General features: G+C 48.2%; 1 long non-coding RNA gene across 3 annotated transcripts; it reads right to left on the reverse strand.

Moving 5' to 3' along the window:
- Nucleotides 1-5,141: 5,141 nt before the first annotated feature.
- LOC115521941 lies at nucleotides 5,142-46,084 on the reverse strand. 3 transcript variants are annotated; one of them, XR_004343947.1, is made up of 4 exons: nucleotides 45,872-46,084; nucleotides 6,162-6,254; nucleotides 5,536-5,691; nucleotides 5,142-5,207 (listed from the first exon to the last, which is right to left on the reverse strand). It is a non-coding gene; the product is annotated as an uncharacterized LOC115521941 (long non-coding RNA). The 3 variants fall into 3 exon arrangements; XR_003971209.1 differs by lacking the exon at nucleotides 45,872-46,084 and adding an exon at nucleotides 6,769-6,832; XR_003971212.1 differs by lacking the exons at nucleotides 5,142-5,207; nucleotides 45,872-46,084 and adding exons at nucleotides 5,226-5,290; nucleotides 6,769-6,832.
- Between the last annotated feature and the right edge of the window lie 26,005 nt (nucleotides 46,085-72,089).

Genomic DNA, 72,089 nt, shown 5'->3' on the forward strand with positions numbered 1-72,089 from the left:
GCCTCCACCTTTTCCATTTCTTGGCTTGCAGTGAAGCTTGTGGCTTTCAGATTTGTAGGCATCGTTTGACCCTATTTCTGCCACTTAACCTTAGCTTCTGTTTACTCATGAGGGAAATAGGATCCCATGCACTCTGGATCACTCGCCAGCTCTGTGAACTAAATACATACAAGCAGATCCATCACAGAAGTGGCGCTGAACACAGCGTCCCTGACCAGGAGCCTCAGCATCACCCCAGAAAGTGTTAGAAATGCAGTCCCCACCCCAGACCTGATTCACAGACTTGGGGGGGGGGGGGGGGGGGGGGGGGGCCCACAAGCCCTCCAGGTGATTCTGATGCACAGGAAAAATCATTTTCACCTGAAGAAACTTTTGGAAAGCTGGTGATGTTGACTGGCAATGACGGTTTAGTTATAATTAGTGGGTAAACCTGTCTCTTCTAACGGTTCCTGAGGGGCGAGTCTCATATTCATTTTTTTTTTTTTTAATTCTGTTAGTTCTTCGCAAGGACCGTGCTTTGGGGCATTTTGACTTGGAAACGTAAACCTCCTAAGCTTTCAAAACAAGTGTCTTCTGAAGATGAGTTTGCTAAGCAGCTCAGAACACTGTTGAGAACTCTGCAGAAGACTCCCCGGCTAGGAAAGATAGAGGAGAGCTGCCTGTGGGACCCAGCAGAGGTCAAGGCCTGCCTGTGCCCGAGGCCCTGGATCAGCACCGACGGGGCTGGGCCCTGCCTCTCTCAGCTGCCCTAAGGATGCCGAGGATAGGGTGGGAAGCAGACAGGACAGGTGGCACAGCCAAGCTTTTCTTGGCATTATGTGCTGCACCCTGTCTATCACCTTACCCGCAGAGGAGCCAGGAGGTCAACTTTTACGGTCTTGTCACCAGGGATGGGCTTGGCTCCAAGGCCACATGGATGTGATTACCCGTCCTCTCAAATTGGTCACACTGCCTGACACCTAGCCGGTCGTTCTGTCTCCAGTGCCCAAACAGCCATGTGGCCATCCTTCCAGAAGCGACTGCTGTTATCAAATCTCTTCCTCACTCTCAAGCCTTTGAAAGGAAGTGGACAAACTAGGCCCCTACCAGGTGGCAGACATTTTCTTATGTCTAAATGTAGTTTAATTCTCATGACCCTGTTAGGATTTATTCTCCATTTCAGGGATAGGAAACCTAGACTCCGGTGAAGCAACTTACTGGTACACCTGCTAAGTGGGGGAGCAAGGTTTGAACCCAAGTCTCTGAATTCAAAGCTCATGTTTCCCTCCTCACCACCCCCTTGCTAGCCTGCCTCCTTATTACCTAAGTTCAAACTTGTCAGTCCTTTGGGGTCCACCCTTCATTCCAAATACAGGGCCAAAATCAAGTCAACTTGACCGCTTGGTACCTCTCAACATGTACCCTTATAGCTCTAGCCAGTCTGCTCCCCTCGCTCAAATGTCCATCACAGGGCAGAGTTTGCTGAACGACCGACCGCCCTCTAACCATGTTCTATAGGCCATGGAGTTGTGACTATTGTCTTGTTTTGTTTTTAATTAATTACCAACATTTTTAAATGGGGAGGTTTCCAGATAGAGCTCCATTTCTGGATCCTAATGAAAAATGTCAAGATTTGACAACACATTTATATTCCCACGGGCTTACAATCTGCCAGAACTCTGTAGCAACTCTCCACTCGAGACAACGTGTGGGACATGCAGATGTCACTGGCTGGTTCTCTCATCTGCAGCACCCTGCTGGCCCCTGAGAATATTGGAGATACTTGCCCTAGAGTATCATCGTCCTGTAAGATGATTCAAAACATCTCCAGCTAGAGGGCCAGATCTTCTAGACTGATTTTCATGGAGACTAAGTTTTCAGCTACCTGAGGGCAGTTCCAGAATTCTCTGGCTTGGAATGGAGCCTGAAGTCCCCCCTCTAACATCTCCCTCGGGGTGTCCAGATTGAACCATCCAAGGACGAGCGAAGGTCACAGAACACTGCACACAGATGTGGGCTCAGGGTAAAACCAGCACACGGTATTCCCGGAAGCCCCTCAGACTCACCCTGAGTAGCCGTTTCTCCAGGGCCGAAGCCAGAAGAGGGCTTGTCGGTGTGGCCTAATCAACGTATGAAGCTTAAAACTTTGTAAACGAGAGAGCAAAGGGTAGCAGAATATGCCACGCAGGACATGCTACCCCCAAGTTTGCTGCTTTTTGATATATGGATTGCTTGGTGCTGCGGGCACTTGGAAAACAGCAAATACAGGGAGAGGCTGTCACTGAACTCCCATTATCTGTCTAAAGACCGATACCCCCAAAAGAAACAACAGTTGCCACACAGATGCCCTCCCGGGAATTTATCCACCAGGGAGGACTGACTCTTACCACGAGAGAAGAGACTAAAAGTCAACCCCACACCCTGACAAACTTCATCACAAACTGTCACACCTCCCATCTGTTCTAAAGGTCCGTTCTCTTTCCCAAAAGTCATTTACTCTCCCCTTAGAGGCTTACTTCCCCCTCTCCCTCTTCTTTCCCACTTGAGCTGGTATTTAATTCTGAATTCTAAGCCACCTCAGGGGATTACTTATTCTTCCCTGGGTGTCCCCATGGATACATGAGGTGTACATGTTAAGAAACTTGTTTTTCTCTTGTTAGTCTATTACAGGGGTCTCAGCTAAGTGCTGGAAGAGAAGAGAGAAAATCCTTTCCACCCCTCTCTACAGGAGCAATAGATTGGATATGACAGGGATGGCTGAATGTGGCCAAGTTTCTCCAGCACTCGTAAGGGAGCAGCATTCAGTCTCTACAGACGTGATTCTGTGGGCATGTGGGAGAAGTTGGTCAGACTCAGACCCGCCGAAGCCTTAACGATGGCCGTCCCCACCACAATCCTACGAACTCCTGTAATGTGCTGGTGGTGCAAGGCTCAACATTTGAATCCCGACTCTACCATTTGGGCTCTGGGGCAGCATTAGTGATGACAGATCCCGTTGCCATTACAGTAGGTGAACAAAGAAACAGCAAAAACTCATTAGGCCTAACACAACAAATTTCTCACTTACACAAAATGGCTGTGGTCCGGGCAACCCTCCAGGGCAAGGGCAAGGTGAAATTTCGCATCCTGGCTGCTCCAAGCTTTTAGCCCATCGACTTAACCCTAGACCTCTTCCTTAAGAGCACAAGAAAGGAAGAGAACAACATAGGGTCTCGCATGAAGGATGAATAATTTGGCCTGCAGGCGATACGCTTCCCTTTCACTCAGAGCCCGCTGGCCACAGCTAGGCACGTGGCCATATCTAATTGCAGGGGCGCCGAGAGGTACAAACCACTCATGTGCCCAGAAGGAGAGGAGAATCAAATGGGGGGGGGGGGGTTCCTAGAAGGCTACCTCCGTGTGCCCTCTCGACCAGTGAATATGGTGTCTTCTTCCCGCAGAGATACTAACCCTGTTCCACGGGAGATGACCCTAAGTATCATCTAGTGGCCAGCCACATCCAGCTCAAGGCCCAGGATGTCTCCACCTGAGTGGTTAGGCACCTCCTCCTCTATTAGACCTCATAACTAAAGAGAAAAGTCATCTGCTTAATACCCCACCTAATCCTTAACAGAGAAGTAACCGGAAAGGGGAAGCAATTCTGCTGTAAGGCCACTGAAACGTGGCATGGCAGGTGTCCCTTGTAGGTCCCACTCTGCCCTGCCGTTCTCTGCGGCCTCTAGCGCCACCCTCTGTGAGATTCTGCCGTTGCCATCACCCCCTCTGGCCACACCCAAACGCCACACTGGGGAATCTGAATTGAGAGGCTGCCCAGCTTTCTTAATCCCCATCCTGTCCTAGGAGACTAGAGCCCCAAGGTCGTTTTCGGTTCTGAGCTGAGACTTTTGGAGCCTCAGGATCGTGGGGGTTTGGGTCAGAATGGCTATCTTATAAACGCAGTAGGAGTTTTACCTAATGGATTCCAACCAGCGACATGGGCCAGAAGCCCCATTCACAACTTTTTTGTGAGACTCGACTCGTAAATCTGTTGTTATTCCTTTGCTCCCTCACTCTCATACCTCTCTCTTGATTGAAACTTTGACGCTATGGGACTTATGTGCAAAAGCCAAGCCTTAACGCTTTTTTCCCTGAGCCGTTCTGTCCACCTGAAAAGTTTGCCTCGGCAGCACATTTTTCATCTGATCATTGCATGGAGGCCTTTGTCACACAAGGGTTCTCGACATTTGCTTCTTGCCATTTAGGGCCCCGAATCAGTTTGCTTACCTAACATTGCAAATCCTCAAATATCTGGACTCTCCTTCCTACTTCTAATGTCTGTTCACAAGCTGGAAAGTTTTTTGGCTGATCTCATCTTCTTGTAAGACCTTGCCAAACACAGGCAACATCGACCACATGATGCTATTAAAAATCCCCTTTCCCATCTCTCCCCTTTTAGGTACATGATCCGCCCCTGCAACCTTCTGTCCTTTTTTTAAATTCATTTATTTATTTTGAAGGGAAGAGAGAGCAAGCAGGCAGGGGAGGGGCAGAGAGAAAGGGAGAGACAGAATCCCAAGCAGGCTCCGAGCCACAAACCGCGAGATCATGACCTGAGCCAAAATCCAAAGCCGGACGCTCAACTGACTGAGTCACCCAGGCGCCCCTGCCCTGACCAAACTTCCAGTAACATCTGATGCGCTTTGTTCATTGATGATGCACAAATCGACAGATTTGTCTTCATCGGACAGATCAGGTTTGCCCTTACTACATTACCTAAATTAAGCTCTTTATGTTGGAATAATTTCGTTTCGTTCACACGGAGTTGCGACAATACTGAGAGAGCCTGCATAAACATCGACACGTACCTGGTTTCTCTGTTGGTAACGTTCTGCAAGACAATAACATAATCCCGCACCCAGGACTACTTTATTTAAAAACTGATGGCCTTTGCCTTTATTTCTGGCCATTTGCACACCTGCATGATTTGGGGAGTGTGTCAGTGCCATTATGCCTGAGCTTACTTTTGCACTGAGGCTCGTTGTTATATATTTTTTATTTTGTTGGTTTAACGGTTTGTTCATTCAAAAAAAAAATTTTTTTTTTTTTGAGCACGTACAAGCATGCCAGGCAGTGCCCTTTGCCATAGGAGTTCCAACGGTGACTGCAAAGGCATGGCCCTTCCCCATCGTGAATAGATTTCGCTGGTTTTCCAGAAGCCGAGGACAGTGGTGTTTCAAAGTGCCACGGAGCTGACAGGAAGAGGGAGAAAGAGGGAGACATCCACCGAATTCCTCAACGAGGGCCGCAGCAGTTTTGGCTGGAGAGCTAGGGGCTAATGTAAGACGGCAGTGCCTTGAGGAGAGGGACGAGGGAAAGGGAGGAGGGAACGGGGGCCCCTCTTCGGTAATGACTGACTTGTGTATTTATTTATGTGATTTACATAGATGCAGCTTGTGGGAAGACATTCCAGGGGCATGAACGGGTTTCACAGGGAGAAGCTCCCCACCCGTGTCCCTCCCAGGTCCATACTTCCCCTCCAGAGACGGCAGGTGCATATACAAGCATGTAAGGTCCTACCTGTGTCTTTGGCTGGGACACGCTCCGCCCCTCTAACTGTCCCCAGGAGAGGTTCCTGGAGAGAAGACTGGTAGCAGGCTTAGGAGCTCTGAGTGGCCGGCAGGTTGTACATATGGGTCTGGGGGTGGAGGCGATGGGCAAAATCCAACCAGCCACCTTGCAGTTAGAGTCAAAGACGCACAATGACCAGTTAAGAGGAGGTAGCCTGTTCTGAGCGCTTGCCACATGCAGGCCACTAACAGCCACCTCCGAGGTCACCCGAGGTCATCCAGCGACCAGTGTCAGAGGTGAGAGTCCAACCCTGCTCTGTTCACTTCCAAAACCCAGCTGCTTTCCCCATTTGTGTTGCAGGAAAATACACATGACATAAAATTTACCATCTGAACCATCTTTAAGTGTCCCGTTCAGTAAGATCAGGTTCATTCACATTGTTCCACAACCACCACCACCACCATCCATCTCCAGAACTTGTCCATCTTCCCAAGCTGAAACTCTGTCCCCACCAACTCCACATTCCTCCTCCCCACCCCACCCCCGCCCCCGTGACCACCGGCTACTTCCTGTCTCTACAGGAAGTTCCAGGCCCCCACCCCCCCCCCCACAACCTCGTATAAGTGGAGCCATACCGTGCTTGTCCTCTGTGACTGGCCTGGTTCACCGGGTGCGACCATCTCATCTCTCCATCTTCGTCGGGTTTTGCCAGTTGTCCCAGCTCCACGCTGCACAGTGAAAGGACAAAGTTCAGAATCACACGTTGCACTTAGTTGCCACATCTCTTTTGTCTCCTCCAATCGGCAGTAGTCTCTCTTTAAGACTACAGGTCAGAGGGCGCCTGAGCAGCTCAGTTGGTTGGGTGTCCAACTTCGGCTCAGGTCGTGATCTCACGGTTCGGGGGTTCGAGGCCCGCGTCGGGCTCTGTGCTGACAGCTCAGAGCCTGGAGCCTGCTTTGGATTCTGTGTCTCCCTCTCTCTGTGGCCCTCCCCCCACTCACACTCTGTCTCTCTCTGCCTCTCAAAAATAAATAAAAATGTAAAAAAAAAAATTTAAGACTACAAGCCAGATCTTTGGTAGAATATCTCTTCAGGTGGGTTTGTCTGACGACTGCTTAGGATTAGCTCCCAATTCTGCTTTCTCCTGTCCCTATTTATTGGTCCACATGTTTATTTCTGTCTGTATGGACCCATGGATTCCTGTTTCACTCAACGTTTTGTACAATCTGGTGCCATCATTACCTCTTTCGGTGTCGGATTGTCCCAGATTTGGCTGCTGGGCAGCGTTTCAGGCTGGCTTTTGCATCCGTGTCACATCCCTCCATCTGTCCTTGGCCACCTGCTTACTTTCTGACACAAGGAGGTGGTCGAGGCTTATCTCGTGCTTTTCCTGCTCCTGCCCTGGGATCTGCCGTTTCTCCAAGAAGCCTGATTCCTTTGTCTGGTATTTAAAAGTCAAATCTGGGGGCGCCTGGCTGGCTCAGTTGGTTAAGTGTCCCACTTCGGCTCGGGTCATGATCTCGCGGTTCCTGGGTTCGAGCCCCACGTCGGGCTCTGTGCTGACAGCTCAGAGCCTGGAGCCTGCTTCCGATTCTGTATCTCCCTCTCTCTCTGCCCCTCCCCCGCTCACGCTCTGTCTCTCTCTCTCTCTCAAAAACAAATAAGCATTGAAAAAAATAATTAAAAAAAGAAAAGTCAACTCTGGATGTGCCACTACTCCCAGACCCTCCAGGGGTTCGTTCGAGTTTCTCTTCTTACCTTAAGCGTCATTCTTTCTCTAGCCTCTCCCACTAACCTCAATACATTTGCACTGGAACAGTCCCCTCTACATAGAACCTCCTCCTGTCATAGCCAACACCCCGCTCCCAGACAGATGGCCTCCCACCTGTTCAGGCTCTGACACTCCATACTGGTCTACCGCCCCCTGTGCCCATCTCCACGGACGCTTACCTAGTGGCTCAGTAACCGTTTGTAAACCCCTGACCTGAGCCCTGCTGAAAGATCACATGGTATGAACAGACAAGTCCTTCCTGAATCGGAACCAGCCAGGGGTGGTGACAATGAAGAAATGGCTAACGTAGTGAATCATCACCATGTGACAGCCCCTGCCAGGCAGGGCAGGTGACTTGGCTGTCTTCGGGCTTGGCTACAAGAGGAGACGGCAGGGTCACCTCCTGGAGAGTGCCGTAGAGCAGTGAGAGAGCAGGTTTTGGGGGTCAAGCTAGCCCTCTGCGTTCTCTGTGTTCACGTTACTTTATTGTGTCCATCCCACCCCCATCCGCCTTTCGTGTCTCTTGCTATGGCTCCGTGTCAGCCACTCGGGTAGCAGGCCGCCTGTCTTCCTGATGGCTGCCCAGGACTCATTCTTCATTCCCCCAGCAAGGCCCCCTCAAGCATACCCAGCAGGTTGGGGGAAAGGCTTTGCAGCCACGTGCACGAGCGGTAGAGACCAAGAGAAACTTATTTATAGTCCATAAGTTACTAATAAAGTCCATAAATCTTACTAAGTTCATTCCAAGCACAAATCTCCCCACAGAGGCTTGGGCAGGGGTGGATGGAAACAAAGTGAACATTATTGGACAAAACCCCCCGTAGGAGGAGAACCGTAATATGTCATTCCACTTCCCCTCGTTAAGCCTATGCCGGGAACACCCTGTGGTTGGCAGTTGTAAACCACTGCCATCGGACCTGGAGACCCAGGCCCACCTCTCTCCTGCCTTGGCCCGGCCTCCCACCTCCCTGCAAGACGACATCTGCACAGCTGACATCGGTAAAGTGGTCCTTTACTATCAGCAAAGCCTGTGGCCCCAACCCTCACACAGGACTCTAGGGAGACAGGCCCGACCACTCGGGGGGCTGTTTGCCCAAGCCAGTTCTGGGTTGACATGACCTTGAACCGAAATCAGCTTTAAGAAGGTCAGCTGTGGGGCACCTGGGTGGCTCAGCCGGTCGAGCGTCTGACTCTCGAGTTCGGCTCAGGTCGTGGTCTTATGGTTTGTGGGTTTGAGCCCCAAATTGGATTTCGTGCTCATGTGGGGCCTGCTTGGAACTCCCTCTCTCTGCCCCTTCCTCTGCTCGCACGTGCCCTTTCTTCCTCTCCCTCTCAAAATAAATAAACTTTTAAAAAATTAAAAAAAAAAAAAAGGCCAGTTCTGCCTGTTTCCCTCGGTCTAAACCTCCTCCTGGAACGCGTCAGGGCCGGTTAGGTGCAAGGGTCCCCTCTCCCACCTGGGGCAGAAGAGAGAGAGGGTGTGCAGCAAGAGAGCACGTGGGCCCCAGTGCTGGAGCCCAGGACATGTCAGGCCAGAGAAAGCCCCATGCCGGGTGACCATGAGGAGGGAGGGACAGAGAAATGGAGAGGACTCTTCCAGAGCCAGTAGAACAAGGTATTCCTCTCCTTATTTGCCTCCCACGCAGGAAAGAAAGAAGAGGAAGGTGCCCAGCCTGCCCTCAGGGTGCAGAGCCAGCTCTGTGTCACTCTAATCTCAGGAGACGGGCAGAGAAAGGTGATAACTGAGAGCAATGCACCTGAGTGTGGACCGGTATCTCCACGTGAGCCCTGTGGCCCAACAAGGGCCCTGGAATTTGACCAGTCCCTGCAGCACTCGTCCCCTGGCGAGTGGGGGTGTCCTTAGTGGGATCAGACCCAGGGCGGACTGGCCCAGGGAGACAGGAGCAGACCTTCTGCAAATCTGCCCAGAGTTGTAAGAACCAGAAACAGGAGGTGTGCAGTTCCTGGCCATTGCCTTGGGGATGGTTTTTGAGGGCCCTGATATGGCAATGGCCATGGACTTGGGGCCCATCCATTTGTGAGGAGTGAAACAACCACATCCTCGAGGGACAAGGCACCCCAACCTCTACCTGTGTTATCTGGCAGCTTTTCTTGCTCTGTGGGCTCTGAGATGTGGCACTCTTGTCATGGCCGGGCTGTGTGGGATCAGGAGAGGAAAGGGCAGAGGAAGAAGGAGAGGAGGGGGAAGAAGGGGAAGAGGGAGAAGGAGAGGAGGGGGAGGAGGGAGAAGGAGAGGGAGGGGAGAGAGGGAGAAGGAGAGGATGGGGGCCAGAGGAGAAGGAGAGGAGGGGGCAGAGGGAGAGGAGAGGAGGGGTGGAGAGGGAAGAAGGAGAGGAGGGGGAAGAGGGAGAAGGAGCGGAGGGGGAAGAAGGGAAGGAGAAGGAGAGAGGGGGCACAGAGGGAGAAGGAGAGGAGGGGGAGATGTGAGAGAAGGAGAGGAGGGGGCACACGACGGGCAGAGGAGAGGAGGGTGGCAGGAGGGAGAGGAGAGAGGGGGAGGCCCACGAGGGAGAAGGAGAGGAGGGGGAGAGGGAGAAGGAGAGGAGGGGGAGAGGGAGAAGGAGAGGAGGGGGGAGAGGGAGAGGAGAGGAGGGGGGGGAAGAGGGAGAAGGAGAGGAGGGGGGAGAGGAGAGAAGGGGCAGAGGGAGAAGGACGAGGAGGGGGCAGAGGGAGAAGGAGAGGAAGGGGAAGAGGAAACAGCAGAGAACAGGAAGCTCAGAAACCACCCTCCCCCCCATCACTTAGCCAGACTCTGCATCATTTATTGAAAGAGAGGGTTTCTGGGAGCACCGCGCAGGGGAACATAGTAAGTGCTCATTAAATACTGCTATCACCCCTCGTAGTGGCGGCAGAGTAGCAGAAGCTGTCGGTGATTCATTCAACCACGAAACACCCCAGGACACAGAGCAGCCATCATTGCCCCCATTTTACAGATGAAGCCCGGGGTGGGAAGCAACCTGGCCCATGTGGCCCCACAGCCCCGAGGATGGCAGAGCCAGAACAAGGGCTTGTCTGCTACGGCAGGTCCCCGGAGCCCAGCCCAAGGCACGGACTTGATCTGGCCAGCAGGCTCCAAGAGACCCGGCGACAGGGGAGAGAGAGATGGGAGATGCGGGCACAGACACAGCAGGGGCGTGCGAGAGAGGAGGCGGGGGATCTGAGGGGAAAGGGGGTCAGAAGCAGGCTCACCTGCCGGAGAGGATAGGACAGGCGCAGGAAAGGAAGTGCAGAGAGGCCCTCGGAATTTGAGGGCCTGCAGCCGCCATCCGAGCTCTGGAGTGAAGGCCGCCTGGGTTCGTCCACCACGTGGACCCCTCAGTAGCTGGGCGACCTTGGGCAAATCCCTCCTCACCCTCGGAGCCTCCACTGTCGTCCTCAGTAAAATGGGGGAAAGGGCAGTCCGGTCCCTCCTTCACAGGCCGTGGGGGTACAGGGCTGGGGGGTGGGACATGCAGATCTCAGTCACGGCCTGTCAGACCCAGCGAGACGGGTGAGCCTAGGGCAGAGGTGGAGGCCAGACGCCTGTCCTCCTCGGACACGTTCCATGCAGCATGCCGGAAGGGGGAGCCGGGGGACCTGTCTACCTGGAAGACAGGGCGGGCGGGGAACACCGTGCATTTTCCTAGAGGAAAAGTGTCAGAGGAGACCCTCCCTCACCTTTCGGAGGAGCTAGGTGCTAGGAGCTAGCCCCAGCTCAGTCGCTCCCTCCCTGTGTGACCACGAGCCAGTCACTGGTCCCCTCTGAACCTCAGTCTCCTTATCTATTAAACTGCTTTGAGGACGACAGATAATCTTAAACAGCAACTGTTAGTATTAAGTTTACCTGGGGAGGCAAAGTAACAGCGGGGGTGGGGGGAGGGGGGGGGAAGCACTAGACCTTCAGAGAGATCAGGGCTCAAACCCCAGCTCTCCGAAAAAGCAGTCAAGCAGCCAGAGGCAAGTTTCTCAGCCTCTCTGTGGTGCGAATAACTGCGAAGATGCATGTGAAGCCCTTAGCACAGTCTAGTAGGTAGTAAGGACTTAAACCATGGTAGCTGCCTGCCTGTTTCCCTGTCAGCCCGAGCCTGATCCGGGCCTGACCTTGCCTTCTATCTCACCCCGCTTTTGTCCCCAGATTTTCAGCCAAGTGTGGCCTGAAAGCTGTCTTTGTGGGGCAGCCAGCCACCCAGGCCCAACCGCAGCTCGGGTCTCATCAGTGCCACTGCTATAAACAGACAGAAGCATTGTAAGTAAACAACCGCTCCCCGGTGGCCCTGAAGGCCGCTGGCCTCTCGAGAGGGGGTTTGGAGGGTGGCAGTCTCGTTTGATTCAAATAACACTCAGACCTAAGGGCAGGGTGGGCCGTGAAAGCCCCCCGGCCCGGCAGAGCCCCAGTGGGGTGCAGAAAGCCAGAGGGCATCCAGGCGCTGTCCCTGACTTCTGTCTCGCCCACCCTCAGTGGGGCCTTGCCACCCCTGCCCTGGGTCCTTTCTTCTCACTGAGCTGTGCCCTCCCCGCAGTGAGGAGCTGCCACTCAGGGCACCGACTCGCCTCATCCCCAGGCGTGACCACACAGCTGTACCAACAGCAGCGCACGCCCCGGGGCACCTTACCCATGCTGTCTGAGACCTTCACCGGCCCAAGGCGAGGGGTGCCATCACAGGTAAAGAGGCTCCCTCCTGGTAAAACGGCTAGCCCCAAATCATAGGGCTGGGGTGACACGACTGGAATCGGAATCCACGTCTCGGCTGTCAGCCGTGCTCCACGCTGGAAAATCACTTCTGCCTGCCCTGGAGGCAGTCCTCCAAGCTTCGAGGGCTCAACCTTACCCCTCTTTCACCAGGGCAAGCGCACACTCGAACGACCACCCCCCCACACACACACCCCCTGCCAAAAATCCAAACAAACAAAAAAACCCAAGCGTGTTTGCTGAATGACTCTACAAATGGACCCAGAAAGCAGAATGCAAACGGCAAAGGTTTCTCCGGGGGAGGGGGGCGGGTTGCACATGCACCAGTGCTCCGCACGCTGTTTCACAAGCACCAATGCATCCCACCCTCAAAACCACCTGAGAGGGTTGGGGGATCTGATTCTCGCTTTACAGCGGAAGAAACGGAGGACAGAGGACAGAGCTGAAGTGACGGGCCCGAGGCGCACGCTCTTAAGAGGCAGGGCTGAGTGCGTTCCTGGGGCTGGGGTCCTGATGCCTCACTTAGCCCCTCTGTGCGGTGAGGACCACAGGGTGGCAGGCTCCCTTGGAGGGGGAATTCCCAGAGGCTGTCCCTTCTGGGTGACCAGCGCCCCCTGTGGATGTGGCACAGCGCTGGGGATCATCGTGAGTCTGCTCAGTAAATGGATGTACAGATAAACAGATTACTTCCTGGACTCCTTGGAGTTCTAGAAGCATAGTATACGTGCTAAAAGCATGGACCCCGAAGCCACACTGCCTGGGTACCTCAGGGTTCTCATCTGTACAACGGGTTATATATATTTATGAATTTATAACTCTATGGCTGTCTCAATTTGTTTTTGGAGCAAGTCACGGTTATGTGTGCCTTTAAAAGTGTGCATTTACTAAGCTGGTATCTGACCACACTGATGTAAGCATTACCTCTTATATCTGGTTGTTTTTTTGTGTTTTTTTTTTTAATTTTTTTTTCAAATTTTTTTTTTATTTATTTTTGGGACAGAGAGAAACAGAGCATGAACGGGGGAGGGGCAGAGAGAGAGGGAGACACAGAATCGGAAACAGGCTCCAGGCTCCAAGCCATCAGCCCAGAGCCTGACGCGGGGCTCGAACTCACGGACCGCGAGATCGTGACCTGGCTGAAGTCGGACGCTTAACCGACTGCGCCACCCAGGCGCCCCGTCTTATATCTGGTTTTATATGAGAGATTGAGTTCAGGCGTTGATCCATACCATTTGTGGGGGAGGGGTCCCCAAGTAGTCTCGGCACTTTGAGCCACTTTGCTTTCCTTCTGTTTCAGGCGAAACGACCTGAAGGGGGTAATTTTAAATGCCAAAGCTGCGAATGTTCTGTGTTGCTAGGGAAAAGCTCAGAGCAAGCTTCTCGGACGCCCCAGGGCCAAGATAAAAATGGAAATGACTAATGGGTGCTAGAAAAGCGCCTTGCCCAGAAGGGAGCTTGGAGCTCAGAGCGCGTCAGGGTGTGGAGAACTGTCCCCTCCCGAGAGCCGAGGAAGGGCCTGCAAGGCTTTGCCAAGGGACATGGCGGAGACCAAAGGTGAACTCCTTCACTCCATACACGTCCCCTGTGCCTCTGGAGCCAGGCCCTGCTGTCACTCACAAAGCGTCACCCCTGTGTTTGGGGAGCTCACTTTTCCACAAGGTACACAGATGCAGAAATGAGACAGCGTAGCAGGACCTCCCAAGCACACCATGGCCCTGCTTTCACTTCCGCACATGGAAGGATGGAGAAAATGTCCCCCACCAGGACCCACGAGGGAGGACATTTTATTTCTTTGAAAGAAATATTTTGACAGAATGACTGGGATGGTGAGACCCTTAGCTCATGTTCATATGAAAAGGATACGACTTAATAGTACAGGGACAGGGAGACAAGAAGGAATGTGTCTTCTCCAAGGAAAGGGGAGGTAAAGACTAGATAAGAGACATGGGAAAGCTGGGGACCCCGGGGACAAAGGGCCAGAGAGAGACAGCCCAGCAGGAGGATGACCAAGGAGAACATGAGAGAAGGGGATCTTTAGGGCTTTTTATTGTGGAGAGCACCATGGCACCCCAGGCCTCCGGCCCATGTACCGAATCTTGGATAAGTTTGCAGTCACCACTGCTGTCACTGGTGGTGGATGACTTTGAGAGCTCTCAGAGGGGCTGGGGCGTTTTGCTTTTGAAGTAACAGCTACCCTATGCCAGGCGTTATCTACGTATGTGACGCAACTGACACATTTAATCCTCGTGACAATTTTGTAAGGTTAATCCTATGATCACCCCCATTTTCCAGGGGTGAAAGTGAGGCACAAAGAGAACAGAGAACCTTCCCCGAGGCTCACAGTTCCTGGGCAGCAGACCCAGGATCCAGCCCAGGCCAGCCCGGCTTTAGGCCTGGGAAAAAGGACCCCTGTCCCAGGCCACACATTTCAGACGCTCCTGCTCTGTTCCTCCTCTGACCATGCCTCTCCCCGCAGGGCAAGGACCACGGACGTGCCCACCTGGATCCCATGTTCTTCCCTTCCCCCTACTGTTAGACCCACGGCCTGGGTACTCAGTATGCCAGAACTCCCTTCCCAAACGGCTCTGTCAGGTAAGACCGGGGTGACCCTGATCAAAGTATGTTGAAAGGAATGGACACGGTGAGCTCCACAGTGTCCCTTCCGGCCGACACGCAGTGAGAAACTCACTCTGTCCGTCTGCTCGAGCTGCCATCACAAACTGCCACGGACTGGTGGCTTAAGCAACAGAGATTTATTTTCTCACAGTTCTGGAGGCTGGAAGTCCAAGGTCAGGGTGCCAGCGTGGTCACGTTCTGGGGAGGGCCCTCTTCCCAGTTTGCAGACAGCCACCTTCTCGCTGCGTCCTCACGTGGCTTTTTCTCAGTGCTTCACTGAGGAAGACAGACCTCAGACGCCCCGGTGCCTCTTCCTATAAGGGCCCTAATCCTATCAGATCAGGGCCCTCACTAAACTTAGTCACTTCTACAAAGGCCCTATATCTCCAAATACGGTCATGTTGGGGTTTAGAGCCTCAACGTATGAATTTGGCAGGGGAGGGTGGGAGGGAACAGGGCCAAAACATTCAGTCCATAATGCTTACCAGGAAAAACACGGGAGTCTCGGTGGTGGGTGATTCAGGCGCAGCACCCAAAAGCTGGTGGACGCTGCTTGGGGTTTCATTTGGGGGAATAATATCCAAACATGAACCAAGGGACCGGACTCTGGAGCCTGCGTGTGGAACATCACTGCAGGAACAGCAATGCAGAAGAGGAACTTCCTCCCCTCCACAGGGCTGCGCAGGCTGGTGTTCAACGGTGCCACCTTGTGGCGCAGAGAGGCAAGAGCAAGAAGGGATTTTGACTCTCCAGTTCCCTCTGCATCTGGTATTTCAGAAGCAGGAGAATGGAAAGCCCTGGGTTTTCGGAAAAATCAAAAGCAAGATATTACACTTTATCACAACAGAGTTTGAGGGGGAGGGAGCATTCAAGTGATTAACTAGAAGAAATATGAATAGATTTGTACCCTAAGCTACTGGTATAACTCCTATCGGTTCCACAGGAAATGAACGTATCGGCGTAGCTGTTTAGCAGCTTCGTAAGGAAGTTTTGTAGGGGCACCTGGATGGCTCAGTCGGTTGAGCGTCTGACTTCGGCTCAGGCCGGGATCTCACAGTTCATGAGCTCGAGCCCCGTGTCGGGCTCTGTGCTGACAGCTCAGAGCCTGGGGCCTACTTCCGATTCTGTGTCTCCCTCTCTCTCTGCCCCATCCCCACTCATGTTCTCTGTCTTAAAAAAATAAAACATGAAAAAAAAAAAAGTTTTGTAGCCATTCAGACTGGCTACTCTTTTAATACATTCACAGCACACAAGAGCATAGGCACAGCTAAATATCCAGAGTGTGTGGTGAGCCTTTAGCGGCTCTCTCATAAAATAAAATGCTTGAAATGCTTTTAAAAATTTTTTTTTTTCAACGTTTATTTATTTTTGGGACAGAAAGAGACAGAGCATGAACGGGGGAGGGGCAGAGAGAGAGGGAGACACAGAATCGGAAACAGGCTCCAGGCTCCGAGCCGTCAGCCCAGAGCCCGACGCGGGGCTCGAACTCCCGGACCGCGAGAGCGTGACCTGGCTGAAGTCGGACGCTTAACCGACTGCGCCACCCAGGCGCCCCTGAAATGCTTTTTAAAAGCGAAAACCCAAGACAGAGCCATTGTCTAAGGTCTAACCGTGGCAAATCACCATGTTCAGATTTGTGCGACCGGGATCCCTAAAAACGGTATCAATCTTGGGGCACCTGGGTGGATCAGTCGGTTAAGCGTCCGACTCTTGATTACAACTCAGGTCATGATCTCATGGTTTGTGAGTTGGAGCCCTGCACGGGGGCTCTGCGCTAACCCAACTTGGGAATCTCTGTCTCCCTCTATCTGTGCCTCTCCCCTGATGATCTCTCTCTCTCTCTCTCTCTCAAAATAAATAAATACACATTTAAAAAACCATATCGCAGCCGTAGCAATCTCTTCCTCGACACATCCCCAAAGGCAAGGGAATTAAAAGCAAAAGTGAATTACTGGGACCTTATGAAGATAAAAAGCTTCTGCACAGCAAAGGAAACAACCAACAAAACTAAAAGGCAACCAACGGAATGGGAAAAGATATTTGCAAATGGCATATCGGACAAAGGGCTAGTATCCAAAATCTATAAAGAGCTCACCAAACTCCACACCCGAAAAACAAATAACCCAGTGAAGAAATGGGCAGAAGACATGAATAGACACTTCTCTAAAGAAGACATCCGGATGGCCAACAGGCACATGAAAAGATGTTCAGCGTCGCTCCTTATCAGGGAAATACAAATCAAAACCACACTCAGGTATCACCTCACGCCAGTCAGAGTGGCCAAAATGAACAAATCAGGAGACTATAGATGCTGGAGAGGATGTGGAGAAACGGGAACCCTCTTGCACTGTTGGTGGGAATGCAAATTGGTGCAGCCGCTCTGGAAAGCAGTGTGGAGGTTCCTCAGAAAATTAAAAATAGACCTACCCTATGACCCAGCAATAGCACTGCTAGGAATTTACCCAAGGGATACAGGAGTACTGATGCATAGGGGCACTTGTACCCCAATGTTCATAGCAGCACTCTCAACAAGAGCCAAATTATGGAAAAAGCCTAAATGTCCATCAACTGATGAATGGATAAAGAAATTGTGGTTTATATACACAATGGAATACTATGTGGCAATGAGAAAAAATGAAATATGGCCCTTTGTAGCAACGTGGATGGAACTGGAGAGTGTAATGCTAAGTGAAATAAGCCATACAGAGAAAGACAGATACCATATGGTTTCACTCTTATGTGGATCCTGAGAAACTTAGCAGGAACCCATGGGGGAGGGGAAGGAAAAAAAAAAAAAAAGAGGTTAGAGTGGGAGAGAGCCAAAGCATAAGAGACTGTTAAAAACTGAGAACAAACTGAGGGTTGATGGGGGGTGGGAGGGAGGGGAGGGTGGGTGATGGGTATTGAGGAGGGCACCTTTTGGGATGAGCACTGGGTGTTGTATGGAAACCAATTTGTCAATAAGTTTCATAAAAAAAAAAAAAAAAAAAAACCATATCGATGATCTGCTGAAAAGCAGGCTTTAAAAAAAAAAAAAAGTAATGGTTTGTAACAACAAGACATCCCTACATACCTATCAGAATGACCAAAATTCAAAATACTGACCCCAAATGCTGGTGAGGATGTGAAGCGACAGGAACTCTTATTCATTGCTGGTGCGGTAGCTACTTTGAAAGCCAGTTTGGCTGCTCCTTACAAAACTAAACATAATTTTACCGTACAATCCCACGATAGCGCTCCTTAGGTATTTGCCCAAAGGAGTTGAAACCTTATGTCTACACAAAAACCTACCCGCAGCTGTTTATAGCAGCTTCATTCTTAATTGCCAAACCTTGGGAACAACCAAGATGTTCTCCAGTAGGTGGGTGGATAAACAAACAAACTGCGGTGCATCCAGAAACTGGAATATTATTCAGTGCTAAAAAGAAGTGAGCTGTGAAGTCATGAAAAGACACGAAGGGAACTTAGATGCAGATCACTACATGCAGGAAGCCAATCTGCAAAAGCTACACAGTGTATGATTCTAACTAGGTGACATTCCGGGCAAGGCAAAACTACGGAGACCATGAAAAGATCAGAGGTGGGGCGCCTGGGGGGATCAGTCGGTTGAGCGTCCCACTTCGGCCCAGGTCATGATCTCACGGCTCGGGAGTTCGAGCCCCGCGTCAGGCTCTGTGCGGACGGCTCGGAGCCTGCAGCCTGCTTCAGATTCTGTGCCTCCCTCTCTCTCTGCCCCAACCCACTCGCATTCTGTCTCTGTCTCTCTCAAAAATAAATAATCATCAAAAAAAAAAAAAAAAAAGAGAGAGAGATCAGAGGTTGCCAGGGTTAGGTGTGGGGAGGTGAACAGGCAGAGCACAGAGGAATTTTAGGGGATTGAAAATACTCTGTATGATATGATAGTGGTGGATAGGTGCCATTATACTTTGTCCAAACCCACAGAATGCACAAACCAAGGGCGAACCCTAAAGTAAACTATGGACTTGGGGGGACTGTGATGGGCAGGGCCATCCTTCGTCACAAATGTCCCACTCCGGTGAGTGATAGTTGATGATGGGTGAGGCTATGCATGTGTGGGGTCAGAGGATATGTGGGAAATCGCTCTGTCCCTCCCTCTCAATTTTGTTCTGGTCCTGAAACTGCTGTAAAAAATTAAGGTCTTAAAAAAAAAAAGTAGTAGCAATGTAGAATCGTTGAGTCGTTTTTTTAAGAGTCAGGAGCTGGAGCTCCGCGTCAGAAGGGGAAACGTATTCTCCACCATTCACTCTTTAATTTTGGTAATTCACTGTTGTGCAAATATCACGTAGACATCATTTCATGTCACCCCTTCCCGCAATTATAGAGACTGAGCAGCAGAGAGGTTCCAGTGAATTGTCCAAGGTCAAATAGTAAGTAATGATAGATGTAGGAGTCCAACCCAGTTTTGCCACCACTCAGCCTGTCTCTCCGTAAAGAGGACGTGAAGCCTGCAGCAGGCGTTAGGAAAAGTCTGAAAGTTGATTTCAGATACCTGCTAGGAAGGCAATGGCTCGTCTGACATCTCGATTCGGGATTCAGGAATGCAGACACAGTACTTAGTCCTAAACCTGTCTACGGACAACCACCAGAGAATACTTTCCGTCCAGTTGCAAGGGATTCGTGCCCAAGACACATGAACTCAGCAAGAAACTGCATCTCATGCCTCAGAGTCTGCAGGCAGCCCAAGAACATAGCAACCGAGAATACGATGTCTCCTGTAGCCCCCAGGCCGACGTGTGGGCGGAGCTCATGGCCTGACTCGGGCAGCACTAAGGAAGCATTATGTGACTGTAACAAATGGAAAAATCCATATTTCCTTCTGGAAATAAATCTCAGCCCTTAGGTGACACCAAGTCCACTGGCAGGGACTCCATGACCTTGGGCAGGCGCTCGCTGAACTCCCTGAGACATTCATAGCATAATCAAAAGGACACACATGTCAGTGCCCATAAAGCTTCCCGGGGTGGGGGAGAGACAAACTCTGGCAACGGTGGCATTTTATTAGATGGCTGCCCCGTACAGTAAAAATAACCTTTGCATTTAGTAGCCAGATCTTTTTTTTTTTTTTTTCCAAATTGCTTTTGCCTTTCATTAAACAGCCCAATCCAGAAGAATCTTTCCTTTCATCACAGAGTGGAAAAATTCTCGGTGGCATTCTCCCAGACCTGGGGCCCACCCACTCACGAGTCCCAAGGGCCCCCACACGCCCTGATCAGGTGACTCTGGGGCATTCGCTGCACATCATCTCAGGAGGTCTACGTACACAGCTCAGTTCTGGCCACTCAAAGATGAGAGGAAGGAGGAGAAATACTTTGGGGACCGACAATTTTGTTGTGGTTTTATAACTGACCTTTTTTTTTTTTTTTCTTTTTTAAACAATCTGCCCAGGGAAAAAGACAGAAAACTTTTCCACTATTGCTTGGGCAGCTCATGAATGCGTTAGGTCAAGACTCCCGGGCATGGCGTCAGCGTGATGGTACAGCGGAGACAGCCTGGGGCACCGGCGTCAGGAACACACGGCCCCTCATTCACGGCATTTGTGAGGAAAGGAGAGGCCACGCAAGCTCTCCTTCCTCTTGCCCTTCTCCCTGAGGAGCACCAGTTCCTCCTTTTCCCTAAAGGAATCGAAGACCAATTCCACACCTGGAGACATGTCTTCCCTGCCCCACCTCCCCCTCTGGTTAATAACAGATTTTAAACGAATGGTTCCAATCTCCTGTGCAGAGTTCCAAATAACCATGTAGCTACCCTACCTTCGAGGAGTGGGACCAGAACTCCCTGCCATTTGAAGTATGGGCTGCACGTGGCGACTTCCTGCAAAGAGGAGGTATGGCAACAGGGAGAAAGGGTGACCTCACGGAGAAGAAACCTGACAAAGCCTACCTTGGCCGGGCGATGAAAGTCAACAGCAACCGTGAGAAGTCACATTGACAGTATGTTCCCTTGACATGATGTGATGTGAGTGGCATTTTACCTCTGTGGTCTTCCTCCCCAAACCTATAACCTCATTTTACTCATGAGAAAAATAACGGACAAACTCCAGCGAGGGGGGTGGGGGGCATTCTACAAAATGCCTGACCAGTATTCTTTCAACTGTCAAGGTCATCAAAAACCTGATGGAAAAGGAAAATCTGGGAAACTGTCACAGCCAAGAGGAGCCTAAAATGACATGGTCACTAATTGCCATGCAGAGTCCTGGATGGGACCCTGGAACAGAAAAAAAGGATACTAGGTAAAAACCAAAGAAATCTGCATTGATATTAGTTAATAACAATGTATCGATGCTTGTTCATTAATTGGGACAGATGCACCATGCTAATATATTAATAATAGGGTCAACTGAGCATGAAATATATGAAAACTCTGTGTTGCCCTTACAATTTTTCTGTAAATCGAAAACTGAAAATTTAAAGTTGATTTAAAAACAATGAATGGCTTTGGTTTTGCCTCTTGCTCCCCTTGTCTGCCTTCTCCTATGACCTTCTTAGCTGTTCTTACAGTCTACTTGATGTACTTCTGTGCTTATCAGTTTTGCTTCCTCCCTCTGGAGAGATCTATACAAGTTTAGTCCATCAAGCCAGTCATTGACCCAAAGACGGACACACCAGTATCTCCCAGTCCTCCTCAGGCATTCTTAAGGGAGCTCCCAAGGGTTTGGGGCCAACACGTTGTTCAATACTTACCGCACAGCTACTAGGCTAAGTCCGATATTCACAGGAGCTGAAATTCTCCACTGGTTCCTGTTGGAAGTTATGAGTGATAAATCAATCATCATAATAATGATGTTTATGACTTGTGTGACTTGTGTACTGCCAATATCCTGTGGACTGTTTCAAAACGCAGATGATACAGAAGCCCTCAGCCCTATTATCAATCTGCCTAATTTGCCTATTAACACGGAAACAGAATCACGTGACATTTGGCCCTTGGTGACCAACATAATGCTTTCAAAGTTCATCCATGTTGTAACACCTACCAGGTACTTCTTTTTATTGCCAAATAATATTCCATTGTATGGAGACACCGCATTTTGTTATCCATTCATCAGTGTATGGACTCTTGGGTTATTCCCACTTTTTCCCATTATGAATAATGCTTCCGTGAACATTCGTGTATTGTACTAGTTTTTGTGGGGATATATGTTCCCATTTCTCTTGGATACATCCCAGGACTGGAATTGCTGGATCACATGGTAACTCTCAGTTTAACCATCTGAGGAATTGCCAAGCTGTTTTCCAAAGTGCTGTGCTATCTCTACTCTCACCAGCTGTCTACGAAGCTTCGAATCTCTCCACCTTCTAAGACTTGTTCCGATCTACCTCTGATCATAGCCATCCTAGTGGGTATAAAGTCACTGGGGCTTTGATTTGCATTTTCCTGATGACTAATGATGTCGAGCATCTTTTCACGTGTTTATTTGGCCACACGCACACCTTCTTTGGAAAGCTGCCCATCCAAAATGCTTTGTCCATTTTTTAAAAACATTGTTAACGCTTATTTTTATTTTTTATTTTAATTTTCATTTTTTTCATTTTTTCATTTTATTTTATTCATATTTTGCTTTCCTAGAAATAAATCTCAGCCCTTAGGTGACACCGAATCCACTGGTGGGGACTCCATGCCCCTGAAATAACTCCCTGAGACATTCACTGTATAATCAAAGGGACAGACACTTAAGTGCCCATAATTATCCCGCAAGCGGGGGAGGGTCAGAGAGAGAAGGAAACACAGAATCTGAAGCAGGCTCCAGGCTCCCAGCTGTCAGCACAGAGCCCAACGCGGGGCTCGAACCCACAAATCACAAGATCATGGCCTGAGCCAAAATCGGACGCTTAACCGACTGAGCCACCCAGGAGTCCCCGCTTTGTCCATTTTGAACCTGGCCTGTCATTTTCTTATTGAGTTGTAATGGTTTATATATTCTAAGTGTGAAGTCCCTCATCAAACATATGATTTGCAAAATTTTCATCTCGTTCTGTAGGTTGTCTTTTTTATATTCTTGTTGATGCCACCTGAAGTACAGAAGCTTTCAGTTTTAACCATGTCCAGTTTATTTGTTGTTGCCTACACTTTTGGCGTCATGTCTAAGAAAGTAGGGTCTACTTATGAAGATAAAAAGCTTCTGCACAGCAAAGGAAACAACAAAACTAAAAGGCAACCAACAGAATGGGAAAAGATATTTGCAAATGACATATCGGACAAAGGGCTAGTATCCAAAATCTATAAAGAGCTCACCAAACTCCACACCCGAAAAACAAATAGCCCAGTGAAGAAATGAGCAGAAAACATGAATAGACACTTCTCTAAAGAAGACATCCGGATGGCCAACAGGCACATGAAAAGATGCTCAACGTTGCTCCTCATCAGGGAAATACAAATCAAAACCACACTCAGATATCACCTCATGGCAGTCAGAGTGGCCAAAATGAACAAATCAGGAGACTATAGATGCTGGAGAGGATGTGGAGAAACAGGAACCCTCTTGCACTGTTGGTGGGAATGCAAACTGGTGCAGCCACTCTGGAAAACAGTGTGGAGGTTCCTCAAAAAATTAAAGATAGACCTGCCCTATGACCCAGCAGTAGCACTGCTAGGAATTTACCCAAGGGATACAGGAGTGCTGATGCATAGGGGCACTTGTACCCCAATGTTTATAGCCGCACTCTCAACAATAGCCAAATTATGGAAAAAGCCTAAATGTCCATCAACTGATGAATGGATAAAGAAATTGTGGTTTATATACACAATAGAGTACTACGTGGCAATGAGAAAGAATGAAATATGGCCCTTTGTAGCAATGTGTTCTCTTTATGATGGTACCACACTGTCTTGATTACTATAGCTTTCCAGTAAGTTTTGAAATCAGTAACGGTGAGATTTCTAACCTGTTCTTCTTTTTTCAAGATTATTTTGGCTACTTGGGGTCCCTTGAATTTCGTATGAATTTTAGAATCTGCTTGTCATTTTCTGCCAAGAAATCACCTGGGTCTGACAGGAATTGCGTTGACTCCGTAGATCAATTTGGGGGGTATTGCCACCCGTATTCATTTTCTAGAACTGCCACCAAAAAGCACCACAAACTGGGTGGCTTAAATAACTGTATCACCTCACAGTTCTGAAGGCTAGAAGTCTGAGGTCAAGGTGTTGACAGGGCTGGTTCATTCTGGGGGCTGTAAGGGAGGATCTGTTCCATTCCTCCCCCCCCCCCCAGCTTCGGTTGTTTTCTGGCAATCTTTGGCATCCCTTGTCTTGTAAATGCATCACTCTGATCTCTGCCTTCGTCTTCACATGTTGTGAAGATGTCCTTTTATAAAGACACCTGTCATATTGGAATAGGCCCATTCTAATGATCTCACCTGCACTTAATCATCTGCAAAGATCCTATTTCCAAATAAGGTCACATCACAGGTACTGGGGGTTAAGATTTCAACATCTTTTGGGGGAAACACAACTCAGTCTGTGACACCGTCTTAATTAACAATGTTAGGTCTTCTGATCCATGAACATGAGATGTCTTTCCATTTATTTGCGACTTCTTCAATTTCTTTCAACAATGTTTTGTAGTTTTCAAAGTATAGGTTTTATACTTGGTTAAAATTTTTCTTGGTATTTGATTCTTTTTGATGCTATTATTGTCAATGAAATTGTTTTCTTTTTTTTTTTTTTTTTTTTCAATGTTTTTTTATTTTATTTTTGGGCCAGAGAGAGACAGAGCATGAACGGGGGAGGGGCAGAGAGAGAGGGAGACACAGAATCCGAAACAGGCTCCAGGCTCTGAGCCGTCAGCCCAGAGCCCGACGCGGGGCTCGAACTCACGGACCGCGAGATCGTGACCTGGCTGAAGTCGGACGCTTAACCGACTGCGCCACCCAGGCGCCCCTGAAATTGTTTTCTTAATGTAATTTGCACTTTACTCATTGCTACTATATCAAAATAAAATTGACTTTTGTACCTTGATCTTGTATCCTGCAACCACGCTTAGCTTATTTATTGCTTCTAATAGTTTTTTAGTGTATTCCTTATGTCATTCTATCTGCAAAGAGATAGTTTTATTTCTTCTGCTTCTATCAGGATGCCTTTCTTTCATTTTCTTGCTTATTACTTTTCTTTTGCCCTGATTTCCACATCATTTTTTTCTTTCTTCTTCGTGTGGTACATACTTCTGTAAGCCATCCCAAATCATTTTGTAAAAGACGGGATATAAATTAACACATTTAAAAATAAAGCTTATACTCTATTAATACAATCTGGTTTTTTTTCTTTTTTTTTTTTAATTTTTTTTTCAACGTTTATTTATTTTTGGGACAGAGAGAGACAGAGCATGAACGGGGGAGGGGCAGAGAGAGAGGGAGACACAGAATCGGAAACAGGCTCCAGGCTCCGAGCCATCAGCCCAGACCCTGACACGGGGCTCGAACTCCCAGACCACGAGATCGTGACCTGGCTGAAGTCGGACGCTTAACCGGCTGCGCCACCCAGGCGCCCCTCTGTTTTTTTTTTCAATTCACCCAGAAGCCCTGAATTTTGACAATGAATCTTCCTTGATTCCACTGAATTTTTAGAGGCCAAAAAAAAAAAAAAAATCCAAAATTCCTGATGATCTAGCAACTTAATTATCTACCAAATATCGAAGGATGATGATATCAACCATCATCCTTCAAACTGATGCTTTGCAAGAAGGGCAATATATAAATATATTTCATCGTATAAAAACACACTAACTTTTTTTAAGTATTATAAACAGTGGCAGATTATCAGGTCTTTAAGAAAACTCTAGGGACTGCAAATTCGCGAAGTGGTCTGTGACAGGTGGTGAGTGCAAGTTCATTGTTTAATGTCTTTCTTTGCCTTCTCCCAGGGCAGACCTGTGTCTTGGCTTCATTTCTAGCTCCAGCACTGGTACTGTCCCTGACATATAATGAGTATTTAGCGAATATTGGTCAATTCTAATTCAGATGAGCTGATTTATTATCTCTTAAGAAGAACATTTCAAGGTATTTCTGATCTCATGATTAGAAATCTCAATGATTTTAACTCTGAAAACATATTAACACTTCCATAACAATTTTAATGGTGGCTAAGTTGACCAGATGTACACCACTTCTAGGCTGTGGAACAAATGAATGGGAAAGTAAATTCCCTCCTGTTACTCGTCAGCTGCACGGACTCTGCACTGGTATTCTCCAAGGATCAATCGGCCTCCCCCTCCCCACCCACAGGGCTGATGCTGCATGGGCAGATCCAGGAATTTTCTTCTTCGCCCAGAAGAACGGCAGGAGGGTTCAGTTCATGGGACACCGTATATTTCTATGCCACTAAGCCTCATCATTGCTAAGTGCAAGGGCTTTCATGATTTATTGCCTTTTATCCTTATCCTAGTTATTTATTGCTGGGCAACAAAAGGGCCCCAAACTTAGTGATGTTATTATCCTATCACATTTTGTGAATCAGGAATTTAGCAGGACACATCTGTGTGATGCTTCTGCCCCATGTGGCATCCACTAAGGTCAGTCATAATCAGTTTAGGTGGGCTGGTCTAGAGGATCCAAGAAGGCTTTAATTATGTATCTGGTGACTTTGGGGGGTGGGGGCTGGCTGGAAGGCTGGGATCAGTTAGGATCATGAACCAGAGTGCCTAAACATGGCCTCTCCAACTTTGGGGCACTCAGAGTAGTTGATTTATTGCATGACAGCTCAGAGCTCCCAGAGACAAACTTCCACGAGAGAGGGGGTAGAAACTACCAATCTCTTAAGACCCCCGTTTGGAAACTGACACCGCATCACTTCTGCTATATTCTATCGGCCAGTCAGAAGCCCATCCAGAGGTATAGGCCCCATCTCTGGACGAATGCAACGCCAAGGAATTTGGAACCACTTTTAATCCATTACAACCCTCACTTCCCACTCACAATCCCTTTCCTCATAGGCAGCCTTTCTGTGTGTTTAATGTGTAACCTTGAATTTGAATGCAGTCTGTTCCAGAAATTATGTCAATTTGTGTGTACATTGCTTCCCTTCCTCTGACGGACGGGAGCCTCCAGGGACGGCCTCCTGAGTGGCCCGGTACTCCCCTGCCACAAACAATGCTGAATGAGCACTTTCTCATATGTCCCTTTAGGCTAGAGTGTCTCTGGCCCGTATACCAAGGGTTGGCACATTGCCTAGCCAGCAGCAGGGAATTCACACGGTTAACTTGCACCAGTCCTTTCAGACTGCTCTGCAAAATGGCGCACCTGACCTCACTCCCTTGCAGAGAACCAGAGTTCCCCTCCCACCCGCACTACGGCCAACAGCTGGCATGACACAACCTTCTAATTTTCACCCATCGGATGGATATACACAATGAAGTTTCATGTTGAACCTTTTTTAAAAAAATTTTTTTACATTTTTATTTGAGAGACAGAGAGCAACAGAGTGTGGGCAGGGGAGGGGCAGACACACACACACACACACACACACACACACACACACACACACACACACCCCAAAGCAGTCTCCAGTCTCTGAGCTGTCAGCACAGAGCCTGACGTGGGGCTCGAACTCACAAACCATGAGATCATGACCTGAGCTGAAGTCGGACACTTAACTGACTGAGCCACGCAGGCGCCCCATGTTGGACTTTTTAAACAAAGCCTTCTCTCCTCTTGGGAAAATACAAGGGAAGGGAAGGAGAGGAAGAGGCAGCTGGCTTCCCAGGCAGCTTGGCTGGAAGGAGTCCATCCCATAAGGCCAAGGCTGGCTGTGGCTATCTCCCTGCACATCCTGGGATCTGAGGGAGGGTGGACCATAGGGCCTCCGAGTCACCAAGACTCCTCCTCCCCCTGTTTCTCTCTCCTCCCTTTCCTGGGACCAGAGACTTTAACTTTAGGGGGAACTATATCGTTCTGTTTTAATCTTTAGCCTCCTGTGCTCTCTCTCCTATTCCTCCCTTTCTCCTTCCTGCTTTCCCCACAGAACAGATGTGGCCCAAGCCCAAATTTTTAGGAAAATCTGCTGAGACGCCAGCTGCCTTTCTCCGGAACCACAGAACCCCTGACCCCTTCGACTGTTAGGTTTCATCTGAGGACCTCGGATCTCTGGCCAGAATATTTGCACTGAAGTCAGCAGGGCCCTCTAGCTATTAAGATAACTTGCTAAAATCCCTGAAGATTTGAACAAATAGAAGGAAGAAGGAGATGCTATTTTTTTTTTTTAAACACTGGCTCCAGTTAGAGACAGTTTGCCTGGAAGGAGTACAGAGTCACTGGATTCTTCACAGAGAGTGCATCATCTCTTTTGGAACTACATGGACTAAGGGAGATGCACAGACAAAGGAGTTAAATTGTTCTGATTAAGAAAGGAACAGCAAGGGCTCCTGAGCAGGGGCTCAGGTCATGATCTCAGGGTTTGTGGGTTTGAGCCCCATGTCAGGCTTTGTGCTGACAGCTCAGAGCCTGGAGCCTACTTTGGATTCTGCGTCTCCCTCTCTCTCTGCCCCTCCCAGCTCATGCTCTGTCTCTCTCTCTCTCAAAAATAAATAAATGTTAAAAATTTTTTAAAAAAGGAAAAAGAAAAAAAGAGAAAGGGACAGCATTTTGGAACTTGGCCAGCAGCTGCATGCTGACCGCTGGAGGAAGCAGGGTTTGCAGGAGTCGACCCAAGGACTTTAGGGCAGAGTAATTTAGTCTGGAAACGACACATCTTGGTTAACTGCAGACCTTCAGGAAACATCTGTGAAACTTGACAGCTGTGTGCTGGTGGTCAGTGAAAACCGGCATTAAGTTGACAAGGACAGAAAGAAAGAAGGAAACAGTCCGAGGGGAGAGAGAGGAATGGGATAGAGTGCTCAGTATGAACAGGAAATCAGAGGCAGGAAGTGACCAATAAAGTAAAACCCCCTGCAGTGGGGAGTGAGGTGGAGTGGGGGAGGAGGCGATGGGGTGCTGGGAGGGTTGAACGGGGGCCAGGGGGTGGGATCCGGGAACACTTGGGAAAGATCCCCAGGCTCTTCCATAATTTGTGGAATGGGGTTCTCAGGAAGGAGGACCCCAGAACTGTGAGCCTGGGAATATGCAAACTTGAAGACATCTGGGACACACACATGCGTGCACACACGTATACACACACACACACACACACACACACACATCTTTCTGCAGGACCAAAGATCCTAGAGCAGCAGTCCTCAACCTTGGCAGCATATGTGAATTATCCAGGGGCTTTAAAAACCTGCCGAGCCTACCCCTCCACTAAACAAATCACATCAGAATCTCTGGGGTAGGACCCAGGCCTCAGGTTTTCAAAGCTCCCAGGAATACAATGTCGCCATTAAAAAAAGATGTCTGGGAAGCATATTTTGTGATTGTACTATTAATTGAAAAAACAGTGGTCACAAACGATTTTGTCCAGTATTACCCAATTTTTGCAAAGATTTTTAAAGCTCAGGGGTCCCTGGGTGGCTCAGTCAGTTAAGCGTCCGACTCTTGATTTCGGCTTGGGTCATGCATGATCTCAGGGTTCGTGAGTTCAAGCCCTGCATCGGGCTCTGCATTGACAGTGCAGAGCCTGCTTAGGATTCTCTCTCTCTGCCCCTTCCCTGCTCACGCACGTGCTTTCTCTCTCTCTGCCTCTCTCCCTCTCTATCTCTCTCAAAATATATAAACTTAAAAAAACTTTAAAGTACAGGCTGATGACATCTACCCCAGAATGCTGACAGTGGTTTTTCTCTGAATGGAGCTATTATGGGGTAGTTTGCGCTAATCTGAATTTTCCTAAATTTCTATAAATAAATTACTTTTACAATGAGAAACACTTAACGAACTGTAACTATTTGTGGTCACCAGCTCCGAGATGGCGCAATGAGCCCCACATCCTGGCATTCCCTGCTGCTGTGTATATCCTCTCACACTGAGTCAGGGATGGTCAGTGTGACCAATGGAACACCGCAGAAGAAATGGTGCATGACACCCAAGGCTAAGTCATAGGACAGTGTGACTTCCACCTTTCCTCTTGGATCATTTTCTCCGGGGGATGCCAGCTGCCATGTTGCGCGAGGTTGCTCAAGCAATCCCACGGAAGAGCCACGTGGAGAAGAAGCGAGGCCTTCACCACAGCCAGCGCGCCCTTGCCAAACATCTGAGTGAGCCACCTTGGAGGCAGGTCTCCAGCCCCAGTCCAGCCTTCGGATGACAGCCACCCCAGCTGACAGTTTGACTGCAACCTCATGAATGCACAGGAACCAGATCGCCCAGCGAGGCTGTTCCCGAATTCTCGACTCACAGAAACCGTGAAACACAACCAATGTTTGCTATTGTTTTAAGCTGCTAAGTTTTGGGGTAATCTGTTTCGCAGGGGCAGATAATGAATATGAAGTCTGGTACCAGAAGTGGGGTGCCACTGGAACGTAAAGCTAAGCCAGCAGAAGCGGGGAGGCCTCTGAAGAAAGTGTCTGGGAATGTCGAAACGGCATCAACTTGGCAGAAGGGGGATGTTAGTGAGGATTTAAAGGAAAATATGGGGCGCCTGGGTGGCTCAGTCAGTTCAGTGTCCAGCTTTAGCTCGGGTCATGATCTCACCACTCATGAGTTCAAGCCCCACGTCGGGCTCTGTGCTGACAGGTCAGAGCCTGGAGCCTGCTTTGGATTCTGAGTCTCCTTCTCTCTCTGCCCCTCCCCAACTCATGCTCTGTCTCTGTCTCTCTTTCAAAAATAAACATTAAAATTTTTTTTAAAAAATAAAAATAGGGGCGCCTGGGTGGCGCAGTCGGTTAAGCGTCCGACTTCAGCCAGGTCACGATCTCGCGGTCCGTGAGTTCGAGCCCCGCGTCAGGCTCTGGGCTGATGGCTCGGAGCCTGGAGCCTGTTTCCGATTCTGTGTCTCCCTCTCTCTGTGGCCCTCCCCCGTTCATGCTCTGTCTCTCTCTGTCCCAAAAATAAAAATAAACGTTGAAAAAAAAATTTAAAAAAAAATAAAATAAAAATAAAGGAAAATATACTGGAAATGGAAGAAAAGGGACTTCCGTTGTGGAGAGGCAGACATTTAGCAACAAGGCAGCAACACGGAAACTAGAGAACGTACGTAACAAATGGGGTGATCCAGCTAGGGATTCTTCCAGGCAAGCCCAGCTGTTGGGATCCTCCACTAAAGGTATCTTCCTCCTTACACATATAAAAGAATCAGGGCACGTGGGCCTGCCCTTGGCCTCTGGGCAGGTCTCATCCAGCCACATGAGCTGTGCCCACGGGCCTCCGTGGAGTTGATGATAGGTAGAAGGTTGTGTTGGGAGTAAGACAACATCGTGTCCCCAGAGTCTAGAGCAGATTAGACCCTCAACATATTTCTAAGGAAGGGGAGGGAAGTGGAGGGGACCCAAGGGAAGTACCGAATCAACACCTCCGCCCTGCCCAGTGGCTTGCACGGGCCATGAGAAGCCTGTAAACTGAATGGCACAGCAATACGGACCAGAGCTAGGGTGTACTTTGGGGTACCTGTGCCCCTCGGCGGTGGGGGGGGGGCGGGTAGCCTGGATAGGATTTGCACACTGGAGGGCTAACATGGAGATGTTACTCTAATGACAGAAGCCGCTAGCCGGCATGCTGTCCAGATGATGAGGTACAGATGGCCTGGACTTTCAAGTGATTTACCTTTACTTACTTCTAATGTATATGTGTCTTCTGCCTGTTCAGCATCCTTGAACACCCTAAAACTTTGGAGAATGTCCTCCTTCTGTGTCCCTGACTCCCCAGAGAAGCCAGAAACTTTGTTTTCCAGAACTAGGGTGCAGGCACATGACCAGGCTCACCCATTACATAAGCAGCCAAACTTTAAGAGCCGGCAGCAAGAAGATGAGGCAGGTTCCCATGGAGGCAGGGAGGCAGCAGAGGATCCGGGGTATTTAGGGGCTCACAGAATCGCTCCCTGGAGCTTCCCTGCAGTGGCACGGCCCTGCTCCCCCGCAGAGCCTCTTGGCCTGGTTCCTGGACTGACCCAGAGATGCTGGGAGCCCCACCCCCCACCCCAATATCCCATAATAAATTCTGTTTCTGCTTAAACTCACTGCAGGTGGCTTCTGTGGTCTACAGGAAGCCCCCCCCCCCACCCCAGACTTCCCCACTGGTGTAGCCTCTTCGGAAGGGAGGCATTTAGCACACTTATATGATGGCAGCATGGGGTGAATTTTACCCTCTCAGACACGGCTGGTTCCTAAATTATTCCAGATACCCCATAGGGAAAATGGACCCCCAACTGGGGAATTTATCTTTTAAAAGTGCTGTTTTGGGTGGCTCAGTTGGTTAAGTGTCCAACTTAGGTCACAATCTCATGGTTTGTGAGTTCGAGCCCCAAATCAGGCTCTCTGCTGTCAGCACAGAGCCTGCTTCGGATCCTCTGTCTTTCCCTCTCTCTGCCCCTGCCCTACTCATTCTCTCTCTCCCTCTCTCCCTCTCTCTCTCAAAAATAACAAAAGCGTTAAAAAAGTGCTGTTTTAATCATCTGGAATGAGCTGCGCCCCCCACCCCCACCTTCTACCTCTCTCCCACTCAGATCCATCCTCCGGTGGGTGACCAGAGTGATCTTTCCTGAAAATGATCCAGCTGTCCCACTGCCCTGTGACACCTGTGCTGGGCGTTCCCCCACCCAGCCCCACCCGGTCCCTCCTCTCTGCTCCGCCCTGTAGAGGGGCATCAGCAGGCCATGGGAGGGCGTGTGAGGAGAGTGGGCACGTGACATTCATGACTCAGCTCCTTCCCCTCCAGGTCACACGGCTGGCCGCACCCCTCTCCCGCAGACTCTTCGCCACAGGGCCGCCCTCTCTGGGTTCTGATCCCCCCCCCCTCCCTGCCTGCCTCCCTGAGATGGTCACACCTTCCTAAAAAGGTGGTCACATATCACCGCCCAGTCCCAGCTAAGCCCCATTCCTGTTAGTCATCCTAAACCCCATCCACCCCTTTGCAAATAGCCCCTCTGAGTGTGGCATCCGTGTCCTGAGAGGCCCCGGTCCACACAACGTCCTTCAGTCCACGTTTAAGTTTCAGGGCAGACTCGCCCCCCCCCCCCACCCCAGGACAAAGCCAGGCTTCCTAACACGGGGACATCTGGCCCCTGCCAACCTCTCCGCTCCCATGCCCTCATTGACTGTGCTAGCCTTTTCTGTGCCTCAGGCCCATCCCTCACTGAGGGGCACCCAGACCCCTTGTCACAGTATATGGCAAAGTCTCTGTACGTGTGGTAAGTTATGGATCTTGAGACCTGAAGATTATCACCCATTATCCAGGTGAGCCCTAAAAAGCATGACAAGCATCCTTAAAGAGGGAGGCAGAAGGACATTTGACCACAGGGGAGCAGGCCATGTCGTGACAGAGCTGAGATCGAATATGGTCAGCCTCTAGAAGCTGAAAAAGGCAAAGAACGTTTTCTACCCTCAGTGGTTCCAGAAGGGGCCAGCCCTGCTGACACCTTGACCTTGACCAGTGAGACTCATGTCAGACTTTTGGTCTCCAGAACTGAAAGGGAATACATTTATGCTGCTTTAAGCCATTGAGCTTACGGTAATTTGTTAAAGCAGCCACAGAAAACTAATCAGAAGCCTTTCCCAACCAGAAGCTGGCTTGGTGGCCCCATCTGAGCCACACTGCCACCGGGTCCTAACTAAGGGCACTGCTCGCACTGGGCTGGACCTGCCTGCTTACCTGTTGGTCTTCTCCAGCAGACCCTGGGTAGGGGTGTGCCTTTTCTGTTTCCCTAGGACCTGCAGAGGGTCCAGCAGGAGGGGTGGCATGAATGAAAGGCTCAAGGACAAACTGTCTGCCTGCCATTGTCAATTACCAAACTGAGACGCCATCAAGCAGGGATGCTCACCTACGATCTTCAGAAACGTAACTCCTCCCAGTGACCCATTGGACATGAGCACTGGCTCCCAGGACACCAGTTGGCACTTTTCTACAACAGCTCCAGCGGGACCAAATCAGGGCTGAGACCCAGGTCCTTCAGTGACTAAAGTCCTCAGAGAGCTGAGTTTCACAGCCCACATTCTTGGAGTCCCAGGGAGCATGAAATCTGGAGATAGTATCCCATAAAGCATGGAAAACAAAGCAAAGAACCTGGGAGATGTGCATGCCAGCCCTTTCTTTTCTGTCCCCTGCTTCCTTCTGAGATTCAGGGACGGGAGGAGACCGCTCAGCCCCTCCGGGATAGGGGGAGGCAGCCTTCTCTGTGTGCTCAGCTCTCTGTCCCCTGGCACTGAGCGGCAAGGCCACAGCCGCTACGAGGGGTCTAGGTTAAACTCACACAGGTGATCTTGAATCCTCTCCACCCTCCTTCTCTGAACAAGACCTTACTTCTGCCATCACACTCAACTCCACAGACACTGGTCAACACTTCCACTGGGGACAGGTTGTGGCCTGCCGGGCTCCCTGACCGAGTCTTCTGGCCTGGCCACCACCACCACGGGCTACGGACGGCCAGGTGCCTGGGACCACAACCCATTCCAAAGCCCTCCACTTAGCTCCCTATGCGCCCATCCCTCCCTCCCTTGTCCCTTCTGCTAGCCTGGAGAGTCTTTGAGGGCAGCCACCAGCAATGTTCTCTTGTATCCCCAGAACCTAGAAAAGGACCTGGCATATAAGTTTGCTTAGTGATGAAAGCAGAGCAAGGCAGGAAGTGTGGGCAGTGAGAAGAAGGATGGTGTTTGCTATGGTGGCCTCTCTAGTGGCCACTGCTTTACTCAGAAGAAAGATCTGGATACCTTCGTTCTCCACCCCACAAACCTCATTCCTCCTCTGCCCTCCTGTCTCCCACTCCTCCTTGCTCTCTCACCCAAACCACACTGGACTTCTTGCTGTTCTTTGAAGCTGCAGGAACGCTCCCTGCCTCGGGGCCTTTGCACTGGCTGTTCCCTCTACCTATAATGCTCTTCCCCCAGATGTCCTCATGACTTAAGCCCTTACTTCTTCAAAACTTTGTTCAAATGGCATTTTATGAATTGCCCTATCCTGATTACCCAATTAAAATTTTTTTAAATGTTTATTCTTTTTTTGAGAGAGAGACAGAGTGCGACCAGGGGAAGGACAGAGAGAGAGAGAGAGAGAGAGAGAGAGAGAGAGACATACACAGAATCTGAAGCAGGTTCCAGGCTCCGAGCTGTCAGCACAGAGCCCGACGTGGGGCTCAAACCCACAAACCAAAGATCATGACCTGAGCCGAAGTTGGACGCTCAACTAACTGAGCCACGCAGGCGCCCCGATTACCGAATTTTAAACCACAACTCCTCCAGCACCCCCAATCTCCCTTGCCTGCTCACCTCCCCCTTTTAAATAGTTACCATCGACCCTATTATCTCATTGTTTATAGTCTTTCTCCGTGTGGGTGAGAATCTTGTTCAAAGTTGTTTCCTCTGTGCCTAGAGCGATGCTTGTCACAAAGTGGGCCCTCAGCAAAGATTTGTTGGAGAAATACACGTATTGAATGAATTAACAATTAGGGGATGCTTCACTGAATGATGACGGTGAACCAAGTCATGTAGGAAAAGGCAGAGCAATGGGAGTATCTGAGAGAAGAACATTCCAGGCAGAGGGAACAGTCAGTGCAAAAACCCCTGTGCACCCAAGCAACAGCAAAGAAGCCAGTGTGGCCAGAAGATAGCAAGGACAGGAAGGGTGGGAAAGAGAGGAGAGATGCAGGGGAGATGGGAAACCACTGTGGGGTTTAGAGCATGGATGCGACACGATTTGTTTTATAAACATCGTTGTGTCTTCTGGGTAGAAAACAGACTCAAAAGGAGGCAGAGAAGCAGCAGGGAGACTAGTCAGAAAATGTCTGTGATCATCCGGATGGGAGACCTGGGGGACAGCCGTGGAGGTGGCGAGAAGGGGTTGGAATTGGAACTGAAGGAAGAACCGATCAGATTTTCTCTTGGACTGGATGGGGAGTAGGAGAGAGAAGAGACACATGAGAGACAACTTCAGGCTTCAGCCCGAGCAACCAGAAAGACAGAGATGTCACCTACCAAGATGAGGACAAATGGGATCCAGATGAGGCCAAGGAATCAGGAGTTCCATCTGGGCATTTTAAACATGAGGTGCCCACTGGAAATCTAAGAGGAAATGTCAAGTAAGCAGTTGGATATGGGAGCCTCGAATTCACTGGAGACAGCAGGCTAGCTGTACAAATTTGGGAGTCCCCAGAACTCAGGAGGTTATGCACTCACCTGCACGGGGGTGCAGGTAGAGAGGAGAGGGGTCCAGGACTGAGTCCTGGGCCCCAGCGCTGAGAGTGGAGGACCCGATAAGAGCGGGGGGGGGGGGGGGTGGGGAGAACCGGGAAGGCAAGGTGTCTGGGAAGCCAGATGGAGGCCGTCTCAAGGAGGAGGGCGCCCGGGCTGTTCACATGCTGCCGAAGGATCCAGGGAGATGGGGCAGTACTTGGAATAACTCCGGAGGACAAGCCTTTCCTTTCACCTTCTCCTGCCTTCTTAGTGAGCCTGGGGGACCTGAGGTCACAGAACGGGACTAGAGTTCCAGCCGCAACACCAAAGGCACTGTCCCCATCAGGTTGAAACTGTTTCTTCGGGCATAAAATAGAACTAGAGAGTTCTACTTTGGAGGGCTTGGGGAAGACTGAAAAGAGCTCTCAAGGCATATTGATAAGGGAGAAATAGGATTTCATCGAGGAAAATGAAAGATAGATCCCTAAGGGGTATGCACCGTACAGGGGGGTGAGGTATCTCTGGCCAAGGGAGAGAGTGAGGAAAAACATTCATATTTTCATGTTTTCTACTAGGGATGGGATCGCCAAAAAATGTTAATGAGGGACGTTACCGCAACAATGGTGAAATCTGAATAACGTCTGTAGATGAAGCAGTATTGCCTCCGTGTTAATGTTCCTAATTCTGACGAGTGAACTAGGCAATAGAGAGAACGACCCTGTTCTTAGGAAATACCCGCCGAACTATTCACGGGTGAAGGCGTATCATGTCTACAATGTTCTACCAAATGGCTCGGATTATAAAAATAATACTTTGTATTTAGAGAAATGACAAAGCAAATGTGGCAAAAATACTAACAACCGATCAGGCGGACAAAAGGTGTTTGGAAAGTCTGCACTATTCCTGCAACTTTTCAGTAAGTTCAGCATTATTTCAAAAGGAGAGTTTTCTAAAAGACCTTGAAAATATTTGCTCTTCCATATTGTTTGAATCTTGTTCAATAAGAATACATTTATACATTACTAGAGTGTTCAGTGCTTTTAACGATTAAATAGACACAGTAAGTAATACCTCTTGTGAACTGTAAATCTTCAATTGTTAATATCAATTATTACGTTGTTCTGTTTATTACTAAAATGGCTATTATACTTACTGTAATATATATTATTAATGCATTATTAATTTATATTATTATTATTATTATTATTATTATTATAGATATTGCTAACATTTCGAGTTGTTCTCGAATTGCAGGGAGACGGCTGCCTTCGGGTGTCCCCCCTCTCCCCAACCCAGGTCATTTTCCAGCTTTCCTACCTGGACCTGGCCCCAGAAGTTCACGCCCCCAGCCCACAGGCTTTCGGCAGTGCCCCCTCTGTCCACCAGGGGGCGCTCGCAACACCTTCTTGTCGACACCCGCTGGCACCGCAGAGCCTGAAAAGCAGGCGCTGAACCACAGGACCGCAGGACCTCCGCCACTGTAGGACGAAGGGAACCTGCCAACCCCCGTCCAGAAGCTCTGGGATCTCTGACATCCAGCTCAATTCCCTGCGCCCTTCTTTTATTCCCCTGCATAGCTGGCTGGCTATTGGCCCGACGGTGACATTGAAATGCATAAAATTCAGTAATTAATCCGGGAGGCTGATATGGGGAAACACAACCAAATCAGCCAACCTTCTACACTGACATTGAAGAGGGCTACACAGAAGTGGCAACGGAGCGGCCCCTGGACCACAACTGGCCCCCAGATAGATGTCTTCTGTTCAGCCTTCTTCATGGTGTCTGAAAACCAGAACTGAGGGTCAGTTTTTAAATTGGGAGATTTCACATAAAATCCAGATTGCTGTTTTTGCTTATAAAATGGGGTGAAAGGAGCCCACGTCATCACATGGCAACATCTCTGGAGCTGTGGTTTCCCCCTTTGGACTGGATATACACCCCATCTCACCATAGTTCCCACCAAGCCCTACTGCCTCACCTTGGAACCACCTCACTGCCTGTCACCTCTCACGCCTGCTATGTCACCTGCCTGGCGCTTGTAGGGATCTGGATTTGCCACTCGAACCAAAGGCAAGCCTAGATTACTCAGATACCCTGAGAACAGGCCAGTTCCCATCAGTCACAGTTTCTGGTCAACCGCCATTTAAGAAAAACCCTTGAGGTTGCAAGGATTTCAGGGAACAGATTTTTTTTTTTTAATTATATAATATGTTGCCATGCTCTGTGTCATCATTACAACCACTGGGAAAACACAAAAGCAGGCAGTTGAGCTCAGGCCTGGGTGACCTTGAACAGTCACTTAATCTTTCCCTGCCTTAGTTTCCTTGTCTATAAAATGGGGATATTAACAGCCGCGTAGAATAATTTGGGAATGCGGGAGACAGCCCGTGTCAAAGCACTTAGCCAGTGCCTGGCGCATAGGAAAAGTCAAATAACTGTTAGCAATTATGATTATTAATCATTACACAGGGCAGCTGAACCCAGGGAAAAATGAGGCCAGTGGTTCCCAACTTGAGTGCATATCAAGGTCACCTGGAGGTCATGTTGCACCCAGATGGCTGGGCCCCACCCCTACAGCCACAGTTTTGTGATTCAGTGGGTCTGGGCTGGGGCCTGAGACTGTGCATGTTTTAGTGAGTTCACATGTGAAAACGCTCTGAAAACTGCTGCTCAACTCACTTAAAGGCAAACTGACCAGTTTGAAACACGTGCCTCCACATTTGCCTACTTCTCGTTGAAAGAGTCCTGGTAAGTAGTAAAAGTACTAACATATATAAAGTGCTTTAGTGCCTAGCAAAAACAATGCTCAGTAAGTTAGAATTATTCATAATTAAATAGAGAATTACCAGGAGAATCTACAACTAAAAAGAAAGACATAGGGGAGAAGGGAACCTTGGGCATTTGGGCCAGAGGCTTTGTGAGGGCATCCTGTTTTAATCCCCTCATCAAGACTATGAAGAAGGAACATGTGGCCTTGCTGTTCCCAATCTTCCTGTAAAATCCCGGAAATTACTCCAAGTCTTTGGAGTAGGTCAAGGATGCTCCTTAAAAAGGGAACAGCCAGATGGAGTATCCCTTTGCCCTTCCTTCCGTCCTCCTTTCTGGACTGCATAAGAGATAGCTGGGGCTCCAACAGCCTCCTTGGGCCATGAGGCAAACTAAGGACGAAAGCAAAGGCTAAGGCTGGGGAAGCGAAAATAGGGATGGAACCTGGCAACCCAGTGACCATGAAACAACCACACCAGCCCTGGACCAACTACGTGTAGAGCAGTTTTCAATGAGAGAACAGTCAGCATTACTGTGCCCACTCGACTGCCCTTCTTTGGCATGCTGCTTTCTTAGCAGCTGAACTTAATCTTAACTGAGAGACCGTCTCTCCCTGGGCTGACTTCTGGCTAAGATGCCTCTTCCCCTCTCCATGTAGAACTGACACCCAGTAAACTGCTTCGGCCCACTCTGTGGGCCAGAATGCTCTGTTTCTTGAGTTCTTGTTCAACTTCAGGTGATTTAGACAACTGTTTATAAGACACAAGTGTATTCTTCCTGGGTGTCTCTTGGATAAAAATGTCTTTCAGATGACCTCCCCCTGGTTCGCTTCTGGATAAGGTACTCAGGCTGGGCTGATCTTTGGCCAGTATATAAAGGTACACTTGAATTGGCTGATAACTTTTATTATTTATTTATTTATTTATTTTTAAGTAGGCCCCCTGCCCATTGTGGGGCTTGAACTCATGACCCTGAGATCAAAGAGTTGCATGCTCCACCGACTGACCCAGCCCACCTCCTGGCTGATAAATTTTAAACATCACCATGCGGGTGGTAAACCTGCTTCAAGTCCCATCCGTGCCTAGTCTGTCCCCGATTGCTCCCTGTAACCCTCAGACTCACATAACCCAGCAACTGAAGGCTTAACACCCAGGGAGGTGAGGGCCTAAAGACTTTGCTCTAACTCACCTGCCCAGTGTTGGTTCAGACTGGCGATGCCCACGAGTCACCCCTGCAACCAAGTTAGCATGGGAGGGGCCACACGCACTCCTCCACACGCCATCCTGGCATGGGAAGGAAGGAGCCCCGGCCTGGGTACTGGCTGGGAGCCATGTTCCTTCCCATCTGGTCACTGGTAGTCTGCTGACGTGATACTCCCACCTGTGACCTGTGAACTCATGCCTTGCTCTTTGGACTCAGAAATATCCCAGGGAGCACCAGCTTGGAAGCATTTTGGAAATCCGTGAAATATTTTTAGCTGTTCCAATGATTGGCAGTGGCATTTGGTAGGGTTTAATTTTTTTGTCAATATTTACTGTAAACTGACTGAGCTACGGCATGCGTGCAGAAGACCACACATATCGAAGTACACGCTCAATGCATATTCACAAAGCGAACATATCCACGTAACCAGCAGCCAGACCAAAATCAGATTATCAGGACCCTCAAAGCTTCCTTGGACCCCCTTGCAGTCACCACGACCCACCACTGATAACCACCATCCTGACCTCTAATACTAGGAATCTCCCCCATCTTTTCTAGAACCTTCTGGAAATGGCTTCATGCCATGTGTCAGTCTTTTGTGTCTGGCTCCTTCCACTCACCATGTCTGTGAGATTCCCGCATTTGCCGCATATAGTTCTTGATGAGCACACGGGGTGTTTCGAGTTTGGAGGTATTAGGAACAGTGCCGCCTCGAACATTCCTGCACACATTTTTTGGTTCACCGATGCACCGATTTCTGCCGGACACCTAGGAGTGAATAGCTGGACCACGGGACAGGTGTATCGCAGCCTCAGTACCCACAGCCAAAGACTCGCCCCGAACTGTTGTGGCAACTTACACTTCCGCCTACACAGTATGAGCGTTCCCTGTTGTCTCATCAACACTTAGTATTGTCTGTTTCTTGGTGGCCATTCTGGAGGGTGTGGTGTGGTATCCCACTGTGGTCACTGGCCATTTGGATATCCTTTTCTGTGAAACGTCTGCTCAAATCTTCTGCCTGGTTTTCTGTTGAATTGTTTGCCTCTTCTTTTACTGATCTGTAGCTCTTCATGCATTCTGTCTAGGGCTTCTCTCATGAATAGCTAGATTGCAAGTATCTTCTCTCACTCTGTGATGTGTCTTTTCATGTTCCTAAAAGTGCCATTTGATGAAACAGAGTCTTAAGACAGCGAATTCTCCTCTAGGGTTAATAATTTTTGGTCCCAAGTAATCCTTGCCTACCCCCTTTGTTTCCTTCTAGAAGTTTTCTAGTTTCACCTTTCATATTGTGATTTATAATCCCACACACTTTTCTTGAGTGATCCATTAGACATCCGTGGAGCTGAAAAACCTGTTTAGAGTGATCTGAGAACCTAGCTCAGCTCTACACATAAACACAAAATGTGGGTTTTTTTTTTTTTTGCACGGTTTAATATACACTGAGTTTCCCAGAATGTAACTCCTGTGTAAATTTAGAGAAGATTTTTATTTTGTTTTGTTTGGAACTTTGCCAAGATTTGAATCATCATTTCAGAAAAAATATGTCACCAACAGCAAAGTTGCTCAAGGTATGTGAGAAACCCGTATAATCCACCCGTGTCTGTCTACATTTCTACATGATCCTATGGTTTAAGTAGACATATATCCTTAGTTGACTATTAATTAACTACTAAAGATGCATGAAGTTGCAACAATCTTCATTTGATTTTTGTCTACATCTTTCAAATCTAAACTTATGTCTTATGGTTTGGAGCACATATCTGACCACTTCAAATATACTTCCCAGTACGGCCATGCCTATGTGTCTAGATGTCAGTACATATATTATTTTATCGTACATTATTTACTTTTTTTGTCTTTTCTATTATAACTAGAGCATTATGTTAATTTGGGGGGGAGGAACAATGTGTGTAGACACATTTCATTTCATTTCATTTCAGGAGCGCAAAGGGGATTCACAACACATTTCCTATAAGGACAGGGTCACTGGTTCTGACAGGGTAAGAGCCAGTGCGATCAGCTCTGCCCAGTGGGCCTCGCTTTCAAATCAAACAGGAACACTCAAGTGTTTTCCTAACCACAGGAACGGTTTTCTTCTAAAACGGAATTCCTCTTAGGCCAACCAATTCTAAGGTAACAGTAATGTCTTTCTCCTTGCTACATGTGTGAAATAGACAGTCCCGCACCTGCCCCAGAAGAAACGCTACGGGAGTGGCCCGATTGCTCAAAGCCCTCTCACCTCCTTCCAGCATCTACCTGCTTTTGAGATCACACATTGGCCTGTTCTGGTTCTTCCCTGGGCTTAGTTTCACAGGTAGAGCGGTCTGAGTTCAAGACCCGGCCCTGCCCCAAACTAGCTGTGTGGCTCTAGGCAGCGTGTTAACCTTCTGTGAGCCCACGGCGTACGTTCACAAAGTGAGAAAGAGAAAACGTACTTGGCATATTTGTGAAAGCAGAAGGTAGTAACTGCTAATGTTTACTGAGTGCTTACTGCAAGCTAGCTTCTGTGCTAAACGCCTCAGGAGGATAATCTTCTACCCTCAATCCTGCCGCAAGGACGGGGGCCACTTTTATCTCCGTCGTACAGATGAGGAAAGTGGAGGCACAGACAGAATAAGGAAATTGTTCTAGGTCACCCAGTTGGAAAACGGCAAAGCTCAGAGTCAAGCCCGGGCGGTCTGACTGGTTCTCACTGAATGATAGCTTGTAGGGAAAGGAGTGCCCAGCACAAAGAAGGACACTCAAAAAATGGCAGCTCTTGGCCATTATCACGTGCCCGTTGGTCTTACAGTTCTGAACACCTGCGCTCATTATTACTTTCTTTCTTCCCGCTCCCAAAAGAACCGCGTATCTGCCTTTGGCTTAACTCCACTTAACGCATGCCTAGTGGCTTTTAAATACATCCATTTCTAATATTCCAGCTGCCACAATTTGGCAGCATTCGTCAAAAGAACACTGGTAAAAAATGATGTTAATCTCGGGGCGCCTGGGTGGCTCAGTCGGTTGAGCGGCCGACTTCGGCTCAGGTCATGATCTCGCGGTCCGTGAGTTCGAGCCCCGCGTCCGGCTCTGTGCTGACAGCTCAGAGCCTGGAGCCTGTTTCAGATTCTGTGTCTCCCTCTCTCTCTGCCCCTCCCCCGTTCATGCTCTGTCTCTGTCTCAAAAATAAATAAACGTTAAAAAAAATTTTTTAAAAATGATGTTAATCTACCTGCAAATGGTATAAGGAAGTCTGTGTTCGCACAGGAATTCGTGCTGCTATTTCCCTAAAAACATCCAATCCCATAAGCAACAAAAAGCACACTATGTCAGAAATATGTCCAAGCCTCAGGCCACTTGTACCCGGAAATACTTGACCCAAGGAAGCACAACTGGCCCCCGGGTGCTGGTTGTACCAGGATTTGACCTGCATGTGTCTAGATCCTTAGGAATGTGCTCGGACACAGGCCACGGTCAGGTATGGTTTATAAATAAAGTGGCTTCCAGCACAAAATAGACTCCACTTCCCAGCAGGTGTGGCTGCCAAACTCCTCCATTTCTGAAAATGGTTTTGCGAGCTTGGAGAATTGTAGGGGGCTTTGTGCTGCAGGGTCGTGTCACGGCGGCCGACCGGCCCTTAGAAGTTTTGGATCAAAATGCAAAATGCAAAATGAGTCTCTGCTATCTCCCAGCGGACAAGACACCTCAGGTCTCTCTGGGCTTTTGCTTCCTTGCCCATCAGAGGACAAGGTTTGACTGAGAGAAGCCCTAAAGCTTCCCCAGGCCGGGCCGGGAGCTGAGGAGTCAACACCTGCCACGAGTTTAGATCTGGTGCTACCAGATCATAGTGTGAACAAGTTAGGACTCAATTCCTTTCTAGCCGTGTGACGTAGGCCCATCACTGCACCTCTGTGAGCCTCAGTTTCCTCCTTAGATAAAATCAAGAATAAACAATATTGATCTCCCTGGACTGTTAGGGAGGTAACATGTAAACAGCCTAAACATAAAATAGATGCTCAACAAATGTGGGTTTCTTGCCCTCACACATGGGCCCACTTTCTCTTATTACCACATTCCCTGATCGAGGCACCAGACCTCCCTATGCGGTCAGTCCACTTCACCCATGCCCCACCCAGCCCTTCTGTCTTTCCCGGGGTGGGGGGGGGGGGTCGAGACGCTCAAGTCTTCTGCCCCAACTAGCATCTACTCCTAGACCAACTGTCACCATGAAACTACCTGATAAATTGATACATTTACTCCAGTCACCTGCCCCAAACCTCTGCATTAGGAATTCTAGTGTCAGAGTTCCAGTGCATAGAACAGAGAGGAATCAGTAATTTAAATGTGGCAACATTTGATGATAAGTTGCATTCCTTGAGGATGCTAGGAAGAGAGGCCCTTGGAATGGTTTCTCTTTTCAGTGTATGTTACGTCTGTGAGTAGCGGCCCCCCCCCCCCCCCGCCCCCGTGTGACTTACTCCAGGCTCCATGATCTGTTTCCTCCTGGCAAAATAACTCACTTTATTAGAACCAGCTCAGGAGTTCTACCAGCAGGTAAAGCCTTAGAGATGGGCTTCTTGTTTGCTTTCTCCAGCCAGCCACCCCAAATTCTTGGAAGTGGGTGGAGCATAAATGAAAAGTTGGTAAATAAAATTCTTTCTTTGGTCTAGTATGGACAGGCCTTGGCCTCTTCAGGCTACTTCATGGCTCCCAAACTGTAATTATTGGTTGCTTTTTAAAGTGTCCCTCTGAACTGAGAGTCTTTAGTTCTAAATTCATTTGGGATCCTTCTGGACCCAGGAATTAAAGGTGACTCTTCATTCCTGTAAGTCAGAGACTGTCTCGTCTAAAGAAACATTCCAGGGCTGCAGGCATGTTGTGTGGTGAGATGGGCCAATTAAAGCTATATCCCAGCGTCCTCCAAGTAGTAGTTCAAATGGCCTTGAGAAGCAAGAAGCTTCCTTGTGAGTCTGCTCTCCGGCCAGGAGGACCCTTCCTGTAGCCCTGATCCCCGGGATCCCAGAGTAACAGAAAGTAAGATTAGAAGCCATCAGGCCAGAAGAATCGTAGGTGGTTTTACTGGCCACAAAGTCTCCCTAATATCATAGGATTGGGTAACGCCCTGAACGATTCCTGGCTTCTGAAAGAGGGTGAGGCCATTCCTGAAGATTCTATGCACTACTCTATCACAGGGGACTGCCAAGCTCCCTTCCACCAATCCCACCTCCCTCCCAACACAGCACCTTATGGTGGATTGGGGCAGGGGGCGCTTCTGGGGGTCTGATCAGGAGACACTACAACGTTTGCCTTTTAGGACCAGTGGTGATAACAACAAATGACACTGACTGAACACTTTGTATGCATTGCTCATTTCAACCTTTCAATGACCCTATGGACAACCTAGCATCTCTCCACATGTGGCCACTATCCACGTTTTACGAAAAGGGGAACTGAGGTCAAGAGGGCAAATGAGTTCCTCAAGGTTAATAAGTAACAGAGGCTCAAACCCAGCTCTGACGGGCCCCACCAGCCTCGCTTTTAGCAACTGCAAGAATCTGCTGCCTGCCTTACACCTGAGCCCAAGAGCTCGCTATTCACTGTTCTCCCCAAGCCCCATCAGGTTCCTGCTGCCCACACCAAACCCTGAAGATCTAAATGTGCACCCCAGAGGAGGAGGGGGACACAGGGAGCACGGTGGGTAGAACAAGCTTGGGGCCAGATGGCTCAGGTTTGAACCCAGCTCTAACATTTACTCACAATATGGCCATGGGCAAGGTACTTAACCTTTCTATGCCTTTGTTTTGTCCTCCACACACAAAAAGAAGAATCCCTCAGCACACAGAGGCACCCCAGAAAGCTCCATGAACCCTGGGCGCTTCTCCAGGGAGAAGCCTGCTCGGCATCTCCACCTCGACATGTAACAAGCCCCTCAAATTTGGCATAGCCCAAGCCGAGCCCCTTACCTCCCCTCCTCGGGCTGCTCGGCCCTCACTCTGGCCTGCACTAACACCTGGCCACTTTGTCTTTCTCGAAGCTGAGGTCAAACATTTCAGCGTCATCCTGGGCTCCTCACATTCCCTGGGTGCCTCACATTTAACGTGCCTGCAAGTCCTCGGAGCCTTACCTTTAAAATACACCCGGCATCGAGTCCTGCACCATCACCTCCACTGCTCCCTGGTCCGGGTCAACACCTTCTTCCCCCCCACGTGCATCCGGCAGCCTCCTCACTGGGCTCTCCGCTTCCCGCTCTCACCCACAATGGTCTTCTCCCCCGTAGCCAGAGCAATTCAGGATGCGTCAGGTAATTCCAATCCAGACTCCGTGGTGGCTTTTCCACCTCACCTGGAGATAATGTCAGCGCCTAATTATGGGCCCACCAAGCCAGTCCCCTCCCACCCTCCCCCTCCCTCTTCTTCTCCAGCCCCACTGGTCTCCTGCTTCCCCTCCTAGAGCCCTTGGCCCTGTTGTTTTCTTTCCTGAAAACTCTCCCCCAGACATCCGCATGCCTTTCTCCTCTACTCCTGTGGTCTCTGCTCACACACCACCTCATCAACGCATGTTTTCCTGCCCACCCCAAATAACACAAGTCCCAAGTCGTCTTCGGGCTCCATGCGTCACGAACCAATAAATCACCCAACCTCCCCTACCTCAACCCTGCTTTCTTTATCTCCTCTCAGTATCAGCTCTGGGATAAGCTGTCCTCGGATCAGGTGCAGGAGAGGTAGAAAGTGGCAAAGTGCTTGGGAAAAGTGTTTGATGGAAATAGGATTCCCCTGGTTGATAGGAAGATACCATTATATAAATAAATACATTTCATGTGTTTTGCTGGATAGCACATGATTGGTCCAAAATGCTGTCTTGGATCAAGTAGTGGTGAAGAAGTTTCCTTCAGAACGTGCTTGAGATGTGGTACCTTGAGACCACGCTTGAGAACACGCTTCAGCTCTCTTCCAAAGTAACGCCCAAAACAAGGTGGGAAGTGCAAACTCGGGCCTTCTGAGTAAAGAGGTCAGATTGCACCTGGTATTTCATTGCAGTCCCTCGTGAAGGGACTAAAACTATCAGGATGGGATTTTTTTTTAAGACATAAAAGTGCAAGGGAAAATGAGAGAGGTGAAAATAACAAAACTTTGGAATCCAGAAAGTTTATGGGTAAGTATTATTTGACTAAGCAGCTCTGACAGAACTGAATTCCAAGCTCATAGCAAGAAAATCTGTGAGCCGAGTGGACATATACAAGAGAATACTCAGAAAAACTTAGGAATCTGTGACACAGTGTACTTCTGGAACTGAGAGCAAAGCTGTGGGAGGGAGGGTGTAAAATAATGGAGACTGCTTGGAATCCGTTTATTAGTATTAGATGCCTGGACATCCTCCTCATTCCACATTGCTGGGTACCTGCCCCTTCCTCACTCTGGCAGAAGACTGATCATTTGCCTTCCAAGAAGGATAGACTCTGGACTATGTGACATCAGACCCAGTTGATGGGCTATTGTTCAGTAACTATGGACGTGGCCTTCTCCAATCTCTCTTCCCATACTGAGCTTCCAGAATGCTGGAATCCAGACTTTTGCCCTCTGGAGAGGAGATTAGAAGAAAATTCTCTCCTGTGTCTGACAAACTCAGGTAGAAAGACATAAAGATATTGAAACAGGAGCTCCCCAGCAATTAGCACAGCATAGCACTCCACAATAAAGTTCACAGTCACGAAACTCCACTCATTCAGACAGCCATTGATTAAAAACAACAACAACAACAACAACAACAACAACAACAAAATATCTGAGGAAAGCCTCTATGAGACAAGTCAAGAAACAAAACAAACAAATAAAAATGACTTGGAGAAAACAGAAAGTTTGCAAGGAGAGGAAAAATGGCTCCAAACTATCATTGATCACCTTGTAAGAGAAGACACCATATCAATGAAACAAGAACAGAATGCTATAAAAAAAACACTTAGAAACAAAAAATATTTTTTGAAAATTAACACTGTGAAAATATAAGTTAAAAACTTTGTAAAAGATTGAAATATAAAATTGAGAAAGAGTTTCAGAAAGGAAGTCAGAAGGACAAAGAGAAAACAGGGAAGAAAAGAGAAAATAATTAGAAGACCAGCCCAAGAAGTCTTACATGCAAATAAGAAAAGTACCACAAAGAAAGAACAGTGAAAACTGAGGGGACAGTCATCAACAAAATAATGAAAGAATATTTTGAAACTTGAAGAACAAAAATCTCCAGATTCAAAGGGGACTTTAAGTTCTCAGCATAATGAGAATAAATATACTCACACTAAACTAAAGTGCATTGTTGTGAAATTTCCAGAACACTCAGAACAAAGATAACATCCCACCAAGCTTCTGAAGGGTAGGAAAAACAGGCCACATGCAATAGATCAGAAATTAGAATAAATTAAGAATTTTTAACAGCTACGGGGAGAAAAACAAACGAAAGACAATGGGGCAGTGATTTCAAAATTCTAAAAGAAAAGTATTTCCAACCTAGAATTCTATATCTAGCCCAATTATCACTCCTGTATAAGAACAGAATAAAAATAATTCAGATATGCAAATTCTCAAAAAATTTAACTGCTGCATGCTTTTCCCAAAAAGCCACTAGTATATTCTATCAAATGAATGAGTAAACTAAGACAAAACAAAAGACATGGCTTATGTGTTAGTTGCCTAGGGCTGCCATAACAATGCACTACAAACTGTGTGGTCTAAATCAACAGAAATTTATCAGTCCTAGAGGCTAGAAATCAAAATCATGGTGTCAGCAGGGCCATGCCTTCTCTGAAACCTTGAAGGGGCTCTTCCTTGCTTTTTCCAGCTTCTGGTGGGCCCAGCCTTTCTTTGGCTTCTGGCAGAAGAATTCCAATCTCTGCCTCTGTCTCCACATGGCTGTCTTGCCTCTGTGCATATCTCTATATCTCTTCTCCTCTTTCTATAGGGACATTAGTCGTATAGGGTTAAGGGCCCACCCTACTCCAATATGACCTCATCTTAACTAATTACCTCTACAATGAGCCTATTTCCAAATAATGTTACATTCTAAGGTTCCGGGAAAGACACAAATTAGTAGGAGGGGGGTGGTGAAGATGACAATATTTAACCCAGTACTACAGAAACCAAAGGTGAGGGGAATTCTCTGGATAATGGCAAAAGACGAGCCCAGGCTGACAGCTCTATACCACAGTAGAGGGCAACCAGCCCACACTGGGAAAAATGAAATGTAAAAAATGGATTTTTTTTTCAGAAAGGTGAAATTGAGATTTAGGAGTTGAATTAATGATAAATACATAGAAAATTGAACAATCAAATAATAGTGACAATAAAAAGGCAATTGTTAATTCCAGGTAAAACAAAAGATTAGTTCATAGCCATGGCTCCGTAAGGCATATATAAACATATATAAGAAACAATGAATGTTTATCAAGCCAAAATTACAATATAAATATATGGGAAGGGTGGAGGGGTGGGAAGTGGTGGAAATGGAATGAGGAAAAGAGTGATAAGTCCTTATCATCCACAGTTAATGGATAAGACCCAAGACTGAAAAAGCCAGAGTTAGCAATTCAAGTATATAAAGAGATAGAGAGTAAATATTAAAAGAGCTGAAAACTGAATCCCCAGAAAGGGGAAATGGAGGGGAGGGGAACTAAGCAATGTTATTAGCATCTTAACAGACCTTGTAGAACTAGTCAAACTGTGCATACGTATAACCTCAACTAGAAAAAAGTCAAAACAAGAGAGAAAGGCACAAATCGATCCAATCATCAACAGCCTGGTGCATTGCACACTAAACCACAAGTACATTTTATAGTTAACATATCTCATAATGAAACTCTAGAGTCAGCTTAACACAGGAGTTCTCAACTAAGGGCACTTTTGCTCCCCGCAACCCCCACTCAGGGGACATTTAACAATGTCTAGGTGGGGGCGCCTGTGTGGCTCAGTCAGCTAAGTATCCAACTCTTGCTTTCAGCTCAGGTCATGATCTCACAGTCATGAGATCGAGCCCCGTGTCAGGCTCCGCACTTGCATTAGAGCCTGCTTGATATTCTCTCTCTACCTCTTCCTCTGCCCCTCCCCTGATTGCACTGCTTCTCTTTCTCTCTGTCTCTTTCAACAACAACAACAACAACAACAACAAAATGTCTGGATATATCTTTGATTGTCAGAACTCAGGGGATGGGGTGCATCTAGTCGGTAAATACCAGGAATGCTGCTAAACTCCCTGCAATGCACAGACTGTCGAATGACAACAAAGGATTTGTTCAACAACTACCAAGAACTATGTGGCCCAAAACGTCACTAGTGCCAAGATTGAGAAACCCTTGCTCAACAGATGATTGGAAAGAGAAAGCCCTGTGAGGAAGTTCGGGAAAACCTGGTTCCTTTACACTCATACAGCACTCTGACACCAGATGTGTGGGTTTTTTCCCACACCAACTAATTCCCCAATTCTCTGTGGATATCAACTGGGTGTCCTGCAATTCAATTCAATTCTGACACTATCTACCTGCAGTTAGTGTTGGATCCCATAGGTTAAGTGCTCAGTCCCACAAGACTGTCCCTCTACTTCAGGTACCAATTACAAATCCCAGGTTTCCTGTACTTCTGTTCAACTGGCTATAAATCAGAGGCCGCCCTCCACGACCCCATCCTCAGGTTCAATAATTTGCTAGAATGGCTCACAGAACTCAAGAAGTCACTTTATTTATGTTTATCGGCTTACTAGAGGACATGAAAGTGATGTATAGGGCAAGGCTGAGGGGTGGTATGGGAAGTCTCCATACACTCTCCAGGTGCAACACCCTCCTGGCACCCCCAAATGCTCGCCATCCGAGAAGCTCTGAACTTTATCCTTTTAGGTTTCTATGGAGGCTTCATTATGTAGGCATGACTAATTAAATCGTTAGCCACTGGTGATTAGTTCAACCTCTAGTCCCTCTCTCCCCCCCAGGAGGCAGGGGGATGGGGCTGAAAGTTCCAACCCTCTAATCCTCTGATTGGTCTCCGCCATTCTTAGGGCCTTTCCAAAAGTCATCGCGTTAACATAAACTCTGGTGTGGTTGAAAGGGTCTTGCTATGAATAACAAAGGACACTCTCTTCATCTTAAGCTCTCTCTTCACTTAGAAATTCCAACGATTTTGAAGAGCTCTGTGCCAGGAACAGGGGTGAAGCCCAAATATCTATTTCTCATTATAAATCACCATATCATAGGAAGTTGGTGAGATCCTCTAGGGAAGAAATCACAAAAGGCTGAATTAAGAGACATCTAAGGTAGACTGCACAGAACTGAAACCGGACATGGTTGGTGACAGTGGAGACAAGGGCCTTTTCCCATTGCCAGGTTGCGAGGACGCTCAAGTAACCCGTGGAGAGGTCCGTGTAGGGAAAAACTGAGTCCTCCTACCAACAGCCAAGTGACTGAGCTGACCTGGAAATGGGACCCAAACCCCAGGCCAGCCTTCTGGTGCCTGAAACCCAGGCTGACAGCTGCCTGCAGCCTCATATGCTACCCTGAATGAGAACCACCCAGATGCTCCAGAATCCCTGAAACAGAAACTGTGAGATAATTCACGCTTCTTGTTTCAAACTGCTAAGTGTTGGTATAATTTGTTATGCAGCAAAGGATGACTAATACCGATGGGCAGTGAGCAAAAGATGAAAACAGTAATGGCAAAGCAAAAGCAAAACCAAAGGGGCCAGATGGTCGTGGGGAGGGCAGGGCTAAGATAAAAAATTCAAAGAATGGCCACTGAGTCTGAGTTCCTCTGTTATCCAGCGGACTACATTACATATTTCCAAAAACATGTGGCCTCAGGATGAAAGCTGAGAAAGGAGTTGTAGTAGAAAAGATGCCTGTAAGAACGTAGCACAGTGTCAAAACATTTTAAGGGGGGGGGGGGGGGCGGGTGGGGACCAAGAAAACCAAACCCAATAGCTCACATTCTGGCATTGCACTATTTTCCTGGGTGACTCTAGTTCTGTAGTCCTAATTAACATTTATTTATTGTGTCTGGGGCTATACTCACACTCAATTAGGTATTATCATCCTTGGTTTTGATGAGGAAACGCCACCTCCCAGAACTGATGTGGCTTCTCTATAGTCCTACAAAGCCGGGACGTGAACCCACATCAGGCTAAATTCAAAATCCACACTAATCCCACCGCACCATCCACATCCCTTTGTAGAACACTTATTTACATTCCTTGGGATTGTTTGAATTCCCTTCCCTCTGCCTTCTTTTAAAAGAACTCTGCCAGGGTTCCTCCTCCCCCAACCCTTAAAAAAAAAATCCTTTAATTATTGTTCATTCCTGAAATTAAGTGTCTACATATTTTACTAGGGAGACTCAGAAAGCCCTTACAGTGGTGGAATGCAGAAACCATGAATTGAAAGCTTCTTCAAGACTCTTCCTCATTCTCCGTCCCCTGGGTCTGGACGTGAAGCTATTCTGCCTGGCAACCTTCCTTGTCTCTCCACATCCCCCCACCCCTCCGGGGCACTGTCTGGCCAGAGCACAGCATTCTCTCAGCCCCATTCCCCTGGAAAATGTTGAGTCTGCGATGACATTGACACCCATTAGGGAGCTGTGCAGCTGTTCCCACAGAGCCAGCCCAAAGGCCTTCCGGAAATTGTTTGCATTCACGCGCCTTCTGTCCAGCCTGGCAGTCTGCAAGGCCTGGCACCCCAGGACTGTGGCTGGAGTCGGGATGCACACTTTCTCTCCCTCTTCTGTGACTCCCTGAATGACTAGTAAATTGACAATTAATAGGTAAGAAAGACAGGTACTTCTTTCTTGCTATCTAGAATAAGCTGGATGGTGGGGGTGAGGGAGTTAGTTTTTTTTTTCCTTTGTGGTCATAGATAGCTATTATTGTATTATTTAGATCTCATTTGGTTTAAGCGACATAAATCCAATTCCAAATGGACTTGGTAAAAGAAGAATTTAATAACAGGGCACTGGAGTGTCTCCAAGCAAGCGGAAGAAAGGGCAGGGATGCTTCCGAGGAGTCACCATGTACAGTTGCGCAAGCTGCACACTGCACAACCCCAGGGGCCACTCTATCACATATATATCATATGGTAGTCCTATGAATTGTGCCCTGCACAACTCTTTTCAGTGTTCCTCCTCCAGGTTTCAGGAGTAACTAAAAGCAACATCTCAAACATCACTAGGACTCTCTCTGTCTCCATCTCTGAAATGGGCTTCTCTCTGAATATTGACCAAATCCTTCCCACTGGGGGACTGGTTTCATTCATGTCTGTGAATGGTTCCTTACTTCCAAAGCCAAAGAGGGACTGACTTGTGCTTTTATTGGTCTCAGCTTCAAAATTTCTAGGGAAGAGCTCTGATTGGTGGACTCGAGCTTGGTGTCTATCCTTCCACCAATCAAGAAGCTAGATGGCCCAGAGGCAGGCACTACCTTTGCCTTAGCTTGAGTCAGATTCCCACCTGAACACAGCATGTCTGCCCAGTAGGATGTAGGAGATGTAGGAGCACAGCCTTTGGGGAAATTTAAAGCTTTTAACCCTTGTTTGCCTTTTTTTTTTTTTTCTTTTTGTAATTTCCAGAGCCTTTGGGGAGCACTAACTACCTGACGGTAGAACAGCAGGTGGGACAATATGGAAGTAAAATCTCTCCATTTCAAGAGTGGGTGTGAATTAAACTGACCTCCTCGGGGATTTTCATTTGATGAGGTCTCTATTCATATTTTGACTATTTAGGGAACATTATGATCCTTCTGCAGTCACACGCAGGCAGCTTCCAAACTCTCTGTCTTGAAGACAGAAAATACCAATACTCTTCCCAAACTAACTGGCCACGGATGCTTGGTAACTGCCTCCTTCAAGGGGCCAGAGAGAAAAAACAACAACAAACTCATAACTGTTCGGTTCATCTCCCTTCCTCCCGCCTCCAACACCAGTGTGGAAGGCACACCTCTTTGCCCTCTGTACGACTATGCCCCCGGCACTCTCTCATCTTTTCTGAAGCCCCAGCTTTTCATCCCGACTCCCACCAGGCACCACGGCTAGTAGTTTGAATATTCGAGCCCGAGAAGGACTCTCTGGGCGTCATGAAATCAAGGGGTTACTCTGAAACGGACTGGGGGCTTGAGGAATCACAGAAAATAAATACTGGCTGCCACGTGCCATAAATAGTCTCGGGCCATTTAATCCACATGTCACAAGGAGGGGCGCGTGACTATTAATGACCAAAATAAATAGTAATCAATTATGACGGTGGTAATGCTTTTGAAATTAGCCTGGGAAAGGATGACCCAGGCCATTTTTTATTACAGCTCAGGAAAATGGGACGCCAGCTGGGGCTAATAAGAGCTTTCATTAAAGCACGGAGAATCAACCGGCGCTGCAAAGAAAGCCCTCTCTGTCCTGTGGCCTGGCCCGGCCCTGACATGCCTTCTGCTTTTTAACAAGAACTGAAAGGTGGCGAGACAGACAGTTCTTGCCTTGGCACCGGGCAAAGTCGGCCTTTGAAAAGGCAGTGATTATTTTCAATGGCCCAGTGCTGGGGAGTTTCGTTTCCCTTGCCCCGTCTCCCTGCACCGGCGCTAGGGCTGACTAGGGCAGCTGGCGGCAGTGGACGACCCCGGGGCAGAGGGTCTGGGCGGGTGAGGACGGGACAGGGCGGTTTGCAGGACTGGCTGGGTAGGGAGCCAGAGGGAGAAGAACGGTGGTTTCTGCACAAGGGAGTGTGTGTCTTTCCCCGACCTCTGTCCCCCAGTAGCTGCAGCAGAGATGGTCACTAGTATTTGCCCGTCAGCCCCTGCACCCCAGACAGCGTATTTAGCAAGCACAGGGGGGCCCTCACGGCCCAGCCCTGACAGCAACTCTGCTCCTACACATGCGGCACCTTTGCAAGTTTCGTGGAAGTCGCTCACGGCTGGCTCCTGCCTCAGTTTCCCCTTCTGCCTCTCACCCGTTCACTATTTCTTGCTGTTTCTCTCTCGCTATGAAGAAACTAAAGAAAGCCTCTCTCTTAGCCACCTGGTAGCGAAGCTTAAGAGTTCAAGGGTTAGTGGGAAGTAAAATTCCCTTCTCCCGATACTCGACTCACTACCCAACATGCCGACAGAGACTGGCTTTCAACCAGGCAGCTTTTACCTGCCAGGGGACATCCGGCAACGTCTGGAAACATTTTTGGCTGTCACAACTGAGGTGGGAGTTGCTACTGGCCTCTAATGGGTAGAGGCCAGGGATGTTGCTTAACATCCTATAATGTATACAAGAAGGGATTTTCCCACCGGAAATGTCAATGGTGCTGAAGCTGAGAAAGCCCAGTTTCATCAATGGCTAAGGAAGCATTTAATCACCCCCCCTTCCCAAAGGCTGGGCTCCCGGAAGACTGTGTATTAGGGGGTGTGGAAGTCTCAACCCACCTTCTGTGACAGAAACATCTGCAGAAAACACAGCCGGCCAGAGGCGGAGCGACCCATCAGCGCAGTAAGTCATCGGCGACCCCGCCTCTTGCGGCCAGCCCTGGCCAATCGGATCAGCCGCTCCAGGGAAACTGAGGCAAAGGAGGAGGCTGCAGAAGCTCCCTTCCTAGCACATCTGCCAAAAGGGAGGACGTTCTTCTCCTCTATAAGGCCAGCTCGGGTTGCCCATAAATCTCCAGAGTCTGATCGACCCAGGAAGGGCTCCCAGGCAGTTTGCTCATGGCCAAGAGTTGAAAACAAATCCCACAACACGGCTTTAGTCTCAACATTCATCTGGCAGTTGCACGCAAGGCCGTGTGCCAGGTGCTTTGTATATTCTATCTGATTCCATCCATGCAACAGGGCTGCAGCGTTTTAATTCCCACTTTACCCCATAATGCATAAGTTGTGCAGCTGGAATCTTTGACTAGGTCCAACAGCGATCTTGTGATACTCCGCTCAAAATCAAGTCGTTTTCGTGTCAACAAATGGCATTTATTTAGACTTCATAGAAATTCTAGAGATTTGGGTTGTGGGAGCAGAAGCCTATCATTTATGGAGTGCCAACTCCATGCCAAGCACTCTGCTAGACCTACACGTAAATTATTTCATTGCCCCCTCTCCAGAATCCCGTGAGACACCCTGAGCCCATTTCAAGGATCAGGAAACTGCCAGGGGAAGGACAGTGACACAGAGCCTCAGCACTTACTTATGTAACGGTAATGCCCCAGTGCTTGGCAAGAGCCATGATTATTTTTTTTTTTTTAATTTTTTTTTCAACGTTTTTATTTATTTTTGGGACAGAGAGAGACAGAGCATGAACGGGGGAGGGGCAGAGAGAGAGGGAGACACACAGAATCGGAAACAGGCTCCAGGCTCCGAGCCATCAGCCCAGAGCCTGACGCGGGGCTCGAACTCACGGACCGTGAGATCGTGACCTGGCTGAAGTTGGACGCTTAACCGACTGCGCCACACAGGCGCCCCAAGAGCCATGATTATTAAGAGGTACTGGGCTATCATAGGGGCATAATTCAATCGGGGCTACTGTCAGAGAAGATGCGCAAGGGAGCCCACAATGTTCCCCTCCAACCGTGGGTGCTTCTAGAGCCAAAATCTTGAGGCACACCCCTAGTGAGTCTGCTTAGTAAGGCAGAAAGACGCTGGCTTCTGAAAAGCCCCCACACACCAAGACAACACTGGTCTCCATTTGGTGTCCTCGGAAAAAGGGCCTCGTTTTTGTTTTTCCTCCTCTCTGGTCCAGAGCGGCGACGGAGAACAGCGGGTGACCACGGTGTCTAAAATCTTTCATAAACCTGAAGACCCGTTGTATAATCAGCCTTCTCCAAGTGAACTAACCCCAGTTCTTCTGAGTGTTTCTAAGAGATCATTGACTCTCTAAGCTTCCTCGGCAAACATGTCGACCACTTCGGAAGCTCTGTTCCTCTTAAGGGTCAGAGACCACAGTCAGATACCATGTTGAGTTCATCACTCTGCAGAACGAGAACTCTCTCACAAATTTCGTCAGGGGGTGATTTCCCAGGAGAACCAGCAGGGGAGAAATGGTGACAGCGTGAAATGCTCAAAGATGCCGGAGTTCAAACACTGGCTTCCCCTGCCGCTAGCCATGTGACTTCAGGCAGAACGGCAAGGCTTGCAAGACCTCCATTTCTTTACCTCCAAAGCAGATGGAATGACTTTCCCAAGGGGTTCGAGTGAGATCATGGAAGTTAAATGCTTGGCACCAGTGGGAACGCTCTACCCAGTAACTGTCATGACTTTACTGTTGTGCCCTCCCCTAGTGTAGCCACTTCCTTATTTACGATTCCTCTGAATTAAACAAAGACCGCAAACCAAAGAAAGGAAGTTCTCACTGGGCCTGTCTGCCTCCGGAAGAAGTAAGCCCACTGTCCCCTGGATGTGTTTGAACCAGGCTGCTCACATCCCCATGGGAATCAGGGAAGGTGTTTCTACTTTGGGTGGGAATGGGCTTGATGACCTCTTAGAATCCCTTTCAACTCCAAAATTCTATTAAGAACTCAGGTCAGGGGCACCTGGGTGGCTCAGTTGGCTAAGCGACCTACTCGGCTCAGGTCATGATCTCACGGTTGTGAGTTCGAGCCCCGCGTCGGGCTCCGTGCTGACAGCTCAGAGCCTGGAGCCTGCTTTGGATTCTGTGTCTCCCTCTCTCTCTGCCCCTCTCCCATTCATGCTCTGTTTCTCTCTGTCTCTCAAAACTGAATAAACGTAAAAAAAATAAATAAATAACTCAAGTCAACCCATGCTCTCACCCCTTATCCATTTTCCACAAAGAACTCCAACCAGACTTTCCATGGGGGAAATGCAGGAGAGATGGTACCCGCATCTCTCACAGCATACTTCCTGCATTCTTCATCAGACATGTCTAACCTCCAAGTTCCCATTCTCCTGTGCTTTCCCTGGGGTATTATTCCTCTTCTGGAATGCTTCCCCTGAAAATGCTTCATCTCCTTTCTATTGGGTCAAGCAATGCAGCCTTGCCCTCAGCCATGTCTACCCCATCCAGGTCAGTTATAGCCAGCTAGCAGGATCCACCCTCCTTAGTAGCCAGTAGACTGTCTACTCTTCCTGGAGCATGGCCTCTGGGGTCTCACTCCACGACCAAAAAGACTTATCAGAGAATTTCTTTCCTATACACACGGAATTTTTTTCTGGAAGAAATTCCTATAATACAATTTTCTCCATCTTCTTGCATACAATTTAATGATTTCTGCCTCCAGTTCCAAGAGCCTGTAATACTTCCTTGTAAAACAAACTATGCCAACAAACATTTATATAATTATAGATTTAAAAAATTCCCTTACTGGGGCGCCTGGGTGGCTTGGTCAGTTGAGCGTCCGACTTCGGCTCAGGTCATGATCTCACGGTCCGTGAGTTCGAGCCCCACGTCGGGCTCTGTGCTGACCACTCAGAACCTGCAGCCTGTTTCAGGTTCTGTGTCTCCCTCTCTCTCTGCCCCTCCCCTGTTCATGCTCTGTCTCTCTCTGTCTCAAAAATAAATAAACGTTAAAAAAAAATTTTTTTTAATTCCCTTACACATTTTATCCACTGACTTTATCTGGACCCAACATCTAATAGAGCTAGGCTGCAGCACCACAACTTGCCCATAGGTGGCACCAGCTCACACACTTTTCTATGTCAGCACAAAATGTATCTTGAGATCTAGGTTTCAGGTTATGTAAAATGAACTAGCTGCATACTTCTCTGCTTTGGGAAACTCAAACCTTACCGATTATCCTTCCAATAAAAGGGAGTAGGTGCACTGGACTCCCTCTTTCCAAGGCTCTGGTTGGTGGTACCTTCCCAGTTGACTTGCCATGTCAATTTCTCACAGAGAGTTCCCTTCCCCACAGCACAATTTAGCCTCCTTCAATTATCCCTTCCAGGTCGTAGTCAGCAGATGCTCCCAGCATCTTTCAGGTCACATGTCAGGGAAACCTCCAAGGGCTGCGAGACCCCAGGATGCAGTGACTTTACTCTTAAGACACAGTCATGATCCTCTGTTGAAAGGAGTTGGCCTTCTGCCTCCGGAATGCAGTGTGATTCCTTCCCAGCCAGGAGACAACTGCTTAAACTGGACACTGCCCACCGATGTTGTCCAAGTAGGCAAACTCCTGGCTCCTTATAAATCCTCCTTCAGAGTTATAATTTTTAACAGCAATTGCAAAACGACTTTGGGCGAACCAAAGGAAACACATTGGACGGCACTTGAAAAACAATCTAGGCCCACACGCTGCCCCCATCCAGGATTGGGACTTACATGAAGGGGGACTTCACCAGGAGCAATCTCTTCGCCAACCACTGCAGCTGGGCAGAAAAATGGGGCTGCCATGAGTTAGAGGGAAAGTTAACCCATAGACTTTTTAGTGCATTTTGGAAAGCCCAAGCCTCCCCGACATTTCCGCAATCTCTCCTTCTCCCTTGCTGAGTCAGAGCTGGGCTTTGCAAAACTCATATGAGAAATGTCTGTCCTTCGTAGTCCTTTTCCGACTGCCACCACCCGCCTCCCGCACGCGCACACACCACCGATACTTTTTTCCTGGCTGGCAGTACCAGCCTCCGTGGCTACTTCTTCCCATCCCCCTGGCCCCCACACCTAGGGATCCTTCACCTTCCTACCCTCTGTTTGCAGAGCTACTATAGCACTCTGCCTAGTCTCCCAGATGTGCTCGCAGAAGCTTTTCAACATGCTGAGCAGAGCAAAGGACTTCCCAGGACTGTAGCCCACCCGCCTAAGCAAGCATAGAATTAAACCAACTCCTGCCCACTGACCACACTCATTCCACAATTATTGGTCAGGAATCTGCTGTGCGCCAGGCACTGGGCGGTATGGAGAACATGGACTATATTCTACGCCCCTTTAGATCCTATCGTGTGACAGCTGCTCTCATCTTGTTAGAAGAATGCCCAGAAATATTATTAATATTGTGTTTCTTGTTGTGATTCCACCGTTGGCCTCAACTCACCCCTTTTACCTCTGCAAGAGATTTTGCCCGATCCTATGAGCTCTGCTCTCCAACTTCAGTCATTTGTAAACCGTCTTTATGAGTTTTGCCATAAGCATGTACCACCTATGTTTTATTGGCTTTCTATAAGTCTTTAAAATGACTCACTTTCTTTACTTAACCATTTTTAAAAATTTTATATCACTACCATAAACGGAAAACTTGCCATAAATAGAAGGCAACCCTAACATTAAATGCAATTTTAAAACTATGCTATGAAATTTTAGCTAAATACAGAAACTTGAGCCTGTGCCCACTCTCTGTTAAAAAAGAGAGCACAGGATATATTAGACAGGTGTTGAAGGCAGTCTAGCACCACACCGACACTTATTTGTTAGGGTTACCCAGATAGTTAAGTGCTCTCACTGAGGAATGTAGTACAGTTTCATGACATCTCTGTGTACCATCTACAATCATGTTAGTTACCACCGGTAACTTCCGTCTAAATCAGTCAGGATAGCCATGTTCTGCCGCGGTAACCGACAGACGACCTTCAAATCTCAGCAGTCGAAAGCACAAAGGTCATGTCTTGCTCATATTCACTGTGGGTTGACAGGGTCCCTACTCATTCCTGTTGCTCGGAGTTCCAGGCCGATGAAGCAGCCACCGTCTTAAGTGTGGAGGGTCATTGTGCCAGAGGGAAAGGAGACAGTAATATGAAGAATTCCCTGGATGCACTGGTCTTTAACACTTGCACCCAGCAGCAAAGTCTCACCACTTCTGCCCACTATTCAATGGCTAACTCAAGTCACATGGTCAGCTCTGACTTCACCTGAGCAGGAAGTACAATCCTACGTGGAAGGGGAGAGAGCTGGAATAGTTGTGATCAGCCATACAGACGTCCATCCCACCCCACGCACTGAGAACACTGTCCCAAACAGCTGGTCCCCAGCCTCTCTGCCAGGCACGGATTTCTATATCACCTGCAAGAACCAGGTAAACCCACCACTCACCATTCTGTGACCATGACCATGCTCTGCACTCACCCTCCCCTATCTATGTCCATGGCTCCCACTTACTGGAACACCCTCTCCTTGTCTCTCGTCCTAGTCACCCTTCAAGATTTTACCTTTTACTAAGGCTTTATCCACTCCCAAACTGAAAGGGGTGTGTGTGTGTGTGTTCCAAGGCTAACATTTTAGATTTTCAGAGCTAAAAGGGATGGACTCCTCCATTTATAATAGAATTTCTCAACCCCAACACTGTTGATATTTGGGTAGGATAATCCTTTTGCATGAGGGACTGTCCTGTTCATTGCAGTATGTTTAGCAGCATCCCTGGCCTTTGCCTAGATGCCAACGGCAACTTCTCCCTCCAGTTGTGACAACAAAAAAATGCTGTAAGACACTGACTGTTCCTTTGGAGGGAGGGTAAAACTTCACCCAGTTGAAAACCACTGTTTTACAAGGCAGCCAAGAGGAATTCAATATTGTGCCCAAGATGACATGGTAAGTTAATGGCCAAAGGGGCTGGAGGAATCCAGACTCTTGATTCTCCCACCTCCCACCTCTGATCTAGTGTTCTTGGTGCTGGTGCATGGGGCTCCGGCTGGGAGCATAAATGAAGGAAATAGACTGAGCTCATACTCTTTTGTCACATTTGATGTACCCATCGAACAATTCTATGAGGAAATATGCTCTCTCATCGGGCACCTGGGTGGCTCAGTCGGTCGAGCGTCCGACTTCGGCTCAGGTCATGATCTCGCAGTTTGTGGGTTCGAGCCCCGTGTTGGGCTCTGTGCTGTCAGCTCGGAGCCTGGAGCCTGCTTCGGATTCTGTGTCTCCTTCTCTATCTGCCTCTCCCCCACTTGTGCTCTGTCTCTCTCTATCAAAATTAAATAAATGTAAAAAATATTTTAATAAATATACTCTCTCTTACTTAAAAATTACACACACACACACACACACACACACACACACACACAGACTTCTTGTCTCTCTCATGTCTTAACATTCTTTGACTTTTCATTTGGGTTAACAGCACAGAAGTATTTCATTTGCCCTTAGTCCTACCATACGAAAAAGAGTAGTGTGAATCCAGTAACTGACAACTGGCAACTGGCAATGTTATGAAAGAGACACTGGGGAGTTCTGGGAATTGTACAAAGCTGGAGAGTGTATGTCCCATCTAAAAGGCCAAGTATTGTAGCAAGTTGTTAGGATTTTTCAAAGAGATAAAATCCAAATTGTAATGAGATATCGTCTGATTATTAGAGGCTGGAGACTAATTTTTTGTAACGTGCAAGCCCAAACTATAGGCCAAAATATCAGGTTTGGCCCTCAGGCCATAAAGGTCTGTCACCCCTACATTTCACAAGTGATCACATCATGTACCTGTATGGACATGTTACAGCCACAGCTCACAACCCACCCTGAATGTCAGTCATCTGGAGGGCCCTTAAGACTGCAGAGTCCCAGACCCCACATCAGATCTGCTGAACAAGAAAGCCCCTAGGCTGGGCCTCTGGGACCTGAGCTTTTTTTTAATTGTTAGTTATTTTTATTTTTTTAAGTTTATTTACTTATTTATTTTTTTCATTTATTCATTCATTCATTCATTCATTCATTTATTTTTAAAAATTTACATCTAATGGGGCGCCTGGGTGGCGCAGTCGGTTAAGCGTCCGACTTCAGCCAGGTCACGATCTCGCGGTCTGTGAGTTCGAGCCCCGCGTCGGGCTCTGGGCTGATGGCTCGGAGCCTGGAGCCTGTTTCCGATTCTGTGTCTCCCTCTCTCTCTGCCCCTCCCCTGTTCATGCTCTGTCTCTCTCTGTCCCAAAAAAAAATAAATAAAAACGTTGAAAAAAAAATTAAAAAAAAAATTTACATCTAAGTTAGTTAGCATATAGTGTAACAATGATTTCAGGAGTAGATTCTGTAGTGCCCCTTACCCATTTAGCCCACCCCCCCTCCCACAACCCCTCCAGTAACCCTCTGTTTTTTCTCTATATTTAAGAGTCTCTTATGTTTTGTCTGTTCCCTGTTTTTATATTATTTTTGCTTCCCTTCCCTTAGGTTCATCTGTTTTGTCTCTTAAAGTCCTCATGAGTGAAGTCATATATTTGTCTTTCTCTGACTGACTAATTTCGCCTAGCATAATTCCATCCACATAGTTGCAAATGGCAAGATTTCATTCTTTTTCATTGCTGAGTAATACTCCATTGTGTGTATGTGTGTGTGTGTGTATATATATATATATATATATATATATATATATATATATATACCACATCTTCTTTATCCATTCATCTCTTGATGGACATTTGGGCTCTTTCCATACTTTGGCTATTGTGATAGCACTGCTATAAACATTAGGGTGCACGTGCCCCCTCGAAACAGCACACCTGTATCCCTTGGATAAATACCTAATAGTGCAATTGCTGGGTCGTAGGGTAGTTCTATTTTTAATTTTTTAAGGAACCTCCATACTGTTTTCCAGAGTGGCTGCACCAGTTTGCCTTCCCACCAGCAGTGCAAAAGAGATCCTCTTTCTCCGCATCCTCGCCAACACCTGTTGTTGCCTGAGTTGTTAATGTTGGCCATTCTGACAGGTGTCAGGTGGTATCTCATTGTGGTTTTGATTTGTATTTCCCAGATGATGAGTGATGTTGAGTATTTTTTCATGTGCCGGGTGGCCATCTGGATGTCTTCTTTGGAGAAGTGTCTATTCGTGTCTTTTGCCCATTTCTCCACTGGACTATTTGTTTTTTGGGTGTTGACTTTGAGAAGGTCTTTATAGATTTTGGATACTAACCCTTTATCTGATATGTCATTTGCACATACATTCTCCCTTCTGTCACTTGCCTTTTAGTTTTGCTGATTGTTTCCTTCGCTGTGCAGAAGCTTTTTATTTTGATGTGGTCCCAATAGTTCATTTTTGCTTTGGTTTCCCTTGCCTCCAGAGACTTGTTGAGTAAGAAGTTGCTGTGGCCGAGGTCAAAGAGGTTTTTGCCTGATTTCTCCTCTAGGATTTTGATGGCTTCCTGTCTTACGTTTAGGTCTTTCATCCATTTTGAGTTTATTTTTGTGTACAGTAAGAAAGTGGTCCAGATTCATTTTTCTGCATGTTGCTGTCCAGTTTTCCCAGCACCATTTGCTCAAGAGACTGTCTTTATTCCATTGGATATTCTTTCTTGCTTTTCAAAGATCAGTTGGCCATACATTTGTGGGTCCATTTCTGGGTTCTCTATTCTGTTCCACTGATCTGAGCGTCTGTTTTTGTGCCAGCACCATATGTCTTGATGATTACAGCTTTGTAATACAGCTTGAAGGCCAGAATTGTGATGCCTCCAGCTTTGGTTTTCTTTTTCAAGATTGTTTTGGCTATTTGGGGCCTTTTCTGTTCCATACAAATTTTAGGATTGTTTGTTCTAGCTCTGTGAAGAATGCTGGTGTTATTTTGATAGGGATTGCATTGAACATGTACATTGCTTTGGGTAATATTGACATTTTAACAATATTTGTTCTTCCTATCCAGGAGCATGGAATCTTTTTCCATTTTTTTGTGTCTTCTTCAATTCCTTTCATAAGCTTTCTATAGTTTTCAGTGTATAGATTTTTCACCTATTTGGTTAGATATATTCCTAGGTATTTTATGGTTTTTTTGTGCAACTGTCAATGGGATCAATTCCTTGATTTCTCTTTCTGTTGCTTCATTATTGGTGTATAGGAATGCAACCGATTTCTGTGCATTGATTTTATATCCTGCAACTTGGCTGAATTCATAGATAAGTTCTAGAAGTTTTTTGGTGGAATCTTTTGAGTTTTCCGTATTTTTTTTATTAACATTTGTTTATTCTTGAGAGACAGAGAGAGAGAGAGTGCAAGCAGGGGAGGAGCACAGAGAGATGGAGACAGAATCTGACTCAGGCTCCAGGCTCTGAGCTGTCAGCACAGAGCCCAATGCGGGGCTCGAACCCATGAACCGTGGGATCATGGCCTGAACTGAAGTCAGATGCCCAACCGACTGAGCCACCCAGGCACCCCCTGGGACCTGAGATTTTTAAAAGCTCCTAGATAATTCTGGTGCACCAGGTCCCTTGACAGGTTTGGAAAACACAGTATTAACTCCTCCCCTCTGCAGACTGTGGGCTTGTCAGGGGGGTGAGGGAGCCATATCTTATCCACCCATGTTTTCCTAGTACCAGCACAAAACTAACACAGACTAGGTGCTCTTTAAACATTTACTCAAACTGAATCACCAGAAAGGTTGAAGCAGTAATTGTTTCCAGGCTTTTCTCTTGGATCTCATTAAAAAAAAAAAATCTCTGTGGTATTTGGTTGTAACATTCTTCTATCAACTCCAAGGTTTCTTGGAAGAAAGATAGCTGTGGAAGGCAGGGGAAGGGATGGTGGGCAAGTTGCATTATTGCCACTTTGAATAAAAGGAGACAGTCTGTGATGAGGTTTTAGTTCAGGGAAGGCCAGAGAGCCTCAGCTCTCACCAAGCCCTCTCCTGGATAAGACTTCCTCTGGCTCCCTGCAGGGCAAATAAATTATGGCTTCATTTTGCACAGGCTGTCCTGAGGAAGAGGTGTTCCTTCGGCATCATTTATTGACTCTAGCAAATTTTAAATCCACCCACACGTCTTTCCAGGAGTTCCACGTCTGTAAAATTCCTTTCCAGATATGTTGGGACAAAGGCACAAAGGTGCAGGAACAAGAATGTTTGCTGCAGCATCGTTGGAAGGAGTGGAATTGTGGACAAACCCTAAGCGTCCACCAATGGGGCACGGCTGGAACTGACCGTGGCCCATCAGCACGACAGGAGACCAGTCAGCAGATCACTCCTATTCGTCTCTGTCATGGCCACTCACTCAAGCCCTCCACAGTTCTCTCTGCCATGTGCATTTACCTGGTCCCTGTTTATTTCTGGTCTCCAACTCTGGATTATGATTTACCCAGAAAGAAGCACCGTGCATGCTTTAAGGATAGATACGCAGCTACAGATACTGACAAAATGCCCACAATATAGTGCTAAGGGGCAGAGGAATTCCGGAATGGTATGTATGTCGCAGAGTTCCAGCAGCCTGCAGAGGACATACTCAAGAGTGTGCAAAGGTGTGAAAAGGGTGTCGTGAAGAAGTTGGTGTGGTGCTGGGGCAAGGGTAAGAGGACCAACATGGGGTGTGAAGCATCTGGGAAGCAGCAAGAGCAGGAAGTCACTGTCTGCCTCAGCCTCAGGGGACAAGGAGGGCCTCAGGTCCCCGGCATCCAGAGGTAGCTGGACTGGGAAAGAAAGGCCCAACGTGGCCTGTGGCCTCAGGGAGTCTGACCACTTCGAGAACCACAGGGAGGTAACGCAGAAGCTGAAGGGGAGAAAGGGGTATATACTTCAGCCTCTTCTCTTCTGGCCCTCCTGTCTCCTGCTAGTGCTGCCCATTGGTCACCCCACCCGGAAGCCAGAGCCCATGGGAGCCAAGGTGCTGCTGTCCACTGGACACAGAGCAGGGTAGAGAAAGATGGAGAAAAGCCTCCAGAAATGTTATTTGATCTCATTTGTATAAATGAGGACACAGCAAAGCACCCAACAGCGGCTTTCTCTGAGGGTGGAATTCGGGGTGGAGAAGAGATTAGAAAGGAGGGTTGGACTTCATACACTTTTGTACTCTGGGAATCTTAAACAATGAGCAGGAGGTATCTTTAGAAGAAAAAAGTGTCATCATTAACTCTGTAGTGCTGGACCCTAAAATGAAAAAAAAGAAAAAAATCTTTCCTGACCCTGGAGACCAGGTGGGGTCCCTCTGAGATATTTCCCAGAGCTGGGAAGGGAAAACTGTAGGGACAGAGGCATGGAAGGTAGAAATCAGACAGGGCATCAGGAACAGCCAGCGGGATATTGTGGCTGTGCTGTGGGCATGAAGGCAGGCAGTCTGAACCCAGATACGTAGATCACTACACAACCCGAAGGGTGTTGAATGTCAGGAAGAGGGGACTCTTTCTTGTTTAGAGGGTGCTGTGCCTCCAGGAGCTTACTTCCAGCTCTGTCTTTTGGCTGTGGATCCTTGGGCAATTTACATGACATCTCTGAGCCTCAGTTTCCCCATGAGGAAGAAGAGACTAATGACCCACCCTAACCTCACAGGATTACAGGAATAAACTATATGTTGGTATGGTACCTGGTACCTAAAAAACCTTCAATTAATCATGGTATTATTACTGTTGTTGTTAACATAGGTCAAGCTCACCGTGGATGCTAACCTGTGGCCCATCTCTCAGCTGGGACCCCAGAGCAGGCAAGGTAAAGGCCCCAGGGTCCTCCCATTGGAGGAGTCAACACTGCATTCTGTGGTCACACCGTGTCCCCCCAGCCCGGGCCAGCTGTCTGACAGTCTATAAACAGATGAGCAGGCGGGGTGGCCAGTGAGATAGTGCAGATAGCACTGAGCAAATCCAGCTGCACTTTTGGGAAAACAAGTCAGAAGTGATGGGTGGCCCCGTGGACATCTTTCTCTGTGACAGCATACCCAGGGAGGCCTCCAAGAGAAATCATGAGATGTACCAGACCATGATGTGCCTCGCCAAGAACTATCTCCACCCTCGATTTCCACGGCCCATATCCACAGAGACATTGCAGACTGCTGGAGGTCACCCTGGCAGGGCTCACAGCAGAGACTATCTATGTAGGCTCTCAAAGGTCTGCTATCTCAAAGAGCTTTGCCTTCTTGGCTTCCTTCCCTGAGTCCGTGCCTGTCTTCTGGCTTCTTTCCACTTCATTCACCTATGTTCCTCCCTTCTGGGATCCTTGGGACAGACACACATCCAGGAATACATAGCTATCTGAACACAGAGCTGCCCACATGGGGCCACCCATGCCAGAGTGTCCTGGGGGGACCTTTGGGTAGAAAGTCAGAGTCTGGCTTGGGCTGGAGTCGGGGGAGGGCTCACCTTTACAGCTATGTGCCCTGGTACCTTCTCCAAGATCTCTGCCTCTGCTGTTTCTTAACTTGTTCCTTGAACCAAGCAAGCTCTGCCAAGACGCCGTGCCTTTGCATTCCTCTTTCTTCTTTACCCAGCTGACTTCTTCCCATCTGCCAAGGGCTCATGCACACATCATATGCTCTGAAAGCCTTATCTATTCTTGGCAGCATTAATAAGTTCCTCCTTTGTGCCTTCACAGCACTTCGTACATGCTGCGTCTGCTCTATGGCACTATCATATTCTCCTGCCATGTTTGAGACTACCCACATCTCCACAATGCACACAAGGGGCACGCATGTGCGTGCACGCACACACACACACACACACACACACACACACACACCAACTTTCTTCACCTCCTATTCTAAGGTTGATTCCAAAGCTTTATGTAAAGAAGTGGGTGCTCTTGATTTTCACCATGAACTGGCACGGCCATTCAGAGGATATGTGGGTTTACACCAATACTGTGCCAACAGCGACATGCACATTAACAGTGCTCGTTACCACTATTACTAACGATGAGAGCAAACATTTACATCTATGGTGGGGGGGGCAGCACTGTGCTTATTACGTTGCAAGCATTCTCTCCAATCTTGAGGATAATCCCATCGGGTAGCTGCCCTTATGTTATAGCTAAGAAACCCGCAGCTCAGAGATGAAAAGGGACTTTCTAAGTCAGTCCCCAGCTAGAAAGTGGCTGTCCCGGCTCACAAATCCAAATGTGGCTCCAGGGATGACATCCCCTCCCAAGTCCTCTGCTCTCAGGCTTCCTTTCTAAGCAGCAGGTGGCCTTCCCGGTCCCTGTCATGTCCACACCGTAGCTGCCCAATTTGCACGAAGCCAGTGCTCCCCAACTTGTGTGATGGAACAACAGCTTCTCTGGGGATGCTGTGTGCCACCGACAGAAGCTTCCTCCGTCTTCCTACTTCTGCTGTCCTCTTGTGCTGCTCTCCGTGTTTATTCCGACTTATTGCCACTGGAAAGCTCTCGGTTTCCCTGTCTCCCGCAGTCATCCAGGCCCTTCGTGTGAACGTGTCCGGCAATGTCACCACGTGTTCTTGGAGTCTTCCTCAGCAACCAGTCAGGCCCACACTGATCCCTGCTTCCCTTCCTACTGCACCCAGTAGGCGGGAGTGCTGAAGGTTGTCACCCGGGCCTGAGAGCTGGAGCAGTAACTCTGAAGTCCAGCTGCCTGGGTCAAAGGCCAGCTCTGCACTTGCTACCCTGGTCACCTTGAGCAAGCATGTTCTGCCTCAGAGCCCTGTGTCTTTCCTCTATTTAGGGATAATACAAGGACCTACCTGCTAGGGCCACTATAACGAGAAAAGGGGATGGTCAGCACAGAGAGCTTAGCGCAGGCCCTCTCGCATAGGAAGCACGCATTGAAAACTCACTTAAAGTATTAAAAAAGCATTTATGCACCAGGCAGTTTTCACAGGAGGCCGGAGGAGGGGGCCCAGACCACAAACAGGTTACGCTGACCCAACGTGTCAGTGCAGGGATGGAAAGAACCGTGGAATGGCACTCACCCATTGTCGCTGAAGATCGTCGTCTCCAGAAGAGATGGACCACTTGACCGTAAAGGACAGCACGCACCACTTCACCTTTGTCGTGCCCTTGTTATGGGTTATCCTGACATTGCTTCTCACATAAATGTATTTTGTCTCTCCCAACTGGAAGTTTTCTCAACCGTATGGCGCTTACCATGTCTTATCCCTTCACTTTTTCACTCACAGCCCACCTTTGGGTCTCACATTGCATCACTGATACCTGGATTCTCCTGAAGATCTGGTTGTCTCCCCTAATATTTAGAAGAGGAGAAAGGAAGAAGAGAGCACGCTTTTAAGGAACACCTGCCTCAATGCCAATGTCTCACCTGCATTACCGGTTTTCATCCGCACAGTAGCTCCCCGAGGTAATTGTGCTATCACTCCCATTTTACAACTGAGAAAGCTAAGGTTCAGAGAGGAAACTTACCCAAGCTGAAATAACGAGAGATGACATGACTGGAATCCGTTCCCAGGGTCATCTTAGCCCTAAGCCCCACCCCCCACCCCCAAATGCCCAAACTGCCATTTTCAAGCTGTGAATGAAATTTAAAAAGAAGAAGAACCTCAGGTCGGGTCATAGAAGGAAACTGGGTTGGGCCACAGTGGCCTCTGCAGCCATGTTCATCTACATCAGTCCCCTATCATCTCTCTGATCATCTCCAGTGTCAATAATCAACCAACACATTAACAGAGTCGCTTCCCATGAGCGGAGTAGCCATTATATCTGCTTTCCTAAGTTCCATTCAAGAAGCTGAAATCCAGTTGCCTCCCTTTATTTCTCCCCCCGAAACTGCCTTCTGGCCTGGATGGAGTGCCTTAGTGCTGGAAATCATACCACATTTCTTGGCAGCATTTTCACCTTGGCCTTCCCAAGGCCCTTCTCACCCACCACCTGCCAAACCAGGGACATGCGTCCAAAGGGGTAGAGGTGACCGGTCAGCCCCACCAGAACCGAGTCAATATAACTCACTGCCCAAGACTTAATTTAGAACCCCCCTTCCCGCCACCATGTACCTTGGCGTTGACGTTTGTGGCTATCTTTCTGGCATCGGGACTTCTGCCAAGGTTATTTTAACGCTGACTGACACCTCTGTCTATTCTGGGAGAATATCTCTGGAGAAAAGCAGCCCGTGCCCAGGTCTCAAGACCTCTGGAATGTAATGTTGGCCTGTCCGCAGTATACTGGCTTTCTGGGTGGAGATCTCTATCGTGTACTCTACGGAGACCTGGGGAGATTTTTTTCCTCCTCTCACACGTTAGGGGAACCTACATGTTCTCAGCCTCTGCTGCTGACCCCCATGTTTAACCAATCCATCTATCAAAATAAACCGCAAAAAGGCATGAAGTGCCGATACATGCCACAACATGGATGAACCCCAAAACACTAGGCACAGTGGAAGAAGCCAGACACAAACAAACGGTCACATATTGTACAATTCCATTTGTAGGAAACAGATCGGCAAATCCGGAGGGATGGAAAGCAGATTGGTGGTTACGTGGGCCTGGGGGGAGAGAAATGAGGAGTGACTGCTTAAAGGGCATGGGGGTTTTCTTTGGGAGTGATGAAAACGGTTTGAAATGAGATAGAGGTGCTGTTTGCACAACATCGCGAACGCACTAAATGCCACTGATACTTCAAAATGGTTAATTTCACGTTTTTGAAGTTCACCTCAATTTTTAAAAATAGCCAAACTATTGCACAAAAGGTTTGATGTGGCTGAGAGTGTCACCTACATACACCAGGATACAAAATGAATACAGTAAGAAGTCAGGACAAAAGGGAAATGGGGGCAGGAAAAGAAAATGAATCCTGGGTGTGGTTAACATGCAAACTGCAAGCCTTGAGCTGTCATTTGATTATAAGAAGTGGCTGTAAATTCAACAGGAGCTTCCCAGCAGCTGAAGCAAAACGGAAGAAATGAGTCCTTCCAAAATCTGCACAGTAAAGAATGGAATGTGTCAGAGGTATGCAGAAAATGCTCTACTGAAGGCTGGAAGAATTTTCTCCTATGAATCCCTAAAGGGGACCACTTTAGAGATGGGCTCCCACTGACAGGGTCTCCTGCAGTGCTCCTCTGCCCGGCCATGCACACACCAAGGCCCACACATCAGCCCCTTCCTATAAGAAGCAGGCTTGGCAAACCTTCCAGCCTTTCCCTCCTGAGCCCACAAAGAGAACAACCCCATTCAGAAAACTGTGGGAACCACGGACCCCCACACTAAACCAGGAATGCTGTCTACTCAGTTCACCTACTATTTGCTGGGCACCTACTACTGTGCCCAGGCTGTCTTAGGCCCTGGGGATACCATGGTTGCAAAGTAAGCCTCAAGAAACTTATCTTCTAGAATGGGAGATAGACATTATTGCTTTTCAAATCACATAAATGTGTCTTTATTAACAGTGTTCAGGATGAAGAAAAAGTAGAGGAAAGGATGTGAGCAGCTAACAATGGAAGGACTGATCATGGTGGCATTTAGGAGAAGGCTTCTCTTGAGATGGTGATTTTGAGATAAGATCTGGAGAAGAGTTCAACCGGCAGAGAGAAGGGAAGGCTTTCAGATGGAGGAAAGAACATGAGCAAAGGCCCTGAGATGGGAGGGAGGAGGCCAGAGGGTGCTGGGAAGTGATAGAGAATCAGTGTCACTGAGGCAGAGTGTGACAGAGAAAGAAAAGAGAGAAGAGGCAAAGGGATGGACAGAAGACAGATCTTGGCAGGCTGAGGAGGAAGAGAGGAATGTTCAGGTTCAGCTGCACTGATGCCCACTCTGGGGTGTAGAGAGCCATGGAAAGATGGCCACTCAGGTGGGGAAGGAAGCTGGTTCCGAGGACTGGTTTCACCTATCAGTCCCCAGGTGCAGGAAGGAAGATTCCAGAATGAACA

This window comes from Lynx canadensis, chromosome A1 (genome assembly GCF_007474595.2).
Source record: "Lynx canadensis isolate LIC74 chromosome A1, mLynCan4.pri.v2, whole genome shotgun sequence".
Lineage (NCBI taxonomy): Eukaryota > Metazoa > Chordata > Mammalia > Carnivora > Felidae > Lynx > Lynx canadensis.